Raw genomic sequence first — 71,931 nt, forward strand, 5'->3', positions numbered from 1 at the left:
AGTTAAGCAACAGAAAACTACAATAACCCTATCAAAAATTGGGGAGAAGAAATTAACTAACTCTTCAACAATGCAGACATAATGATAGCCAATAAGAATATAAAAAACATCATATCCATCACTTAGTATCAGGGAACCACAATCAAATAAACATACATATATTTATACACACATTTATACATATATAAACATGCATGTACATATGTGCATATATATGTGCATGTGTATATACATATACATATGACAATGGAAAAATCTCCTGTATACAAGATTGTGGCAAAAAGAAACAATTATTGAATAATATTGAGACTGTTGTCTAGTACAGCCTCTTCAGAATGTGAAATTTATAGTTCTCAGAAAAATGGAGCTCTCATGGACTCAGCTATCCCATGTCTGGTCACTTACCCACCGAAGCACACAAAAAAATTAATCTTAAAAGATATATGCATAAGTAAATTCTTTGTACAAAATGAACATGGAAACAATTAAATGTCTAGTATAGTCAAATGGATAAAAATAGATACTGTCACTGTCACTGTCATCCCGTTGCTCAGCGATTTGTTCAAGTGGGCACCAGAAATGTCTCTCAATGAGAGACTTATTGCTACTGTTTTTGGCATATCCAATACGCCACGGGTAGCTTGCCAGGCTCTGCCGCGTGGGCTCAATACTCTCAGTAGCTTGCCAGGCTCTCCAAGAGGGACGGATGAATCGAACTCGGGTCGGCCGCGTGAAAGGCGAACGCCCAACCACTGTGCTATCGCTCCAAAAATGGATACACAGTGGAATATTATGCAGAAACATGAAAAATTATTCATGAAGTTAGTTATGACGTTCATAGCAACTAGGATGGGATTGGAGGACTTCTTGCTGAGACAAATAAATTAGGCGCAGAAAAACAAATATAGGATAATCTCTCCTCTGTGGCAAACAGAGAAACAGCTCAAGATTAGGAATGATGTCAATGGTAATAAACTGCAGGCACTGGGTCACAGACCCGAGAGTGCCAGATGGGGGGAAACTCTTGTGGGGGAAAACCAGCTGGACTAAAAGTAACACAGATTGGAGAAGGAGGCTCTAGAGGCTAAGGTTGTGCTTAAGAAACCATGTCAGAGTCCATTCTCTTTAGCTTCTCAGGAAGCTAAACTGTGGGGGAAACCCGAGTTGGTTGTTGCCCTGGAAAGAAGTTAATCTGCTACTACCAAGAGGTCACATCTTCGACATTTCCGATTCTTTGCTGCAGCTATTCAAAGAACCTCCCAGAATCCCTCTGAGCCTTTCCCAGCAGCCCTTTCTGGGCCCCATTTTTGCATTATCCTTTTCAGAGTCCTTCCCTTGGAGTGTCCTATAAAAGGCTGGCCTTCCCGGACCTGACAGACTGTCACAGGTCCCAAAAGGAAGGGAAGTGGGAGCTGAGACAAGATGTCTGAGTCTCGGGTATCTGAGGGAGGGCGCAGAAGAATCTTTTTCCTAAGAAGACACAAAACACTCTCAGACCCAGCCATGTGCAGCCTAAGAGGCGGCAAGGGTGCAGCATCGAGAATACCAAGCCTGTTCTGTCACCAGACAGAGAGAGGGGTCAGTCAGGTCAACTCCTTCCTGGGAATCAGTCAAAGGAAAGAGGAGAGGGGAGCCTGTGCTTGCCTTCGGCCTGAGACACTTCCATCGCCACCCTGACAACCTCCTCCAGTCAGAGAAGATGCAGCATCCCTAGGCCATTCCCATTGTTGCTTGGGTGCTGCTCTCATGCCTAGTGCTCCAACCCCTGTGAAAAGTAAGTGTTCCCACACCCTGCCCCCCATCATGGAATACTCAGATCCAGGAGGGTAGTTTGGACTTTTTTTTATGACAAAAACAAGGTTCACTGTATCACTTTTTCACTGTCATCCTTTTGATGATGGAATTTCTCGAGCAGGTGCCAGTAACGTCTCTATTTGTCCAAGCCCTGAGATTTTAGCAGCCTCTCTTTACTCATTCTTCCCAGTGGTTCCACATTGGAGGCTCTTTCAGGGCAAGGGGAATGAGACCTATCATTATTGTCACTGTATTTGGCATATTGAATATGCCATGGGGAGCTTGCCAGGCTCTGCCATGCAGGCAGTATATTCTCAGTACCTTTCCAGGTTCTCTGAGAGGCAGACCTAGGCTATAAGAGGTTGTGTGGCCTTGAATGCAGCTGTGTGCTTCTGGGAGTGTTGTTTTATAATCTCTGGATCTTGACCTTTGATGGGATTACAGAGTGCAGGATGATGACGGAAGTGAGGGAGAGACTTTGACTTATCCGAAATGCTTCTCCATTAGGTCCATTTTCTTTTCACCCTTCCAATTCACTTCACTTGTTTTATGTCTCTAGATTATGAAAGTGGAAAGAATCATGACTATGCAATGACCTAATCCTATATCTGAAAGTTTGAGAATTAAATCAGGTTAGAAGATCAGAGGTTGAATCCGGTATTCAGCTCATGTGTAGATATTATAAATTCAATATGAGTATTATAAGTGTCTACCCTGAAAGTAGGGCTGGAAAGATAGCACAGCAGGCGGGGCCTTAGCTTCACACTTGGCTGCCCCAGGATAAATTCCTTCGTCTCTCTTGGAGAGCCAGGCAAGCTACCTAGAATATCCTGCCCACATGGCAGAGCCTGGCAAACTACCCGTGGCATATTCGATATGCCAAAAACAGTAACAACAAGTCTCACAATGGAGATGATACTGGTGTCCATTTGAGCAAACCGATGAACAATGGGATGACAATGCTACAGTTCTATAGTGCTACCCTGGATGTAAATATTCTCCACCAGTCTGCATATGTGAGCTATTTTTCAATCTCTCTCCTCCCTAGTTTCACTACAAGCCTTTTATATTTTCAAAGCCTAAATCACCAGAAAATAGCAATAAACATTTTCATTTAAAAATTTATGCCTGATGTGCACCTGGCCTCCTCACTGAGCATCCCAGCATTCTGTGCCCACACACTCTGCATGGCTCGACCTCTGTCCCCAGAGGCAACTCCAGAACTTGCGCTTCCTGCTTCCTCATTCAGTTGCACTGGCCCACCTCACTGAGTATCCTAGACTTCTGTACCTCGGCGCTCCGTGTGGCCCAAGAACCAAATCTCAAGCCAGCGTCAGGCAGGGACCTTCATCCAGGTGTGCCGGCCGGTCAATTGGACCATTAGAGGTGTGGAATCTGTGGAACTGGGCGTGGCCTCTGTTTCAGTGGGCGTGTTCTCCAGGGGAGGCATACACTTATGCTGCTGCAGTTATTTTCCCCTGTTTTAGTATACTTGACAGACACCTCAATCCCCATTACCTAACTTTGTGGAGATCTCCCCGGCTACCTCAAAGAGAAAAGGCAATAAGCCACTAGCCTTCTCTAATTGCACCAAAATATAAAAACCTCACAAAGAGGGAACAGCTATAGTGAACTGGAAGGTCCCACCTCCATACAAACGTGACAGCACGAAGAAACAGCGCAAATCCCCACAGCAAGGAGAGGACAAAGAAAAGAGTCTAGAAGCCTCAGCCGGGGTTTCCCACAAATATGATTCTCCGAAAAGAATTCAGGAAAGAAATTCTGAGAATGTTCATTGAATTTAAAGAATGGTGGAGCAGTCAGCAAAGAAATTGCAGGAAGAAATGAGAGCAGAAATAGGAAAACTACATTCAGAAATGTCACAAATAAAAGACTCAATTGACAAAATAAATAACACGGTGAAAGCCCTCAACAGTAGAATGGCTACAGCTGAAGAAAGAATTAGTGAGCTTGAAAATGAGCAGCAGAAGCCCACAGGCTAACAGCAAACAATTGGAAAAGACCTCAAAACAGTTCTAAGGTGAATCAGAGACCTAGGGGATGATTCGAAGAGGAACAACATAAGAATCATTGGAGTTCCAGAAGGACAGGGAGGCAACCCTAATGAGAAAGCCACAGTTAAAGAAATCATTGCTGAAAAATTCCCAGAGCTGAATAATGCAGACATCCAGATGCTAGGAGCCCAAAGGGTGCCAGCTAGAAGAGACCCTAATAAAAAGACTCCAAGACACATCATAGTCAGAATGATGGATGCCACAGATAGGGACACCATGCTACCAGCACCAAGGTCAAAATAAAGAAATCACATACAAAGGAGCACCCCTTAGGTTCACAGCCAACTTTTCAGAGGAAACCCTCCAAGCCAGAAGACAATGGTGGGATAGAGTGAAAAAAACCATGAAATGAATGCCTCACCACAAATACTCTATCCGGCTAAGCTCTCACTCACTCTCAAAGGAACCACATACAATTTCATGCATAAACAAGAGCTCAGGACCTTCATAGACTCAAAATAAAACGCAAAACAAGGACTAAAGGGGCTTCTGTAAGAAAAGAAAAACACCTACAAGCACAACAAACTCCTACAGGAAGATGGCAGAAAATTCCACGACAATAATCTCTCTCAATGTCAATGGTCTAAATGCACCCATCAAGAGACACAGAGTGGAAAAATAGATTCAGAATTTGAAAACAGCATTCTGCTGCCTAGAAGAAACATATCTGAATTGTCAGAGCAAACACAGACTCAAAGTCAAAGGATGGAAAACAATCCTACAAGCAAACTCCCTCAAAAAAGCCGCAGTGGCCATACTAGTACCGGACAGCATAGATTTCAAGTTGAAAAAGATTCGAAGGGACAGCGAAGGCCATTTCTTACTCTTGAAGGGATGCGTACAGCAGGAAGAACTCACTCTCCTAAACGTATAGGTACCTAATGAGGGTCCAAAGAAATACCTTAAACAACTGCTAACAGATTTTAGAGAGGATACTGCTAGCAACACAATAGTAGTTGGAGAATTCAATGCCTACTTATCACCTCTGGATAGATCAAAAAGATCAAAACTCAGCAAGGAAACACTGGCCTTGAAGGAAGAAATAGAAGAGAGAGGGCTAATAGACCTACACAGGGCTTTGCATCCCCATAAAAAAGAATACACATTCTTTTCCAGTGCACATGAAACATTCTCCAGAATAGATCATGCACTGGGCCACAAAGCATACCTCCATAGAGTCAGGAAGATAGAAATTGCATCCACTATCTTCTCAGACCATGAATCACTGAAGATAGAAGTTAATCATGCACAGACACAGAGGACCAAACTGTACACCTGGAAATTAAACAACTCAATGTTGAACAATGAGTGGATCAGGGAGGAAATCAAGGAAGAAATCAAAAGGTACCTGGAAACAAAAGAGAATGAAGGCACAAGCTACCAGAACCTGTGGGACACAGCTAAAGCTGTGTCAAGGGGAAAATTTATAGCTGTGTAAGCATATGTCAGGAAGGAAGAAAGGGACCACATAAATAACCTGACAACAGCTTGAGACCTTAGAAAAGGACCAACAAACGGAGCCTAAACCAGGCAGAAGGAAAGAAATAATAAAACAGAGCAGAAACCAATGACATGAAAACAAAAAAAAAAATAATCAGAAAGATCAATGAATCTAAGAGCTGGTTCTTTGAGAAAGTAAATCGTGGTCATCATCATCATCATCAGCAGCAGCAGCAGCAGCATCAGCAGCAGCAGCTTTATAATCACGTTGATCATCGAATTTATCGAGCAGTCTCAGTAAACTCTTCACTCATCCTATCCCTGAGATTTTAGAAGCCTCTCTATTCGGCCATCCAAAGGATGCTGCATTGGAGTCTCTTTCAGGGTAAGGGGAATGAGACCCAGTTTGTTAATGGCTTTGCGGCCGCGTGCTTCTTGGGAGCTTGCTTTTAAGTCTCTGGATGTTGGCCGTGATGGGATTACACACACCTGGGTTCCTCTGCCAGTACCTTTTTGCCTGAGGCTTGTCCAAACGTGTAGAGAAGGGCCTTTTTCTTGGCTGTGGCTAGGTTCCAGAGGTCTTTGGCCGCCGGGAGCTCTGCTTGGGTCGGGGAGGGAAGTTGGAGCCCATCCCCTTCGAGGGGCCCCGGGGAAGACAGCCAGGTGCACGGGCAAGAGACTTTCTTGAAAATAAATAGGATTGATAAACCACTAGCAAGACTCACAAAGAAAGAGTGTGAGAGAATTCTAATCAATCGAATCAGAAATGAAAGTGGAGACATCACAACAGATACCAAAGAAATTCAAAAGATCATCAGAGACTACTTGGAAAGTCTGTACACCACCAAACAAGAGAATCTAGAAGAAATGGAAGAATTCCTGGATTCTTATAGCCTCCCAAGGCTGAACCAAGATGATTTGGAATACCTGAATAGACCTATTACTATCAAGGAAATTGAAACTGTAATCAAAAGTCTCCCCAGAAACAAAAGTCCAGGTCCAAACCTTTTGAATTCTTCCAAGCATTTAAAGAAGACCTATTGCCAATTCTTGTCAAGCCTTTCCAGGAAACCGAGTAAACAGCAACACTCCCAAAAAGTTTCTATGAGGCACATATCACCCTAATACTGAAATCAAACTGAGATACCACCAAAAAAAAAAAAAGAAAACTACTGCCTGATATCTCTGATGAGCACCGGATACGAAGATGCTCAACAAAATATTAGCGAATAGAATCCAACAACTCATCAAAAAGATCATAAACCATGACCAAGTGGGATTGATCCCAGGGATACAAGGGTGGTTCAACATTGGGAAGTCAATCAACATAATCCACCATGTCCACAAAAGAAAAGATAAAAAATATATGATCATATCAACAGATGCAGAGAAAGCATTTGACGAGATCCGGCACCCGTTCATGATGAAAACTGTCACCAAATTGGGCATAGAAGGGAACTTCCTCAATGTAGTCAAAGCCATCTACCACAAGCCTATAGCAAGAATTATCCTCAATGGGGAGAAACTAAGGGCCTTCCCTCTAAGATCAGAGACAAGGCAAAGATGCCCACTCTCACCACTTTCGTTCAACAGCGATTAGACAAGAAAAAGACATTAAGTGCATCCAGATAGGAAAGAGAGAAACCAAGCTCTCACTATTCACAGATGATATGATATTATATTTAGAAAACCCCAAAGCCTCTACCAAGGAATTCCTGGAAACAATAGACTCATATAGTAAGTTGCAGGCTATAAAATCAATACCAAAAAGTCCATGGCTTTCCTATATGCAAATAATGAGAGAGAAGAAAGTGATATGAAAAAAAAAAACAACCCTGTTCAGAATCATGCCTCAGAAAATCAAGTACCTGGGAATCAACTTATCTAAAGAGGTGAAGGTCTGTACAGAGAAAATTATAAAAAGTTATTTCACGAAAAAGAAAGAGGACATGAGGAAATGGAAGCATATCCCCTGTTCATGGATTGTGAGAATTAATGGCAGTACTTCCCATAGCATTATACAGATTCAATGTGATCTCTATAAGGATACCCATGACGTTCTTCAAGGAAGTGGACCAAACCTCCTAAAATTCATATGGAACAACAAACCCCTGTGAATAGCTAAAGCAATTTTGGGGAAAAAGAAGATGGGAGGCATCACCTTTCCCAACCTCAAAGCGGTAATAATTAAAACTGCATGATACTGGAACAAAAGCAGAGCAGTAGACCAATGGAACAGGGTTGAATATCCTGACACACACCCTCAAATGTATGATCATCTAATCTTTGATAAGAGAGTAAGAAATTTTAAGTGGAGCAAGGAAAGCCACTTTAACAAATGGTGCTGGCAACACTGGACACCTACATGCAAAAAAAAATGGGCTCAGACTTATACCTAACACCATGCACAAAAGTCAGATCAAAATGGATTAAAGACCTCAACATTAGACCACAATGCATAAGGGACATTGAAGACAAGGTCGGCAAAACCCTCCATGACATTGAAGCTACAGGTATCTTCAAAGAGGACCTGTCACTGACCTGGCAAGTAGGAACAGATAAACAAATGAAACTACCTTAAACTGAGAACCTTCTGTATCTCAAAAAATACAGTGACCAGAATGCAAAGACAGTCTACAGAATGGGAAAGGATATTCACCAAATACCCATCGAATAAGGGGTTGATATCAAGGATTTACAAGTCACTGGTCAAACTCCAAGAAGAAGAAAACATGCAAACATATCAGAAAATGGGGCAATGAAATGAACAGAAACTTTCTCAATGAAGAAATCTGAATGGCTAAGAGACACATGAAAAAATGCTCCTCATCACTAATCAACAGGGAGATGCAGATCAAAACAACAAGAGATACCATCTCACAACACAGAGACTGGCCCACATCCAAAAGAAAAAAAGCGACCGTTGTTGGCATGGATGTGGGGAGAAAGAGACTCTCCTTCACTGCTGGTGGGAATCCCGACGGGTTCCGTCATTTTGGAAAATAATATGGATGCTTCTCAAAAAATTAGAAATTGAGCTCCCATTTCGCCCAGCAATACCACATCTGGGAATATCTCCCGAGATATACATGTTGGACCTCATCTTTGCTCTTTACGACTCTACTATTAGAACCTAGACATTTTTTTCTGAAAACTCCCAGGAAAGATCCAGCCTGAGACAAAGAGAAACTTCCTATAGGCAGCCCCCTGGTTACTGCTCAGAGAGAGGCACAGAAAGTTTGAGGCCCATATCTTTTATTTTAATTAATTTGCAGCAAAATCTTACAATGGAGACATTACTGCTGCTCACTCGAGCAAATTGATGAGCAACAGGATGACAGTGACAGTAATACAGTGATTTTTAATTTAGAAATCTCCAAATTATTCTCCTGGAGAATGGTTTCACCAACAGTACAAGAGAGCTCATTTTCCACAACATCCCTGCCAACACTACCTTTCATCTTTTTAATATATCCAATCTTACTAGCATCAGATTGTATCTCATTGTCATTTTTGTTTTCCAGGCTGCAAGAGATAGCTAAAACTTTTTCACATTACCTACCATTCACATACTCCCTTTGGGACATATTATTTTGTTTTCTCTCCTCAGTTTTTGTAATGTTTTAAAATATTTCTTTGAGTGTCAGTCTCATGTGATGTTATTCTATACTCTACAAATGAATGCAGTCCCTCTATGTCTGTCCCTCTCTTTCTGACTCATTTCACTTCACATGATACTCTCCATGTCTATCCATTTATAAGCAAAAGTCATGACCTCATTTCTCCTAACAGCTGCATAGTATTCCACTGTGTAGATGTACCAAAGTTTCTTTAACCAGTCATCCGTTTTAGGGCACTCGGGTTGTTTCCAGATTTTGGCTATTGTGAAAAGTGCTGCAATGAATATATAGGCACAGATGTCATTTCTACTGTGCTTCTATGCATCTTCAGCATTTATTTGGAGAGGTGGTATTGTGATGTCACAAGGAAGCTCAATTTCTAGTTTTTGAGGGACTGTCCATATTTCTTCCAGAAAGGCTGGAACATCGGCATTCCCACCAGCATTGAATGAGCTTTACTTTTTCCCCACATCCACAACAACACTGGTTGCATTTGTTCTTTTGAATGTTTGCAGACATAGTAGATACAAGGGCTAGGAGGATTTCCCCACAGCTGGAAGACTGCTTCATGAGAGAAGGGGAGAATGCAGATGGAATAGAGAAGGGATCACTAAGAAAATGATGGCTGGTGGAAACAGTTGGGGTGGGAGATGATGGCAAAAGTAGATAATGGAACAAACATGATGAAATCTCAGTGTCTGTGTTTCAAACTATAATGCTCCCCAGTCAAGAGAGAGTATGGGGAATATTGTCTGCCATAGAGGCAGGGGGAGGGTGGGAAACGGGGAGTATACCCGGGATATTGGTGGTGGGGAATGTGCACTGGGGGAGAGATGGGTGTTTGATCATTGTGAGATTGTAACCCAAACATGAAAGCTTGTAACTATCTCATGGTGATTCAATAGAATGTAATAAATAAATAAATAAATAAATAAATAAATAAATAAATGACAAATAAATAAATTAATTAATTAAAAAAATGCTAATTTACTGTTGAGCTTTATGAGATCTTTCTAAAGCTTTGACATAAGTATTTGATCAGATATATGTGTGCATACATTTCTTCAACTCTGTAGACTGCCTGGATATTTTTTAATTGAGTTAAAGTTTCTTCTTCCATAAAAAATTTACACTTGACTCTAGTCCCATTGTATAATTTTGGTTTTGTTTTCTTTTCTAGTTTGCTTATATTGATGTGCATTATTTGAAGACTATTCATGTTCTCTGAGGAGAATGCATACTTGCTTTTTAGAGGTGGAGAGCTCTCTGTATGTAGGTCTATTAATCTCAAGTCCTTTGGTGCCTCAGGTAGAGCTCTTATTTCTGTACACATAATCATTCTTCTTTATTGTCTAATCAGGAGAATGAGGTGTTAAGTTCTTCCGTTACTATAATGCCGTCATTCATGTCTAACTTTACTCTGTTCATATAACTTCATTCTAGTAAAACACAGTAGCACTGTCATACCAATGTCCATTGATTTTCTCCAGTAGGCACCAGTCATGTCTCTATTGAGAGACTTGTGATTACTGTTTTTGGTATATTGAATATGTCACGGTGATCTTGCCAGTCTCAAGCTGGGGAGGGAAGGTTGGCGGGGAAAGAGGGTGGTCTAGAGTGTCCAGGGCATAGATGGGAGTGTGAGCAGAGACAACATAGCCCACAGGGATTGCAGGGTGAGACTCAGCCTGCCAGGTTCAGAATCCAAGACTTAAGAAAAGCATCTTTGAAGGGGTATGCTGCTGGCCTACTTCAGTGGGGATTTACAATTGGGATTTTCCCAGGGATCTGGAAGAAGGTGCATGAAGAAAGAACTAGGTTACGCTCACACACAGTGATTCCTCAGTGAAGGTCAGAGAACACAACTCAAAAGACCAATATGGATAGAAGTATTTATTAAATATTATTTGACAAACGAGGCTTTGACTGGGAGAAGGTAGAGGGGGTGTGGTGTGCGCGGATGGGAGCGGGTGGAGATTTCCTTGCAGGCTCCACTTTAAGACTGGAAGAACATCCTCAAGGAGCTGATGGGGATCCAGCCTGTAGATTTCTGACCTGACTTAGCTCTCAAACTTGCAGACGTAGGGCAGTAGATTTCTGCAGTCAAAATTTTGCCAGTTTTCATAGCCTAACGAGACAAGGAGAGGAGAACTGAGTGGAGTGTTGAATTCTGCAAACCTGAGAGAGAGGCATCACAGGCAGGGTCAAAGACCCTCCCTCCATTTTGGGGTCATACCCCTGCTCCAAGGATATGAGGCTCAAGGAAAAGAGAGCTGAGAGAGGCTAGGAAAAGGTCAACGGTCATGAATTTGGAGTTTACCTCTTCCCAAAGGTCTGGCTTAGAAACTGGTTTGAGGGATATGGCAGGAGTGGAACAGATCTGCACATAGGATCTTGTCTCATTCTTACCTGTGTGTCTAAGAACGGCCCCACAGAACCCAGAATTAGTAGGACCACCTCTCTCCCAGGCCTCATAGTTCAGCACATCCTCATTGATCCACTCCCATCCACCTTCATTGGGTTTAGTCTGTGAAGACAGGACAGATGGACATGTGAGACTCAGTTGCCTCTGGGATGCTCGGGCAGCATCTTCACTGGAATCCCCGAGTGACACCCCTGAGCAGAGAATCTGTTTTGGCTTTTTGTGGGCTGATCTAGAGAGAAACTCTAAAACTTCTCTCTCAAGCCTTGATCCAGTGTGTAAGAGACACAGTCTGGCACACCATTCAGAGTGGCAAGGGTTGTTTAGAAGAACACGTGGGGCAAACCCGGCTATGCACCTCTAGGACTCCAAGGTCATGTAGATTCTTTAGTGGACCGTGTACCCACCCTTTAGCATCACCACTGACTGCAGCACATAACTGACCTCGGAGGTCTGCAGCACATATTGTTTGAAAAGGGGGAACGGTGTCAGCTACAGTTGAGGCCATGAAACACAAGGCAAACTGAGGATGGGCTCGGGGCTTCATTGTCCAGAAGAGCTTCTGACTGCATGAATTTCAGGGTTGCCTGGTCTAATTATGGGGCCCACTAAGGAGATCGGTTGTCTCAGGATGGCAAATGTAGCTGTCAGGTTGCCCGAGTACAGGAGATGTCACCGCACCTCTGTGGTGTCATGGAGTCCAATCCAGACATTGGAGGATGCTGTCCCACTGTTCTTGATGAGGGAGGCCACGAAGTAGCCTTCAGACTCAGTGAGCACAGACACAAGGTGTCCATTGCGCCATTTCTGGCATTCGAACTAGAAGAAGAAGGAAGAGATTGAGGAGAAGCCTTCATTCACACCGGGACTTAAGATGTGGAGGAAAATACACAGGAGCAGGTGTATTGAAAATTGTGCTCATCATTCGAACTCATATGTACCAATGAAGTAGAAGCTCCCCTGAACTTCACTGTCTAAGGCCCCGTTTCCCCCCCAGCCCCCAACCCCACCAATTTACATCCTAATTGCAAGTACAGCTACTCACATCGGCATCCATCCAGGATTTTGTTGTCTTAAAAAAGGCATAACAGTGGTTGCCATAGGCCTTGGAGCCCTTGGGGCACCTGGCTCGTGGAGACAGCTCTTCGCTCTGCAGGTCTTCCCCTGGCAGAGGGACATACAAAGGAGAGACTAGTAAAAAGGTAGAGAGGGAATTTTGTTGCAAAAGGGCCCGAGGGGAGATGCATGAGTTCAGGACTTGGAATAGTGAAACATGACAGTCCTCAGCGTGTCCAACACCTCACAATGCTTTCAAGTGTCAACAGACACATTTCTTGAGGAATCATCTCTTCCATATTTCACTTGTCTTTTATAGAATCCTAAACTGCGCTCCCAGATCTGAGCATCCCAGGAAACAGGGGCTGGATGTGGGAATGCTTACCTTTCACCTGGGCCTGGAGCACCAGGCAGGAGAGCACCAGCCAAGTAACAGTGGCCATGATAGGCAGCATCGTGTCTCACTGGAGGAGGCTGTCAGAGGCAGGGATGGAAGTTGGGTCAGGCGAAGGCTAGCACAGGAGCCACTGCTCCATCCCCCTGTTATATTTGCCCTATTCCAGATGATTGACAGGTCCCAGTATGGGGACAGAACAGATTTGATAATCTGAATATTCTACCCCAGAGGCCTCTCAGAGTTATCACTGCTCAGTCTGACAGCGCGTGTGTCCACTCTGTAGTGGGAATCTTTTCCCTGCTCCCTCTTGCATCTTGCATCAGCTCCCACTTACCTTTCTTGCAGGGATCTTTGATAGTCTGTCAGGTCATGAGGGACAGGCCTTTTAAAAGAAGTTCTGTGGGAGGGACAATGCCATGAATAATGCAAAGTTGCAACCTTGAGGGGCCTGCTGGGAAAGACTAGGCAGGGATTCCAGAGAGGTTCCTGAAATATGGCAGGGTCTTACTAGCAGTGGCTGGGAATTGCCACAGCTGTGCCTCTTTCAGATTCCAGATAAGTGTCTTCTCAGAACTACAAACGCCTATCCATTCATGTTTTCACCATGGCTGAATGGAATAGAGTTTTAGCACTATTTTCCTTGTGGTTTCTTTTGTTCTTCTCTCTTTTTCTATAATAGTTTCACAGTGTCCTGTGATATATGCTTAGAAAGTTTTGTTTTCAGACAAATTTCATTAGAAAAATTCATGTCAATCTGAGAAAAAAAAGGTTTACTTATAAGAAATTACCAGGAATTCCTTCACTCTATGTAATCTTAAGGAGATTGACATATGGAAGAATATATGAACACCAATAAAGAGAGATTTTAAGGATCTACAGTTCACTTTCTTCCAAACAACTTTCATGTCGCTTCTTTTACGATTTCATTTTAATATTCTTTTCTCCGGGCTATTTCTTCTGGTGATTATTTCCTTTCACAGTTTTGTCTTCCAACTGTGTCTGATCCGTTGGGATTGGGAACTGTGATATTCGGCGGAATTCAATGGACTTCCAGGGACAATATGGCGAAACCTGGCAGCAGGATTGCTCATCGAAAAGGGGTTCAAGAACGAGGCACCATTTAGTCCTGTCAGATCTAGGGGATACTTGAACTATCTTGCAGAGCCCCAGACATTCGAAGTAACACACAGTGGCCTTTCATAGGACAGTGTGTTAACAGGGGTGTCTGCGTGAAAAGCGCTGCCTTTTGTCAACATACTATCATACTGCCTTTCAGATTGCATGTGCAGTTGTGTGTATGTGCATGTGTGTGTGTGTGTTTGCTGTTTTGAGGGCTACACCAGTAGGTATGCATCTTATATAGTATTGTTTTGTGCACGTATTGACTGATAAAATACCATTTTACTTTTGAATACATATGGTTGTGTGATACAATTAAAAGATTATTTTCATCAAACATGACATAGTTAGAGCACCTACAACATAAACACTTTGCTGATGACACTGTACATTGTACTGTCAAGTTTACTCTCCCTGTCTTGACTTCTAGAAATTCTTCCTCTTCTACAAGCTACCACAGCAAAAAAGGGATGAGATCTGATATCACATATTGTAGGCTATGAGAAAAAGAATTGACATGTGGGGAAAATTACAGCTGGCAGTAGTCCAGAGAAGGCGTCAGTCCCATACCTGAAGGAGAAAACACCTGTGGCAATTCCCAGCCACTTTGAGGAAGACTCCTCCACATTTCAGACATTTCCTAGAACCCCTGCCTTGCCTTTCCCAGCATCTGCTCAAGGTCAGAACTTTGTGTCATTCATAGCAGCGCCTCTCCCTCATAGCATCTTTTAAAAGGCTGGTCATGCTTGATCTCACACACCATCAAACATCCCCGGCAAGTAGGTAAGTGGGAGTTGAGACAAGATGCCCACCAAGTCAGGGCTTATTCTCAGACTCCAGAGGAAGGGTGGAAAAGATTCCCGCTCCTGAGAGGACACACACGCTGTCAGACTCAGCAGTCGTATAGTGAGAGGGCTCCTGGGTAGAAAATCAAAATCTCAATACTGTTCTGTCACCATGCTGGGAGACAGTAGTTAGTGAGGTCAACTTATCCTAATATTTAAACAAAGGAAACAGGAGATGTACCAGTGGCTTCTGTGCTAGACTTCTGCCTGACCCAACTTCCATCCCTGCCTCTATAGCCTTCTCCAGTGAGACACGATGCTGCCTATCATGGCCACTGTTGCTTGGCTGGTGCTCTCCTGCCTGGTGCTCCAGGCCCAGGTGAAAGGTAAGCATTCCCACATCCAGCCCCTGTTTCCTGGGATGCTCAGATCTGGGAGCGCAGTTTAGGATTCTATAAAAGACAAGTGAAATATGGAAGAGATGATTCCTCAAGAAATGTGTTTGTTGACACTTGAAAGCATTGTGAGGTGTTGGACATGCTGAGGACTGTCATGTTTCACTATTCCAAGTCCTGAACTCATGCATCTCCCCTCGGGCCCTTTTGCAACAAAATTCCCTCTCTACCTTTTTACTAGTCTCTCCTCTGTATGTTCCTCTGCCAGGGGAAGACCTGCAGAGCGAAGAGCTGTCTCCACGAGCCAGGTGCCCCAAGGGCTCCAAGGCCTATGGCAACCACTGTTATGCCTTTTTTAAGACAACAAAATCCTGGATGGATGCCGATGTGAGTAGCTGTACTTGCAATTAGGATGTGTATTTGTGGGGTTGGGGGGTGGGGGTGGGAAACAGGGCCTTATACAGTGAAGTTCAGGGGATCCTCCCCGTCATTGGTACATATGAGTTAGAATGATGAGCACAATTTACAATACACCTGCTCCTGTGTATTTTCCTCCACATCTTAAGTCCCGGTGTGAATGAAGGCTTCTCCTCAATCTCTTCCTTCTTCTTCTAGTTCGAATGCCAGAAACGGCGCAATGGACACCTTGTGTCTGTGCTCACTGAGTCTGAAGGTTACTTCGTGGCCTCCCTCATCAAGAACAGTGGGACAGCATCCTCCAATGTCTGGATTGGACTCCATGACACCACAGAGGTGAGGTGACATCTCCTGTACTCGGGCAACCTGACAGCTACATTTGCCATCCCGAGACACCCGATCTCCTTAGTGGGCCCCATAATTAGACCAGGCAACCCTGAAATTCAGAGCAGTCAGAAGCTCTTCTGGACAATGACGCCCTGAGCCCATCTGCAGTTGTGCCTTGTGTTTCATGGCCTCAACTGTAGCTGCCATTGTTCCCCCTTTTCAAACAATGTGTGCTGCAGACCTCCGAGGTCAGTTATGTGCTGCAGTCAGTGGTGATGCTAAAGGGTGGGTACACTGTCCACTATAGAATCTACATGACTTTTGAGGTCCAGAGGTGCATAGCCGGGTTTGCCCCACGTGTTTTGCTAAACAACCCTTGCTGCTCTGAATGGTGTGCCCGACTGTGTCTACAGATTCTCTGCTGAGGGGTGTCACTCGGGGATTCCAGTGAAGATGCTGCCCGAGCATCCCAGGAGCAACTGAGACTCACGTGTCCATCTGTCCTGTCTTCACAGACTAAACCCAATGAAGGTGGATGGGAGTGGATCAATGAGGATGTGCTGAACTATGAGGCCTGGGAGAGAGGTGGTCCTACTAATTCCGGGTTCTGTGGGGCCGTTCTTAGACACACAGGTAAGAATGAGACAAGCTCCTATGAACAGATCTGTTCCACTCCTGCCATATCCCTCAAACCAGTTTCTCAGCCAGACCTTTGGGAAGAGGTAAACTCCAAATTCATGACCGTTGACCCTTTCCTAGCCTCTCGCAGCTCTCTTTTGTTGAGCCTCTTATCCATGGAGCAGGGGTATGGTCCAAATATGGAGGGAGGGACTTTGATCCTGCCTGTGATGCCTCTCTCTCAGGTTTGCAGTTTTCATCACTCACTCAGTTCTCCTCTCCTTGTCTCGTTAGGCTATGAAAACTGGCAAAATTTTGACTGCAGAAATCTACTGCCCTACGTCTGCAAGTTTGAGAGCTGAATCAGGTCAGAAATCTACAGGCTGGATCCCCATCAGCTCCTTGAGGATGTTCTTCCAGTCTTATGGTGGAGCCTGCAAGGAAATCTCTACCGGCTCTCATCCCCGCACACCACACCTTCTCTACCTTCTCCCAGTCAAAGCCTCATTTGTCAAATAATATTAATAAATACTTCTATCCATATTGGTCCTTGAGTTGTGTTCTCTGACCTTCACTGAGGAATAATTTTGTGTGAGCGTAACCTAGTTCTTCCTTCATGTACCTTCTTCCAGATCCCTGGGAAAATCCCAATTGTAAATCCCCACTGAGTTGGTCCTGCAGCATACCCTGGCAAGATGTTGGGCTAAAGTGTTTGACTCTGAAGCCTGACAGGATGTGTCTCACCCTGCAAGTTCTCTAGGTTGTGCTGTCTCTGCTCATACTGTCAGTTATTCCGAATTACTCTAAACCACCCTCCTTGCCATTCGCCCCCGGCCCAAAGTTCTACTCTTTGGCTCATCCTGATTTGCTCCTAGTCTCTTTGCTATAATCTTTCAGAACGAACTAATCTATAGGAATCAGAAACTTCTGCCTAAGCAGCCCAGAATCACACGATTAATGCATCCCCAAGGCTGTGCTAGGTGCGACTCTCACTGAGGCTTCAGCTCTGTCCATCTGAGGACTGGACTGGCTTTCAGTTCATTGACCTTCCTACAGAGTTTGGCTCCCTGGTCATTTCTTTCACCATCATGGCGCAAACTGGTTCGGCTGGGTTCCTACCCTTTTTGCACTCCCTTCTCACACCCATGGGTTTGTCAAATCTGTACGTCCTTTTTATGTAAGCATGATGTGCTGATGTTGTCCATACTGCCCTGTCACATACTTTTTAAAATCCATGGCCACATTAGAATTGTTCAGTGTGACCCATCATATGTAGTTTGATCCACCACTGGCACATGCTGCTTTGTGGTGTTAGCATCCCAAGTGCCGCTCAGCTTGTGGGTTCTGTGGGCAGCACTGAGAACTCAGGTTGTTATGTGAACCATCGGGCATCAAGGGAATTTTGAGAGGAAGGAGGAGAAAGGGATATGTAGTTTAATTCTGAAAAAGTTTCATGGGGTTCATCAGCAGATCGATCAAAACTGTGTCTTGTTGATGTTCTAAGTCATTGATAAAAATATGAAGATAATATTTTTTGTCTGTGACTTTAAACTTAAGTACACAATATCAGTCTAACCACAAAAAGTAAATACCAGACAAATTTCAATAATTGTAAGTGACCAAAACTCTGGCTAACACTTCAAGTTTCCAAGGGCACCTATATACAAGACAAAACTTATGGTCAGAGAGAATATACAGTGGTTCAGGCTTTTCCTGTGAAGAGCTCTGACATTAGTTTAATCCTTTGTGATGCATCTGGTTCCCCTAGGTATCACCAGCAATGATGCCTGAGTCCATGAATACAGAGGCAGCAGTCTTCCATGAGCACTGCTTGGTAGCCTCAACAAACACAAAATATAAGTAAAGGACATTACATGAAAGAAAGAAAACTGATCCAGTTTTGAGTTTTAATTTGTATGAATGCATCCATAAAATTAATTTTTTATAGCAAGTTCCATGTTAAAAGATATGAAAAAAGAAATTTTTGGGACAAGATATGTTTCAAGTTCTTTTTTTAAAATTGGATTCTTCTTCTTCTTCTTCTTCTTCTTCTTCTTCTTCTTCTTCTTCTTCTTCTTCTTCTTCTTCTTCTTCTTCTTCTTCTTCTTCTTCTTCTTCATCTTCTTCTTCTTCTTCTTCTTCTTCTTCTTCTTCTTCTTCTTCTTCTTCTTCTTCTTCTTCTTCTTCTTCTTCTTCTTCTTCTTCTCCTCCTCCTCCCCTCCTCCTCCTCCCCTCCTCCTCCTCCTCCTCTCCTCCTCCTCCTCTCCTCCTCCTCCTCCTTTTTCTTCTTCTTCTTTGCCTCCTCCTCCTCCTCATCCTTTGCCACCTCCTCCTCCTCCTCTTTGTAATTCTCCTTCTCCTCCTTCTCCTCCTCCTCCTCTTCTTCTCTCTCTCTCTCTCTGTTTCTCTCTCCCCTTTCATCACTCAGATCTTGTCTTGCATGATCATTATAAGTTATTATTATCATACTTGTCTATTCTGTATCTTATCTTCCCTGAGTCCCCAACATGCTTTGGGTTAGATCGAATAATTGATAAGCCATCTTGCTGCTGTTTTTCCTGGCTTTGGATATCAACACATTGAAAATTGTTTAAGTTCTCTTGTCTTATTGATCCCTTAACTTGTACGTTACGCTTGTGTAACCTCAAAAAGAGGGCAGAGCAGGGTAACTATCTCTCCCGCAACCCTCGTTTGTAGTCTCACGCCACTTCCCGCACCTTGGGGAGGCCAACTGACCATGGGCAGGTGAAGGAAGGAACGGGAGCCAGGCTGAATGGTCTCAGTTGCAGTTTATTTGAATCTCCTCTGCCTTCTCCTCTGATTCTCCTTCTGCTTCTCCCTCCCCCATGCTACTTCATTCTCCTTCTCCTCTGCTTCTGGATCTACTAGATCTGGATCCCCCAGCCCACTCTTACTGTCTAATTTAATTCCCAGCATGAGGCGTTGAGATTTACACTTAAGTGTGGTCACAATCCTTTCCCTCAGGGGATGCTGCTTCTAGAACAGATTCTCATACAGCAAGATGACCCACCTACGGGTGGAATCCCATGGGTGTGTTTCTCCTCTCCTTGTCCAACTAACATATAACCATTTATAATATTAATCATTTTGTATGGACATAGTGAGAGATACATGAAGCTTATAGAATTGCTGTCCTCTCAATCTCAGACTTCAGTGCTCAGGCCAGATTAGTCTTTCCTATCTCTAGCAGGTTCCTCGTCCCATCATTGCTTTTGGATCATGACAGCATTTGTCCACGATCAAGCTCTCAACTTATAGTTAAGAATCGTGGTGCTTTGTCCTGGCCCATATTGATGCCTGGGTAGCTCACAGCTTGCCATGTGTCCCTTCAGTCCCTCTCTAGGACCTTGTTTTTGGAGTGCTAGGAACTAAGAGCAACTGAAACTTAAGCCAAGGAAGCAGTGCCCAAGAGTGAATAATATTAAAAACCAATTAAATCCCAACTTATAAAGCATAATATAACTGTCTTCCTTTTTCCATACAAAAAGGACATTGCTTAACTAAACTATTCAAAAGACATAAGTAGAGGAGAAAAGCAATATTTCACTCATACATAAAAAATCGTAGATTTCTGAGGAGTCTGCCTTGCAAGTTAACAGAGTCTGATCAGTGGTAAAAGGTGATAGACCAGTTGGGGAAGAAAGTATGAAGAGGAGCTTACAGATAAACAAAGCAATGGGAGTGTCTCAAGAGCAGTGAGATAAACATAAGTTTCCTGAGGCATAGGGAACAGATCATACCAATGTTGTCCTAAAATGTTTAGAGATTATTACCAGATAAATCTAAACTCTGTGGCAAGAGAGAAAGGACAAACCAATGTTATCCTACAATGCTCATTGCTGTCATTACTTCCTTTAAATGAATGGTCTCTGCTCTGCCTGAAGGATCACCTTCACTGCTTTATTAAACCTACAACTTTCTTTTTTTCTTTTCTTTTTCTTTGGGGGGGTCACACCTGGCAATGCACAGGGGTTACTCCTGGCTTTGCACTCAGGAATTCCTCCTGGTGCTCAGGGGACCATATGGGATGCTGGGAATCGAGCCTGGGTCATCTGCGTGCAAGGCAAATGCTCTACCCACTGTGCTATTGCTCCAGCCCCTCTACCATATTCTTATATGAATTTACTGACCTTTCATTCTAATGCTTCTTTTATTATCAGAGTCAAATTATATGTCTTGTAAAAAGCAGACTGTTGGATTTTGCTTCCTGATCCTTCCATTCCTTCTGCCTTGGCATAGGCGTTCAGTTCAATAACATTAGGAGAAATTGCTGATATGAAGGAATGAACTTGTCTCCTGTGAAGAATATTAGTTTTGTTCCTTTTTGGCATTTGATTTTTATAGGTGGTCATTCAGTAATTATTGCAGAATTTTTTTAGGTATTAAAATCATTCTTAACCATAGTTTAAAATTTTTATAATCATCCCTTCAAACATAAAACAGAAGCTTACAAAGAAGAGGATTCTTGGTTGTAGGTTTTTTGTTTTGGCACTTTAACTATCATTAAATTTTGTTCTTAGCCAGGTGTTTCATTTTATAAATCTCATGTATTTACTTAATATCTATCACAGGGAGAAAAATCCTCAACATCTGTACATGTTTGAAAACCTCAGGAAAAACGTTAAGAACATATAATAGATTCGTTTTAAAAAACTCAAAATTGCAGATACTATCCTACTTTTCTGGTGTTTTTAACATTTACAATTCCATCGCAGATCAGTCCTGATCCGAGGAGGCTTGGAGGTCTCAGCCCCGGGTCCCACACACCTGGGTTCCTCTACTAATACCTTGAGAACGTGTGGAGATGGGCCTTGAGCATGGATGTGTCTAGGCTCCGGAGGTCTTCGCCTTTGCTAGGGGGCCAGAAGGGAAGCTGAAGCCCAACCCCTCCAAGGGACCCAGGGAAGACAGCCAGGCACCAGTGTAAGGGACTCTCTGCATGGCTCTCTTTTGGGAGCTTGGTATTAAGTCTCTGGATGTTGGCTCTTGGAGGGATTACAGAGTACCGAGGGCAAACCCTGGGTGTGACTGCCAGGCTACTGGAAAATTGGAAATCTGGGCGGAAAAGGCTCAGTCCTGATCTGAGCAGGCTTGCAGGTCTCAGACCCGAGTCCCACATACCTGGATTCCTCTGCCGGTACCTTAATGTGTGAGGCTTGTCAGAACATGTGGGGAGGAGTTTTCCATGGGTTATGATAATTTTAGTACGTTATGGATTTAGTTGAATGAAAAAATTTAAGGAAACAATCATTATAAATTTAATATGAAATTAGACTTTAAAAACTCCCTATCTTCTTGAAGTAGTTTTGTTGGGATATTTTTCAAAATGATGACTTATTTTCATATCAATAGAATTGAACACAGTGCAAGATAAAAACACGTTAAAAGTGCTGAAAATTACTGAGATTCCTACCAAAGATATTTTTTGTGAGGTTATCCAAAGCAACTAACAATAACACTATTTATTATTTCCAAAAGTTTGAGACTCAAGTAGCTTTCTTTCTTTGGGTACCCATAGATGGACGGACCCTCCATATTCGGTTTACTGCAGATATCAGGGAAAAAAGCAAATAAAGACTTGTTCATTGACATGCATACCCATTACAAAAATACAAAAATTTGTAATATTGTGCCTGGGAAGAAAAATTTCAAGATACAACTTTTGCTGGTTTTGGTAAAATTATAATCCAAGGCATATAGAGGATTGAGGATGAATTTAATCATTTAGGACCAGTCATATACTACAAAGAGGAGACAGGTGTTTATCATATGCACATCCTGAGTTCAAATTTGTTGCCCGATGGTCCGCCTAACAACCTGGGTTCTCAGTGCTGCCCACAGAGCCTACATGCACAGCAGCACTTGTGATGCTCACATCACAAAGCAGCATGTGCCAGTGGTTGATCAAACTACATATGAAGGATCTTAGGTACACTGAATAACTCTGATGTTGCCACAAATTTTTAAAGTGAATAATTACAAATGAGTTCAGAGGTATTGCCCTGTAAATATCAGGCTCTATGAAGACCGAACAGGCATGAGTGCTAACAACAGCAAAGTATGTGACAGTGCAGTATGAACAACATCAGCACATCAAGTTTACATAAACGGGACCTGAAGATTTCACAAACTCATGGGTGGGAGACGTGAGTGCAACAAGTGTTGGAGTCAAGCCCAGCCAGGTCTGAGCCAAGTTTGATAAATAAAAAAGAACAGGGAGCCAAACTCTGTAGGCAAGTCAATGAACTGAAAGCCAGTCCAGTCTTCAGATGGACATAGCTGATGCCTCAGTGAGAGTCCTGCATAGCACAGCCTTGGTGATTCATTAATTGTGTGTGTATATGGGCTGCTTAGGCAGAAATTTCTGCTGCCCACAGATTGGACATTTCTGGGAGATGGGAAGCAAGAAGACTTGGAGCAAATCTAGGTGAGACACAAAATGAAGCTGGGGAGGGAAGGGTGGTAGGGGGAGTGGGTGGTCTAGAGTATCCAGGGCATAGCCTACATTGTGACCAGATACAGGAGAGCTGAGGGGGCTTGCAAGCTGAGACTCAGCCTATTAGGTTTCGGGATCCAAGACATAAGCCAAGCATCAATGCAGGGGTATGCTGCTAGACCACCTCAGTGGGGATTTACCATTGGGATTTTCCTAGGAATCTAGAGCAAGCAGTCCAATCCAAACATCAGGTTCAAGAAGAACTAGAATTATATCAAGCACAATTATTCCTCAATGATGGTCTGAAAACAGAACTCTAAAGACTCATATGGATAGAATTATTTATTATTATTATTATTATTTGAAAAATGAGGCTTTAACTGGGAGAAGGTAGAGGGGTGTGGTGTTCAGGGATGAGAGTGGGTGGAGATTTCCTTGCAGGCTCCATCTTAAGACTGGAAGAACATCCTCAAGGAGCTGCATAGGGATCCGGCCTGTAGATTTCTGACCTGACTTAGCTCTCAAACTTGCAGACGTAGGGCAGTAGGTTTCTACAGTCAAAATTTTGCCAGTTTTCATAGCCTAAGAAGACAACAAAAAGATAAATGAGTAGAGTGTTGAAAGCTGTGACCCGAGAAACAGGCGTCACAGGTCGGATCAAAGTCCCTCCCTCCCTTTTTGGGCCATACACCTGCTCCAAGGAAGAGAGGCTCAAGGAAAAGAGAGCTGAGAGAGGCTAGGAAAGGACCAACATTCACGAATTTGGAAATTTACTCAATTCCCAAAAGTCAGGCTTAGGAAATGGTTTTGGGGATATTGAAGGAGTGGAACAGATCTGCACTTCGAAGTTTATGTCATTGTTACCTGTGTGTCTAAGAACGGCCCCACAGAACCCGGAATTAGTAGGGCCACCTCTCTCCCAGGCCTCATAGTTCAGCACGTCCTCATTGATCCACTCCCATCCACCTTCATTGGGTTTAGTCTGTGAAGAAAGGACAGATGGACACCTGAGTCTCAGATGCCCCTGGGATGTCTGCAGCATCTTCACTGCAAGGCCTGGGTGACACAAAGCAGCAGAAAATCTCTTTTGTCTCTTTGTGAGGTGATCTAGAGAGGAACTCTAAAAATTCTCTCTCAGGCCTTGATCTAGTGTGTAAGAGTCAAAGTCAGCAATAACAGTCAGAGTAGCAAAGATTGTTTAGCACAACACGTGGGGCAAACCAGGCTATGCACCTCTGGGCCTCAAAGGTCATGTAGATTCTATAGTGGACAGTGTACAAACCCTTCACTCATCAGTAACTCAGCACATTTAACCAACATCACTGACTGCAGCACATAACTGACCTCAGAGGTCTTTAGTACACATAGTTTGAAAAGGGGGATTGATATCAGCTAGATATGAGGCCACGCCACATAACGCACAAATTCTGATGGGCTCAGAGCGTCATTCTCCAGAAGAGCTTTTGACTGCTCTGAATTTCAGGGTTGCCTGGTCTAATTATGGGGCCGAATAAGGAGATCGGGTGTCTCGGGATGGCAAATGTAGCTGTCAAGTTGCCCGAGTACAGGAGATGTCACCTCACCTCTGTGGTGTCATGGAGTCCAATCCAGACATCGGAGGATGCTGTTCCACTGTTCTTGATGAGGGAGGCCACAAAGTAGCCTTCAGACTCAGTGAGCACAGACACAAGGTGTCCACTGCGCCGTTTTTGACATTCCAACTAGGGAAGAAACGAAGAGATTGAGGAGAAGCCTGCATTCACAATGGGACTTAAAAAGTGAAGATATGCAGGAGTAGGTGGACTGTGAATGGTGCTTATCCCCAGTAAAGTGGAAGATCCCTGATCTCCATTGTCTAAGGTCCCCCCACACAACACACACACAAACACACACACACACACAAACACACATCCCACTTGCAAATACAGCTACTCACATCAGCATCCATCCAGGACTTTGCTGTCTTAAAAAAGGCATAACAGTGGTTGCCATAGGCCTTGGAGCCCTTGGGGCACCTGGCTCGTGGAGACAGCTCTTCGCTCTGCAGGTCTTCCCCTGGCAGAGCGACATACAAAGAAGAGACATGTGAAAAAAAGAAAGAATGGGAATTTTGTTGGAAAAGGCCCCTAGGGGATATTCCTGGGGACAGGACTTGCAATAATGAACCATGACAGTACTCAGCGTGTCCAACAATTCAGAATGCTTCCAAGTATCACCAGAAGCATTTCATGAGGAATACTCTCTTCCACTATTTCACTTGGATTTTTATACAAAGAACAAACTGCACTCAGAATCTGACTATCCCAGGGCACAGGGGCTGGATGTGAGAATGCTTACCTCTCACTTGGGTCTGGAGCACCAGGCAGGAGAGCACCAGCCAAGCAACAGTGGTCAAGGGAGGCAGCATCGTGTCTCACTGGAGGAGGCTGTCAGAGGCAGGGATGGAAGTTGGGTCAAGCAGAAGGCTAGCAGAGGAGCCACTGCTCCAAGCCCCGTTTCCTTTGTTTAAATCTTAGGATAAGTTGACCTCACTAACTACTGTCTCCAAGTATAGTGACAGAACAGATTGAGATTCCAATTTCTACCCAGGAGATCTCTCAGTTTTACCACTGCTTAGTGTGATAGGACACACGTACTCTCAGGAGAGGGAATCTTTCCACCCTTCCTCTTGAGACATAGAATAAGCTCTGACTTGGCAGGCATCTTGTTTCAACTCCCACTTACCTTACTTGCCGGGGATGTTTGATGGTGTGTGAGATCAAGAACGACCAGCCTTTTAAAAGATGCTCTTAGGGAGGGGCGCTGCAAAGAGTGACACAAAGTTATGACCTTTTGTGACTGCTGGGAACGCCAAGGCAGGGGTACTAGGAAATTTCTGAAATGGGGTGGAGTCTTCCTCAAAGTGGCTGGGAATTGCCACAGGTGTCTTCTCCTTCAGCTATGGGATTAACGCCTTCTCTGGTCTACTGCCAGCTGTAATTTTTTCAACAAATCAGTTTTTTTTCTCATAGCCTACAATACATGAAGTCAAATCTCATCACTGTTTTTTCTTTGGTACCTTGTAGAAGAGAGAATGTCCGAAGATCTAACTTGACAGAACAGTGTAACGGTGTCATCGGAAAATTGTTTATGTTGTTGGTGCTCTAACTTTGTCATATTTCGTCATGTCATGGCCTGGAAGCCGGCCTCACATCTGGGGAAAAAGGAAACGCAGATAAAGAAGGGACTACCAAGTAAAATGTGGTTGGAAAGCCCGCTCGGGAAGTGAGAAGCGTGCTGAAAGTAAACTGTAGATAGAACACGATGGACACTAAATATCTCTATTGCAAACCATAACACCCAAATGGAGAGAGAGAACAAAAGGGAATACCTTTTTGTCTGTGTGGCAACACAGACAAGGTGGGGTGGGGGGTGGGATTCGGGCCTGGGAGTGATACTTGGTTCATTGGTGGTGGAGAATGAGCACTGGTGGAAGGATGGGTTCTTATACATTGAATGACCGAAACACTAGCGCGAATGTGTGTAAATTTCTAAGTGTTCCCTCATGGTGATTCACTAATTTTAAAAAAAAGTAAAATAGTATTTTATCAGTCAATTAAAAAAGAGTAACAAGTAGTCTCACAATGGAGACGTTACTGGGGCCTGCTCGAGCAAACAGATGAGCAAGGGGATAACAGTAATACAGTGACAATGATCAGTTAATATTTGCACAAGCAGAAAGCAATAGATATAAGTACACACCTACTGGTGTTGCCCTCAATACAACACACAACACAAATACACACACACACACGTGTGCATGCACTCTAAAAGACAGAATGTTAGTATGTTGACAAAAGGCAGCAATTTTCACACGGACACCCCTGTTAACACACTATCCCCTGAACACCCATTGTGTATTACTTTGAATGACTGGGTCTTTGCAAAATAGTTCCAGTAACCCCTAGCACCGACTGGCCTGAGTGGTGCCTCATTCTTGGACCTCCTCCTTGAAGTGCAGTCCTGTTGTCAAGTTTCAATACATTGTTCCTGGAACTCCATTGTATCCCTTGGAATGTCGCTCAGACACATTTTGTAGACAAAATTGTTAAATGAAATAATCACCAGGAGAAATAGCCCCAGAGAAAAGAAAATTAAAATCAAATGGTAAAGGAAGCGACACAAAGGTAGTTTCAAGGAGAGTCAACTGTACATCCTTAAAATATGGCTTTACTGGTATTGATATATTCTCCCATACATCAAGATTAGATGTAATTTTAGATCATCATATATACCCTTGCTTTCTTTTTCAAATTTTCTTTTTACTTCACTGTCATCATCATCATCACCACCACCATCATCATCATCATCATCATCATCATCATCATCATCATCATCCCGTTGATCATCGAATTTCTCTAGCGGTCTCAGTAAAGTCTCCTTTGTCCTATCCCTTATATTTTAGAAGCCTCTCTTTACATGTCCTTTCCAATGGTGCCACATTGGAGGCTCTTTCAGGGTCAGGGGAATGAGATCCATCATTGTTACTGGTTTTGGCATATGAACACGCCATGGTGAGTTTGTGAGACTCTCCCATGTGGGTGGAAAACTCTTGGTAGCTTCCACGTTCTCCCAGAGGGGGAACCAGACGAAAGGATGTTGCTCGGCTTAAATCTGCTGTGTGCTTCTGGGAGCTTGGTGTTATAATCTCTGGATGTTGGCCGTTTGTGGGATTACATGGTGCCGGGCGCAGTCTCTGGGTGTAATGGCATAGCTGCTGGCAAATGGGGAATAGGGCAGAAGTGACACATTTCTGATCTGAGCAGACTTGGAGGTTTCAGCCTCGGGTCTCACACACCTGGGTTCTTCTGTTGTTTCCTTCAGTCATGAGGCCTCTCTGAACTTGTGGAGAGGAAGGCTTGAGATTGGTTGTCTAAACTCTGGAAGTTTTAGCGACAGGAGCTATGCTCAGGGTGGGGAAGGAAACAAAGGCTCACTCCCTCTGAGGGACCCTGGGGAAGACCTCACTATAATTGAACTTAAAAACACCTATCAAATAACAGACTCCTGTTTCTTTGAAATGATTTCACTGAAAAATTGCCTACAAGGTGAAATGGAGAGATTAAAATTTATTATTAATTGAACTTGTGTTTGAGATGAGAAATGTATGATGATTTTTCTTCACTTTTCCATTGCCATTTTATATGAAATTAAAAATATGCTCATAAATTAAAATTATATCTGTATATATTTGTTACAATGATAAAATTCCTGGTAGACCGCTTATAAATAAAGGGTATTTTTCTCTGAGTGACAAGAATTTTTCTCAATGAAATTTTTCTGAAAACATATTTTCTAAACATATATAACAGGACACTGTGAAAATGTTCTACAAAAAGACAGAAGAACAACAACAAAAAAAACCTTCAAGGAAAATAGTGCTACAACTCTATTCCATTTAGCCATAGTGAAAACATGAATGGATAGGCGTTTGTAGTTCTGAGAAGACACTTATCTGGAATCTGAAAGAGGCACATCTGTGGCAATTCCCAGCCACTGCTAGTAAGACCCTGCCATATTTCAGGAACCTCTCTGGAATCCCTGCCTAGTCTTTCCCAGCAGGCCCCTCAAGGTTGCAACTTTGCATTATTCATGGCATTGTCCCTCCCACAGAACTTCTTTTAAAAGGCCTGTCCCTCATGACCTGACAGACTATCAAAGAACCCTGCAAGAAAGGTAAGTGGGAGCTGATGCAAGATGCAAGAGGGAGTAGGGAAAATATTCCCTCTCCAGAGAGGACACATGCGCTTTCAGACTGAGCAGTGATAACTCTGAGAGGCCTCCGGGGTAGAATATTCAGATTATCAAATATGTTCTGTCCCCATACTGGGACCTGTCAATCAACAGGAATTAGACAAAACAAAAGGGGGATGGAGCAGTGGCTCCTGTGCTAGCCTTCTGCCTTACCCAACGTCCATCCCTGCCCTTGACAGCCTCCTCCAGTGAGACACGATGCTGCCTATCATGGCCACTGTTGCTTGGCTGGTGCTCTCCTGCCTGGTGCTCCAGGCCCAGGTGAAAGGTAAGCATTCCCACATCCAGTCCCTGTGCGGAGGATACTCAGATACAGGAGCTCAGTTTGGGATTGTATAAAAGACAAGTGAAAGAGTGGAAGACATGATTCCTCACGAAATGTGTCTGGCGATACTTGAAAGCACTCTGAAGTGTTGGACACGCTGAGGACTGTCATGGCTCACTATTCTAAGTTCTATCCTTTTAAATATCTCTTCAGTGCCTTTTCCAACAAAATTCCCACTCTACCTTTTTACTCTCCTTTGTATGTTCCTCTGCCAGGGGAAGACCTGCAGAGCGAAGAGCTGTCTCCACGAGCCAGGTGCCCCAAGGGCTCCAAGGCCTATGGCAACCACTGTTATGCCTTTTTTAAGACAACAAAATCCTGGATGGATGCTGATGTGAGTAGCTGTACTTGCACCTGGGATGTGTGTTTTTGTCTCTGTGTGGGGCTGGCGGCGGGGCTGGAAGAGGCCTTAGAGAATGGAGTTCAGGGGAGCATCCACTTTATTGAGACATGCTAGGTACAATGATAAGCACCATTCACAGTCCACCCTCTCCTGGGATTCTTCCTCCACTTCTTAATTCCCTGTGGAAATGCAGGCTTCTCCTCAATCTCTTCCTTCTTCTAGTTCGAATGCCAGAAACGGCGCAATGGACACCTTGTGTCTGTGCTCACTGAGTCTGAGGGCTACTTTGTGGCCTCCCTCATCAAGAACAGTGGGACAGCATCCTCTGATGTCTGGATTGGACTCCACGACACCACAGAGGTGAGGTTACATCTTCTCTTGTTGGGAAACTTGACAGTTCCTTTTGCAATCCAGAGAAACCCAATCTCTTCAATCTGCCCAATAATTAGACCAGGCAACCTTGAAATTCAGAGCAGTTAGAGATCTTCTGAAAATGAATCCCTGATCCTATCTGACATTGTGCGTTATGTGGTGTGGCCTCATCTCTAGCTGATATCAATTCCCCTTTTCAAACATTGTGTACCAAAGACTTCCATGGTCACTTATGTGCTGCGGCAAGTGGTGTTGGCTAAGATGTGCTGAGATGTTGATGAAAGAAGTTTGGGTACACTGTCAGCTATAGAATATACATGACCTTAGAGGCCCAGAAGTGCATATCCTTGTTTGCCCCACGTGTTGTGCTGAACAATCCTTGCTACTCTGACAGATATTGCTGACTTTGATTCTTACAGACTAGTTCAAGGCTTGAGAGAGAATTTTGGAATTCCTCTCTAGATCACCTCACAAAGAGTCAAAACAGATTCTCTGCTAATGGATGTCAGTCAGGCATTCCAGTACAGATGCTGCCCGAGCATCCCAGGGGCAACTGATACTCACATGTCCATCGGTCCTGTCCTTCACAGACTAAACCCAATGAAGGTGGATGGGAGTGGATCAATGAGGATGTGCTGAACTATGAGGCATGGGAGAGAGGTGGTCCTACTAATTCCGGGTTCTGTGGGGCCGTTCTTAGACACACAGGTAAGAATGAGACAAGCTTCTATGTGCAGATCTGTTCCACTACTGTCATATCCCCAAAATCAGTTTCTAAGCCTGACCAAATTCATGATTGTTGGCCCTTTCCTAGCCTCTCTCAGCTCTCTTAATCTTGAGCCTCTTATCCTTGGAGCAGGGCTATGACCCAAAAGAGGAGGAGGGACTTTGACCCTGCCTGTGATGCCTCTCTCTTAGGTTTGCAGCTTTCAACACTCTACTCATTTCTCCTCTTCTTGTCTCTATAGGCTATGAAAACTGGCAAAATTTTGACTGCAGAAACCTACTGCCCTACGTCTGCAAGTTTGAGAGCTAAATCATGTCAGGCATCTACCGGCTGAATCCACTTGCAGCTCCTTGAGGATGTTCTTCCAGTCTTATGATGGAGCCTTCAAGTAAATCTCATCCGCTCTCATACCTGCATACCACATCCCCTCTATCTCTTCCCCTGTTAAACCCGTTTGTCAAAGAATAATAATAAATTCTTCTATTCATATTATGTCTTTTGAGTTGTGTTCTCAGAACATCACTGAGGAATAATTGTGCGTGAGGGAAATCTAGTTCTTCCTTCATGCACCTTCCTCCAGATCCCTAGGAAAATCCCAACTGTAAATCCCCACTGAGGTGGTCCAGCAGCATACCCCTGCATGATGCAGTGCTCAAGTCTTGGATTCTGAGTCTCTCCCTGTAAGCCCATTCAGCTGTACTGTCTCTGCTCACACTGTCAGCTATGCCCGGATTACTCTAGACTAGCTCCCTCCCAGCCACCAATCGCCCCATGCTTCACTTGAATTCTGTGGCTCACGTAGGTTTGCTACAAGTCTCTTTGCTTCCCACCTCCCAGAAAGAACCAATATACAGGCAGCAGAAACTTCTGCCTAAGCTGCCCATAGACACATACGATTAATGAATCACCAAGGTGTGACTCTCACTGAGGCTTCAGCTGTGTCCATCTGAGGATTGGACTGGCTTTCAGTTCATTGACTTGCTTCCATAGTTCGGCTCCCTGTTCATTTCTTTCCCCACCCATGGCACAGACTTTAGGGGGCCTTGTTTCTAACACCTGGTCCACTTCCTTCTCCCACATGCAGCTCTTTGAGAATTTTTCTTCCAGTCTTAAGTGGAGCATGCAAGTAAATCTCCACTGGCTCTCATCCCTGCACACCACGTTCCCTCTACTTCCTCCCCAGTTAAACCCTGGTTTGTCAAATAATAATAATATAATGTAATCATATGTATTGTTTACGAAGGAAATGCTTATATAACAAAGATGCTCCTATTTGTAGTATATTAAACATGATATTGCAAGTAGAATACGGGGGTTATTTGCTTCCAGCATGGGAAATGATCCCCTTACTCTGAACTCAAGGTTGAGATAATATCCTAAGCAAAAACAGTTTAGGTCTTAGGATATAAATGGGCATCCAATTTACATCCAGAAAAGAACAGAATAGGTTACAACCAAGCGAAAATTCACACAGGAAAGAATAGAATAAAATAATTTTTGGTGTTCTAGACATAGTGGGAAATGTGGGCCAAAGTAGAATAGTGAGTTCTAAGGACTCTATTCTTTAAGGGTGCCGGCTGATCGGCTGTCTGTGATATTCTAGTCTCTGCTCTTGATGCACACACTGAATATTGTTGTGCTGACAGTGTTCTTTATATTTGTGTTAACTTAACAATAACTCACATATTGAGAACTAGGTTGGGGTGGTGATAGAAGTGATATTCACTTTTATCACTTGTCGTCCCATTGATCTTCGATTTGCTCGAGCGGGCGCCAGTAAAGTCGCCATTTGTCCCTGTCGCTTGCTAGTGCAGCCCAATAATATCTGCTTGCTCCAGGAACAGGAAGAGCCTCAAACCGTTCATTCTGGAAATTGACAAAGAAATCTAACCATCTAATTTGTGGGTGGCTACTCGGTCTTCTGATGTCTTTGGAATCCACTTGGTAACAGCTCTAGCCCAGCGGTCCTCTCTGAATCACATTACATGACCGGCCCATCTGATTTTTGATGCCTTGGCAAATGAGACAGCATCCATGATTCTTAACCATCGATGGATGTCAGAACTCCGGATTCCTTCTCTCACTTGAGTGCAATGTGATACTCCTAGCATAGCTCTTTTCGATTCCTCCTTGGGATAGCCGAATAGCGTTCTCATCCTGTTTGCATGGGACACAGGTGTCCGAGGCGTATTTTAGTGCAGGAAGAATGGTGGAATCAAAAAGATGTGCCTGGAGTTGGAGGTTCTTCATTCTCTTAACCACTTCTTCGATGCTCTTAAAGGCATTCCACGCTGTTCTCTTCCTCCTGCGCAGTTCTGGCGCCAAGTTGTTCCTCATGTTGATTGCTTGACCCAGGTACACACAGCTGCTGCATTTGAGATGTTCGTTCCATTGAGAGCAAACAGAGCTTCAGGGACTAGTTTATTTTTCATGAGCATCGTCTTGGTGAGATTCAGCTGCAATCCAACATTTCCACACGTGTGGTCAAAGTTGGCCAGCGTTTGTGCCGCTTGGTTAATGTTTGGTGTTATGAGAACGATGCCATCAGCAAAGCGGAGGTGGTCTAATTGTGGACCATCTATCTTCACTCCCATTCCTTCCCATTGCAGTCATCGCATGATGTTCTCGAGGGCGGCACTGAAGAGTTTCGGTGAAATGGTATCACCCTGCCACACCCCTCTCTTTAAAGCAATGATCACTTCCTTGTAGAATGGTGAGATCCTGGTGGTGAATCCACAATACAGCTCGAGGAGGATTTTGATATACTGAGTTTGAACACCCTGTTTGGCTAGGGCTTCGATGACAGCTTCAGTCTCAACAGAATCAAAGGCCTTCTTTAAGTCAATGAACATTAGACAGAGCAGCATCTTAAATTCTTGCGAAAATTCAATGAGTTAGGTCACTGTGTGGATATGGTCTATCATGCTGAATCCCCTTCGGAACCCAGCTTGCTCTCATGGTTGTCCTTCGTCTAGTGTTCTGCCTATTCTATTCAGGGTGACACGAGTGAACAACTTGTAGAGACAGACAGCAGGCAGATTGGGTGATAGTTGCTGATGTTATGGATGTCTCCCTTCTTGCACAACAGAACAGTACTACTGTTTTTCCACTGAGACAGAACCTTGCATTCAGATAGGTCGCGTGTAAAGAGTCAAGTCAGTGTATTGATGAGTACTGGCGGCAGATTCTTCAGGTGTTTGGGTCTGACCTTGTCCGGACCAGGTGCTGTTCGAGTCTTTACCAACAAAATGGCGTGTTGGGTTTCAGAAGGGAGGATGTTAGGAACAACAAATCCATCCTGTGGAATTTGGTATGTGGGTAGGTGGACATGGCTGTCAAAGAGATCTGAGTAGATGTCGTGAACAATCCTCTCCATGGCCTTTCTGGAAGCTGTGATAGATCCATCAGTACCTTGAGGGCAGTTATCTTGGTCTTATAATTGGCAAAGGATAGGCAAGCATTGCGAATATTTTTCCAAGCTTCTGCCGCATTAGCCAAGACTGCTGCTCTTCTCTCTTTGAGGTCTTCCTTTATCGCATTTCTGCACAGCTTTGAAAGCTCGGACATTAGCTTGGGTTGCCTGAGGCTGGCGCCAAACCATGTCGACGAATGAGCTCGAGAGTTTCTGAACACAGGCGTCTGTTTGTGGGTTTCTCATTCTCGGCATTCTTCGCACAGACATGGAGGTGCTAAACCAGTCGATCGGATTCCTCATCGATGTTGTCAAGGACGGCATATTCCCAGATTGCTGCAATAGTGCCAAAGAGCTCCCAGTTAGTGTCATTCTGAGAGTTGCCTTCTTAGACTTAAATTTTGCAGACCTTTCTTCCCACTCTGTGAAGTAGAATTTTGCACAAAGGAGATAGTGGTCTGATCCTGTTTGAAATTTTGGGACAATAGCGACATCAGTCAGGCAAAACCTTTGATTGAATATGATGTGGTCAATTCCATTGTGGAACTGTCCACCGGCAGACTCCCAAGTCCAGCGTTTAGATTTGGCCTTCTGGAACTGTGAGTTGCCATGGATGGTCTTGGTCAACATGAGGAATTCAGACAGTCTCTCACCCTGATCATTCCACTCAATGTGGAGTTCTTCGGGCAACCTTCTTGGTCCTATCTTAGCATTAAAATCACCAACAATGATCTTGTAGAAGGTGTGGTCTTCTTTATAGAACTTCTCCAGATCCATGTAGAACCTCTCTATTTCTTCTTCATCCTAGTTGGATGTTGGTGCCTAGACAACAAAGACAGAAACTGCAGGCAGTGAGTCACATCTATTCAAGATGTGATATTACACTGGCTTAATGACCAGTCTGTGTGCTCACATGGGACTGTCCAGGCAACCCTAAACAGTGGACAGTCCATGATCATTTTTGTTGTTTAGTGTGTTTGTTTTCATTCTCGTTGGCCACTGGACAGAGGTTGAAGGTGCCAATATGATTGGCTTTAGACATTCAGATATTTTAATAACCCAATTTAGCATTTCATAGAAGAAACAAAAAACCAGAGCAGTCAACTCCTTTATGAGGAACACAGATATGATGATTTTATTTGATCATATATAATTTTTACTAAGTATGAGTGAGGAGATAATAAGCCTATCCAATTATTGGAGAGAGCCCAGAAATTTAATTTTGATACATGAAGTTGGAACAATGGAGGATCAACTCTGACAATCAACAAGGAAGACTCACTTTCACTCTCACTATCATCTCGTTGAATGTGGATTTGCTTGAGCAAATCTAGGTCATTGATAAAAATATGAAGATAATATTTTTTTGTCTGTGACTTCAAACCTAAGTACACAATATCAGTCTAACCACAAAAAGTAAATACCAGACAAATTTCAATAATTGTAAGTGACCAAAACTCTGGGCTGGAGCAATAGTACAACGGTTGGGCCTTTCACTCGGCCAATCTGTGTTCGATTCCTCCGCCCCTCTCAGAGAGTCTGGCAAGCTACTGAGAGTATGGGGCCCACATGGCAGAGCATGGCAAGCTACTCGTGCATATTGTATATGCCAAAAACAGTAACAATAAGTCTCTCAATGAGAGAGGTTACTGGTGCCTTTCCAAACAAATTGATGAGCAGGAGATGACAGTGACAGTGACAGGGACCAAAACTCTGGCTAACACTTCAAATTTCCAAGGGCACCTAAATACAAGACAAACCTAGTGGTCAGAGAGAATATACAGTGGCTCAGGCTTTTGTTGTGAAGAGCTCTGGTCCCCTAGGTATCACCAGCAAATATGCCTAAGTGCATGAATACAGAGCCAGCAGTCTTCCATGAGTACTGCTTGGTAGCCTCAACACACACAAAATATAATTTTAAAGGCCATTACATGGAAGAAAGAAAACTGAACCAGTTATGAGTTTTAATTAGTACAAATGCATCCATAAAATTAATTTGTTATAGCAAGTTCCATGTTAAAAGATATGAAAAATAGAAAATTTGGGGACAAGATATGTTTCAAGTCCCTCTGTTAAAATTGCAATTGTATTGAAAATGTAAATTTATGGTAAAGTCTTTAAAAATTAATTCTAAAAATAAAATTATAAGAATGTATAGATTATAGGTTATAAGGGCCAACATCCAGAGACCAAGCTCCCCGAAGAGAGCCATGCAGAGAGTCTCCTGCCTGAGCGCCTGGCTGTCTTCCTGGGGGTCACTTGAAATGGGTGGGCTAGAGTTTCCCTCCCTGCCGCAAGCAGAGCTCCCACGGCCCAAGACCTCCAGAGCCTAGCCACAGCCATGCTCAAGGCCCCTCTCCACACATTTGGATGAGCCTCATGCATGAAGGTGCCGGCAGAGGAACCCAGGTGTGTGGGATCCGGGGCTGACACCTCCAAGCCTGCTCGGATCGGGACTGGGCCGCTTCTGCCCAGATTTCCCCTTTTCCAGTAGCTAGGCAGTCACACCCAGGGACTGCCACTGGGGCCATGTAATCCAATCAATGGCCAGCATCCAGAGACTTAAAACCAAGCTCCCAGAAGACATTTAATAGCCTACTTCTTTCTCTGGGAGATCCTGGCAAGCTACCGAGAGTTTCCTGCCCACATGGTAGAGCCTCACAAACTCCCTGTGGCGTATTCATATGCCAAAACCAGTAACAATGCTGGGTCTCATTCCCCTGACCCTGAAAAGAGTCTCCAATGCAACATTGCTGGGAAGAACAAGTAAAGAGAGGCTTCTAAAATCTCAGGGCTAGGACGAATGGAGACGTTACTGAGACTGCTCGAGAAATTCGACAATCAATGGGATGATGATGATGATGATGATGACAGATTATAGGTACATTTCTTAAAATTTATATTTAATGGAGAAGCTAAATTTTCAATTTCCTATAACATTCTGTTAAATCTTACTCCAAAATATAGCACTTTCCTCCTTATAAGCATTCAATAAACAGCTTGAGAGTTGTCATCCTTTGAAGGATCACAAGATTACTCCTTGTCTACACAGGTGGTTAATGGAATGACTTTCTTATATACTGAAAGTTTCCCGGCATTCCTGGTCACATGGACTATGAACACTTTTGCAGGACTATGAACACAGGCTGGAACAGAGAAGTCAAGGTCTAAATAAAGGGGAAACGGTATAAATGATGCTTTATTTTTGAATATTACTAATGTGAAAAGGGTGAATATGTTCAATGGGCTTGATATTTTGATATTCATATTTCTCTGCCATCACATTTTCAAATTCATTTCTTAGGTTAAAATTAAGTCATGTGAAAACAAAGTGCTTGCCATATTAATCATATATTGCTTACTACTAAATCTGGTGATTATATCATACTGAGGTCTTTATTTTCAGAATAAATAATGTAAATGATCAGCGTTTACTGAGCTAATGTTTGGCCAGCTATCTATATGCTTTATTTGCCTGCCTATGCACAAGGAAAGATCACCAATCACATCCAAAAATTAACTCAAAGTAAATTTAGAGCTTTTAGCAGAGACTTATTTCCTATTATCATATGTCAGAGTTAGGGAATATCTCTTGTTCTTTTATTTTCTAAAAGATTTTGAATTGAAAATATCCGCGTGTGTTTTTTCAGAAAGTTAATATTACCTGAATTTTCCACTGCCAGAAGTAAAAATTATTTTAATGGTTCTAATAGAACTTTCACCAAATTAAAAAAAATTACTGCTGGAAGAATTAAGACTTTCCCTTAAAGAAAAGGAAGGAAGGAAGGAAGGAAGGAAGGAAGGAAGGAAGGAAGGAAGGAAGGAAGGAAGGAAGGAAGGAAGGAAGGAAGGGAGGAAGGGAGGGAGGGAGGGAGGGAGGGAGGGAGGGAGGGAGGAAGGAAGGAAGGAAGGAAGGAAGGAAGGAAGGAAGGAAGGAAGGAAGGAAGGAAGGAAGGAAGGAAGGAAGGGAGGAAGGAAGGAAGGAAGGGAGGGAGGGAGGAAGGAAGGGAGGGAGGGAGGGAGGAAGGAAGGGAGGGAGGAAGGAAGGGAGGAAGGGAGGAAGGGAGGAAGGGAGGGAGGAAGGAAGGAAGGAAAGAAGGAAGGAAGGAAGGAAGGAAGGACGGAAGGGAGGGAGGGAGGGAGGGAGGAAGGAAGGAAGGAAGGAAGGAAGGAAGGAAGGAAGGAAGGAAGGAAGGAAGGAAGGAAGGAAGGAAGGAAGGAAGGAAGGAAGGAAGGAAGAGAGAAGTGAGGGGGAACAGGGGAGGGAGGGAGGGATAGAGGGAGGGAGGAAGGAAAACTTATAACCAGCAAAATGAAATGTCTTACAAATGTTCATGAACTTCAACTATACTTCTGTTTCCAAGAAGAAAGGAAGAGCATACCATTATTACTCTTATGCAGTTTCCTGGTACTCTTTATTATGCTAATAAACATATCTCCTTTGACAAACTAGAAAATATATTAGAGCTTATAATGGAACCTCTTAAATGTGGGTTTCTATTTCTTTAGGGAATCAGACTTCCCATTACTGTTCCAGTTATATTTTCTTTGAGTAAAATTGTGAGTTTAAATTGGAAAAGATTTCCAAAGAGAAGTCAGATTTCTAATTGAGTTCTTTAATTTAAAGCACTTACCGATATTTGGGACTAGCTTTGTGTCAAAATTTATGATGTAAAATGCTATATCATATATATGATAAATATATCAACAATCTCACACAAAAATTAAAGTTGGTATTGTAGAATTAGATACAACATGAAATTGAGGCAAAGCTTCATTTTGATGTGCAGGACACTACAATGTTTAAAATCATAATATACATTTAATAAATTTTTTATTATAATAAATAAAAGTAATTACACTGCCACTGTTTTATCTGTTCTCTAGGCCACAGAGTTAGTCCATTTCTTAAGTTGCCTGCTTTGCACAAGGTCGAATTCATCCAACCCCTGGTCCCACACATGGTCATGGAATAGTCCTATGCATGACCTCCAAGAATAGAGCCAGGAGTCACCCTAAACATTCCCAGGTGGGATTTTCCCCACATTCCCAAACAAAAAGATGATACACAATTCTATAGAGAATACAGTAATTCAGAGCATGAAAAAAATTTATCACCCAAATGTTATAAGGATTTATTTGGAAATAACTGTTCCAGGTGTATCTGATGTAATATAAAATGGTATGCCATTAATATCCAATGCCAAGAAAACAGGCCAGGAGGACTGGTCAATGGTTGGTCAATGGTGTGGAAGATGAGGGTAGTTCAGATAGAGGAGGGTCCATTATGGCAATATTAGTTGGAAATAATCACTCTGGACACAATCTAAGAGTTGAAAGCAAGTAAAGAGATATACATTTTTACTTTTATATATTTATACATTTATACATTTCAGCATGTGTATCACAAACCATAATTCTAAAATGAGGACGAGACAAAGAGAGAGAGGACAGGTGACTGCCATAGAGGCAGGCTGGACTAGGGGTGTGGCTTGAAGAGGTGGGAGGGAAACTGGGACACTGGTGCTGGGAAATTACACTGGTAGAGAGATGGGGTTGGAACACTGTATGACTGAAACACAATCATGAACAATTTTGTAATGCTCTATCTCACGGTGATTCAATTAAAAAATATAAAATATATATAGCATAGTACAATGCAATAGAACATAAAAATGTAATATAAATATTGTTTTGATATAAATGTTAAAAATAAAATAATCTTGGGCCTGGAGCAATAGCACAATGGGTAGGGCGTTTGCCTTGCACGTGGCCTACCCGGGTTTGATTCCCAGCATCCCATCCCCGAGCACCAGGAGGAGTAATTCCTGAGTGCATGAGCCAGGAATAACCGCTGTGCATTGCCAGGTGTGGCCCCCAAAGCAAAATAATAATAATAATAATAATAATAATAATAAAGATAAAATAAAATAAACTGCTTTTATAGCAACCTAGGCATGAACATGAGCTTATCACTTAATGAATAAGTACAAAAATTATTTGCACCTTGAATTTAAGTTTACATCTTTATAAATGGGAGTTTTGACCCGACCTGGGCCGGTTAACCCCTCCTTAGGCAACCTGCTGGCCATCCGCTCTCCATATTGATGCCAAACTTAGTGCGGACACCGGATTGGCATAGTGCACTACAGCCCAGAACTCCTGAACTCAAGCAATCCTCCGGCCTCAGCCTCCTGAGTAGCTGGGACTACAGGTGCATGCTACCATGCCCAGCACAGCAGAGCCTGACAAACTCCCTGTGGCATATTCAATATGCCAAAAATAGTAACAACTCTCACAATGGAGACGTTACTGGTGCCCACTAGAGCAAATCGGTGAGCAACGAAATGACAGTGATACAGTGATACAGTGATCTTTATAAACAAAGATAACAAAATAGCTACATCATTTTCAAAGGAAATTTATTGCTATATTATATGGAATGTAGTTCACATAGTACTGAATAGATTTTCAATAATGTTACTGGCCAATATTCATCATTATTATTCTACATATTTGTTAAGTAAATGCATCAATGACAATGTACTGGAAAGATTAGTTTGCTCATTCTCAGGACTTTGTTGAATTGTGTGTATCATTTTACTCACATTAATAATTCTCTCTTAAATTGCCTTTTAATATCTTATATGTTAATGACCTTTTTAAGATTTTGCTGCTCAATAGTCAATAGAGTTTTCTTGATATAAATTGTTATAAATATAAAATCAACATTTTTGTGCATATATTTTCTAAATGTTTGCTGTAAAAATTGTATTTTATCAGTAAGTCTTCCTTGTTAAAGAGTGCAAAGGAGGTGGTCCAAAATCAGACAACTTTCCAAGAAGAGAACACTTTACTCAGTATTGTATTATTTACATTAGTTGAGATAAGATTTAACTGCAAAAATAGAATGTCAGTGAAATAAAGTTATTTATAATCTTATAATTAATACTATAAAGAACTCAAGTTTTTTCCCATTATTATCTATTATTTTTCTCAGATATGATTATTGTAGCCATACTTGGTGTCTATTTATAATAACAAGTATATAGATCTAGCTATATCTTTTATAATTTTTGTAAGCACAGAAAACTAAGGATAGCTTCCTATCTAGATATAATGAGGACAAGTCATGTAAAACTGAGAGAATAGTGAAAGTAACAAAATAAGAAAAAGAAGCAAAGATAGAAAAGATTGTGAGTCTCCTCTTGGGCACTGATCCTTCCTATAATTCTTACTATAAAGAAAGAAGAATCAAAAAGTCCATAAAACAGAAAGTCCATAAAAATAAAAGCCAAGTATGTATGAATGAACCCACCATAATTGAACGTGGCCTAATGAATTCAGATTAAATAAGTGTATTAGATTTGCTTTTCATTCCGCTGGAGAGACATTGAAAAAGGGATAAGTAAAAAGTTTCCTATCATGGCTAGAATATTATAGTAAAAAGTTTCCGATAATGGTTAGAATTTCCTTATTTTAAAAATGATAAATTCCTAGCCCCCCTCCACGCCCCCTGCCCGCCGCGGCTCGGGGCTTCTCCTGAAGCCCCTGCCTGGCACCTTTCCGCCGCCGCCGTCCGATCCTGACCAATCCCCACTCTGCTGCTTAGGGGCGTGTCCTCATCTCAGGGGGCGTGGCCTAAAAAGTGGGCGTGGCCTCTTTCCAGAGCAGCGGCCGCAGTTATTTTTTTTTTTTTTACCATTCCATGCCTTCTCCTTTGGCCACAATTGATAGAATTCATTCCTTCAAAGAACTCCCTGAGGCCCTCCCTTTCCCCCACTTCCCGCTGCCATCTGCGTCTCCCGAGTTTCTGAAGTCACTCCCTGCTCGCCCGGCGCACCCTGTCTCCCGAACCGGCTTGTAACTGCGCATGTCCCCCCCATCAACAGGAAGACACTGGGGGCGTGGCCTGTGTCTTATTGGGCGTGGTCTAAAGTGGGCGTGGCCTCCTCTCAGAGCGGCCAACGCTAACGCGGCCGCAGTTATTCTTTGCTACCTCAGCTCAATCCGTACTGTGTATTCCTTTGAAAACCCACTTTTGCGATCTCAAACATTTACGCAAAATAGCCATTAGCTTAGGCTGACAGTATAAAAGCTATCAGTGAATAAGGGAAGTCTAGCACAATCGGAGCCCCTTCTTCCCACAAAAAGGAAGAGGAATAAATAACTCTAAGGTTCCAACTCTGCACTTCCGTGACAATATGAAGAAACAGCGAAAATCCCCTCCACGAAGAGAGGGAGAAGAAAAGATACTAGAAACCTCAAAAGAGTCTCCCAACATCTACGACCTCTCAGATAAACAATTCAGAGAGGAAATATGGAGGAGAGTCGACCTACTCCAAGCAACTATGGAACAGACATCCAATAAATTAAGGGAGGAGATGAATCAAGCGCTGGAACGGTCTACCAAGAAAATACAGGAAGAAATGAGAGCAGAAATGAGAGCAGAAATTTCAAACCTTCGAACGGAAGTCTCACAAATAAAGCAATCGGTAGATGAAATAAAAATCTCACTAGATGCCCTCAACAGCAGAATGACTACAGCCGAAGACAGAATCAGCGAGCTTGAGGATGAGCTGCAGAAAGCTTACAGACAGCAACAAATAATGGCCAAAGACCTCAAAATGGCTATAGAGCAAATCAGAGCCCTGGGGGATGACTTCAAGAGGAACAACATAAGAATCATTGGAGTACCAGAACCACAGGGAAGTAACCCCAATGAAAAAAACATAGTCAAAGACATCATCACTAAGAAATTCCCAGAGCTGGAGAAGGCAGGCGTCCAGATACAAGAAGTCCGAAGAGTGCCAGCAAAAAGAGACCAAAATAAAAAGACTCCAAGGCATATCATAGTCAGAATGGCGGATGCTGTAGATAGAGACACAATTCTACAAGTAGCAAGGTCAAGGAGGGAAATCACATACAAAGGAGCACCCCTCAGATTTACGGCCGATCTGTCAGAAGAAACCCTCCGAGCCCGAAGACAATGGTGGGACATAGTGAAAAAACTCAACGAAATGAATGCCTCACCAAGAATACTTTATCCAGCTAAACTCTCACTCAAACTCGAAGGAACCATACACTATTTCTCGGATAAACAACAGCTCAGGAACTTCATAGACTCAAAACCAATCTTGAAAGAAGGTCTAAAGGGGCTACTGTAAGACAAGGAGGAGCCCCATAAGAACAACAAATCCCACAGAAAGATGACACAAAACCACATCACAATAATCTCTCTCAATGTCAATGGCCTAAATGCACCTATCAAAAGACACAGAGTGGCTAAATGGATCCGGAAATTAAACCCAACATTCTGTTGCCTGCAAGAAACACACCTGAACAAACAGAGTAAACATAGACTCAAAGTCAAAGGATGGAAAACAATCCTCCAAGCAAACAACCCCCTTAAAAAAGCTGGAGTGGCCATCCTGGTATCCGACAACATAGATTTCAGGATGAAAAAGATCAAAAGGGACAGCGAAGGTCATTTTCTGTTTATCAAGGGATATGTACAACAGGAAGAAATCACACTCTTAAACGTATATGCTCCTAACAAACGACCGGCTAAATATTTAAAACGACTCCTAACAGACTTCAAAGAGGACATCACTAACAGCACAATTGTAGTCGGAGACTTCAATATGGCCTTATCACCTCTAGATAGATCCACAAGAACAAAACTCAACAAGGAAACACTGACTCTGAATGAAGAAATTGAAGAGAGAGGCCTAATAGACCTATACAGGGCCTTACACCCCAAAAAGAAAGAATACACATTCTTTTCCAGTGCACATGGAACATTTTCAAAAATAGACCATGTACTGGGCCCCAGAACATACCTCAATAGAATCGGAAAAATAGAAATTGTATCAACCATCTTTTCAGACCACGATGCGCTGAAGATAGAAGCTAACCACCCACAAATACGGAAAATCAAATCAAACACCTGGAAATTAAACAATTCCATGTTGAACAATGAGTGGGTCAAGAAGGAAATCAAGGAAGAAATCAAAAGATACTTAGAAACAAATGAGAATGAAGACACGAGCTACCAAAACCTATGGGACGCAGCTAAAGCCGTGTTAAGGGGAAAATTTATAGCTCTCCAAGCATTCCTCAGAAAGGAAGAAAGGACCCACATAGATAGCTTGACTTCACGACTCAAGACCCTAGAAAACGACCAGAGAAAGGACCCCAAACCAGACCGAAGGAAAGAAATAATAAAAATTAGAGCAGAAATTAATGACATCGAAACCAAAAAAACAATCCGAAAGATCAATGAAACAAAGAGTTGGTTCTTTGAGAAAATAAATAAGATTGATAAACCGCTAGTAAGTCTCACAAAGAAAGAAAGAGAGAAAACTCTAATAAATCGAATCAGAAATGAAAAGGGGGACATCATAACAGAAACCAGTGAGATTCAAAAGATCATTAGAGACTACTTTGAAAGTCTTTACGCCACAAAAAAGGAGAACCTAAAAGAAATGGATGGATTCCTCGATTCCTATAATCTCCCAACACTGAAGAAAGAAGACCTGGAATACCTGAATAGACCCATCAATGTTAAGGAAATTGAAACGGTAATCAAAAACCTCCCCAAAAACAAAAGCCCAGGCCCAGATGGTTTCACTGGCGAATTCTTCCAAACATTTAAAGAAGACCTATTGCCTGTTTTCCTCAAACTTTTCCAGGAAATTGAAAAAACAGGAACTCTCCCAAACAGTTTCTATGAAGCACATATCTCCCTAATACCAAAAGCAAACAAAGACACCACTAAGAAAGAAAATTACAGACCAATTTCCCTGATGAACACCGATGCGAAGATCCTCAACAAAATACTAGCAAATAGGATCCAACAACTCATCAAAAAGATCATACATCACGACCAAGTGGGATTCATCCCAGGGATGCAAGGATGGTTTAACATTCGGAAATCAATCAACATAATCCAGACTATAAACAAAAGTAAAGATAAAAACCATATGATCATATCAATAGATGCAGAGAAAGCATTTGACAAGATCCAACATCCTTTCATGATGAAAACCCTCGCCAAAATGGGGTTTGGAGGAACTTTCCTCAAGATAGTCGAAGCCATCTATCACAAGCCTACGGCAAGCATTATCCTCAACGGGGAAAAACTAAGGGCCTTTCCTCTGAGATCAGGCACAAGACAAGGATGCCCACTCCCACCACTCCTCTTCAATATAGTACTGGAAGTACTTGCGATAGCTATTAGACAAGAAAAAGAGATCAAGGGCATCCAGATAGGAAGGGAAGAAATCAAACTCTCACTATTTGCAGACGACATGATACTATATGTAGAGAAGCCTAAAACCTCTACTAAGAAACTCTTAGAAACAATAGACTTATACAGTAAAGTTGCAGGCTACAAAATCAATACCCAAAAATCCATGGCCTTCATATATGCAAACAATGAGGCAGAGGAAAGGGACATGAAAAAAGCAATCCCATTCACAATCGTGCCCCAGAAAATCAGGTACCTCGGAATTAGCTTAACCAAGGAAGTAAAAGACCTTTACAAAGAAAACTACATAACGCTACTCCATGAAATCAAAGAGGACATGAGGAAATGGAAACATATACCCTGCTCGTGGATAGGGAGAATCAATGTTGTCAAAATGGCAATACTCCCTAAAGCATTATACAGATTCAATGCGATCCCTTTAAGTATACCCATGACATTCTTCAAAGAAATGGATCAAGCAATCCTAAAATTCATATGGAATAACAAACGTCCAAGGATAGCTAAAACAATTCTTGGGAAAAAGATGATGGGAGGCATCACCATCCCCAACCTCAAACTTTACTACAAAGCAGTAACAATTAAAACAGCATGGTACTGGAACAAAGGCAGAGCCGTAGACCAATGGATCAGGGTGGAATATCCCTACACACAACCCCAAATGTATGACCATCTAATCTTTGATAAGGGAGCAAGAGATGTGAAGTGGAGCAAGGAAAGCCTCTTTAACAAATGGTGCTGGCACAACTGGATAACCACATGCAAAAAAATGGGTTTAGACCTTGACCTGACACCATGCACAAAAGTCAGATCAAAATGGATTAAAGACCTCAACATTAGACCACAAACCATAAGGTACATTGAAGACAAGGTCGGCGAAACCCTCCACGATATTGAAGATAAAGGTATCTTCAAAGGTGACACGGAACTAAGCAATCTAGTAAAAACAGAGATCAACAAATGGGACTACATTAAACTAAAAAGCTTCTGCACCGCAAGAGATACAGTGATCAGAATCCAAAGACTATCCACAGAATGGGAAAGGATATTTACACAATACCCATCAGATAAGGGGTTGATATCAATGGTATATAAAGCACTGGTTGAACTCTACAAGAAGAAAACATCCAACCCCATCAAAAAATGGGGCGAAGAAATGAACAGAAACTTTACCAAGGAAGAAATACGAATGGCCAAAAGGCACATGAAAAAGTGCTCTGCATCACTAATCATCAGAGAGATGCAGATCAAAACAACTTTGAGATACCACCTCACACCACAGAGACTAGCACACATCCAAAAGAACAAAAGCAACCGCTGTTGGAGAGGATGTGGGGAGAAAGGGACCCTTCTTCACTGCTGGTGGGAATGCCGACTGGTTCAGCCCTTCTGGAAAACAATTTGGACGACTCTCAAAAAATTAGATATTGAATTCCCATTTGACCCAGCAATACCACTGCTGGGAATATATCCCAGAGAGGCAAAAAAGTACAATCGAAACAACATCTGCACATGTATGTTCATCGCAGCACTGTTTACAATAGCCAGAATCTGGAAAAAACCCGAATGCCCCAGAACAGATGACTGGTTGAGGAAACTTTGGTACATCTATACAATGGAATACTATGCAGCTGTTAGAAAAAAGGAGGTCAAGAATTTTGTAGTCAAGTGGATGGGCATGAAAAGTTTCATGCTGAGTGAAATGAGTCAGAAAGAGAGAGACAGACATAGAAAGATTGCACTCATCTATGGTATATAGAATAACAGAGTGGGAGACTAACACCCAAGAACTGTAGAAATAAGTACCAGGAGGTTAACTCCATGGCTTCGAGGCTGGCCTCACGTTCCAGGGAAAGGTCAACTCAGAGAAGCGATCACCAACTACATTGTAGTCGAAGGCCATGTGGGGGAAGGGAGTTGCGGGCTGAATGAGGGCTAGAGACTGAGCACAGCGGCCACTCAACACCTTTATTGCAAACCACAACAGCTAATTAGAGAGAGAAAACAGAAGGGAATGCCTTGCCACAGTGGCAGGGTGGGGTGGGGGGGAGATGGGATTGGGGAGGGTGGGAGGGACACTGGGTTTACGGTGGTGGAGAATGGGCACTGGTGAAGGGATGGGTTCCCAAACTTTGTATGAGGGAAGTATAAGCACAAAAGTGTATAAATCTGTAACTGTACCCTCACGGTGATTCTCTAATTAAAAATGAATAAATTTAAAAAAATAAATAAATAAATAAATAAAAATGATAAATTCCTAACCAGTTCTAAGGTATGGAGTCTACAATTATTCAGAGCTGAGATGTCTTGTGTTAGGGGAGATAAAACAAATTTAGAAAGTTCTTTCATGCTTAAAAACTATTTATTCCATAATAGTAGTTAACTCACCTAATGTCATCTCGGATCCAGATATTTTGGCACTTGAAATCTTCATAGAAATCTTTGAAATGGGCCATAATTTTAATGGAGATGTTTTAATAATTTTAATGGAGATGTTTAAAATATATCATTTTAATTCCATCTCAAACTATGCTTATTTAAGTTATTTAACAGATAATGGGCAAGTAAATGATCATCGCATACGTACATGTCTAAAATATAACCCGTGTTGTGTGGACGTCTTAAGAGACTGAGCTACAAATGTATGTCTTGTTATATGTAATATTTTTATTTAATTAAACTCAATCTGAAAGCTATCACTCAGATTATGGTAATATTTTCAGCAATTATTGGTCTACTATCAGTTGCATGCATTGATTTTCTAAGACAATGAAGACATGATATGATGTCCCTTCAACTCGTATTTTTTCCAGTTTGTAGAAATTGCCTTCTAGTCCATGAGAAAGGACTATCCCTTAACACTGACATCAAAGTATACATACCTATTAGTTTCATGGAAACACTTGAACACTGATATTGCCCTTCCTAATGAATTTTCATTCTTTAGTGTTCATTCTAGTTTGATACTACTAGCAAACTAGCTACACTTCCATCAGAAACATAATACAAGCAGTTAGTGTTTAATATACCTGTGACAGCATTCATCCTGCCAGCCAGTGACTGTTGATCTAGATCCAAAATTCATTTAGAATTTTGCTCTTAAGATAATATAAATAAAATATTATAAATATTTTCCCTGGATACCAGATTCAGAGAATCTTGTATTCATGGGAATGTTGATGCAGGGAATCATGGTGTGATCTCAGTAAATAACAATCTACACCAGTTGCAAAATATAAGATTGTGATTGGGTATAAATTGAATTGCAATTGATTGTGAAAATAGATTCAATTGATCCCAAGGAGAACATTGGAGCTGTAAAGTATCTTAAGAGACTTCATAGACTAAGGCAATTTACCAGACCTCAGTATTCAGTTATTTGTATATGGAAGATTTGAGAGCAGTGTGTTCTAAATTGAGTGACTTTTTTCACATGCGCACTATTCCTAAAGAGAGACTCAGATAGGAGACATCAGCAACTAACATTACAGGAAAATGAAGAAGAAAGGAGTCCTTCAGTTCTAGAATTAATATGGATGGTCTATAAAAATGTTCACTACAATGCTTTGATAATAGTAGCGAGAAAATAAAGATAAAGATACTTTTGATGGATTTCTGGTAGGATATTTAGAAGATGTTAGTTCTATCTTCCCAAACAAGAACATCCTAAATTTTTCTTCTCTTCCTGTTAATGTGGATGCATAGAACGAAATGCGACTTTGTCATAGACAAGAGGAAAATATTAGTAGTTTGAGGCAAACAGTTGCACAAACAATATTGGAGGCTCCAAATCAATGATTAAGTTGAAAGAAAAATGACTGAAGTGTTAATAGTATTTCTTCTCATTAGAAGGTTGGTGAGTTTGTCAAAGACATGTTATAAAACAGTGAATTTAATTACAGTTTGAGCTGATCAGTTATGAGCAATGCAGCATAATTCATTGAATGAATTTTATAGAATAAAGAGTGTACCTTCTGAATTTGAAAGATAAAATTCAAGTCAGGTTAAATTGTTTAATCATTTTTGCATAATTTATAGAAAGACAAAGAAAGAAACAAATTGAGGTGGGAAGGAAGAAGACGAGAGAGTGAAGTAATGGAGGAACATGGGTTAAGGGTATCTTGTCTACCAGTGATGTGGGAGAATTGTATAGCCATAAATCCAAAGCACGGATTCAACAACTGAAAACATGAAATATCAACTATAACCATGGAACTTTAAAACATAGCTCTCAAGGGGGTAAGTGGTAGGGCAGAGGTGAGGAAAGGGCAGGAGGAATAATGGGATCACTAGGGGCAGGAAGTAGATACTGGTGGTAGGATTGGTGTTGGGATATTGTAGCCTGAGACTCCACTATCAATCACTTTGTAAATCATGGTTCTTCAATTCCAAATACAAAACTTAAAATACATATAAGAAGAGAGCAGAGCACAGAACAGAAGGGAGGGCATTTGCCTTGCATGTGGCAGACCCGGGTTTGATCCCTAACACTCAATGTGGTTTCCTGAGTTCAGCCAGGGATAAATGTTTTGTGCAAAGCCAGGACTAAGCCCTGAGCACCGTTGGATGTGGTTTCCCCCAAAACCCAAACCAAATAACTTAGAACTGACATAAGGCCAGAGAGATAGTATAGGAATTAAAGTGAATAACAAGCTCGTTGTCTCTGGTTTTAATCTCTGGTTCTTGGCGGCAGACAGCATCCCCTGGGGTTCCTCTCCGGTCCATACAAAAGCCAGAAACTTCTTGCCCCTTCGTCCCAAAATTATATGGAAAGTATACTAACTTAATTCTGTTTGAGCAAAGATAGGTTTTCCTCCCTCCTTCCCTCCCTCCCTCCCTCCCTTCCTTCCTTCCTTCCTTCCTTCCTTCCTTCCTTCCATCCTTCCTTCCTTCCTTCCTTCCTTCCTTCCTTCCATCCTTCCTTCCTTCCTTCCTTCCTTCCTTCCTTCCTTCCTTCCTTCCTTCCTTCCATCCTTCCTCCCTCTCTCCCTCTCTCTCTCTCTTTCTTTCTTTCTTTCTTTCTTCTTTCTTTCTTTCTTTCTTTCTTTCTTTCTTTCTTTCTTTCTTTCTTTCTTTCTTTCTTTCTTTCTTTCTTTCTTCCTTTTTTGTTTCTTTCTTTCTCTCTTTCTTTCTTTCTCTCTTTCTCTTCCTTCCTTCCTTCCTTCCTTCCTTCCTTCCTTCCTTCCTTTCTTTCTTTCTTTCTTTCTTTCTTTTCTTCTTTCTTTCTTTCTTTCTTTCTTTCTTTCTTTCTTTCTTTCTTTCTTTCTTTCTTTCTCTCTTTCTTTCCTTCTTATCTTTGTACAGAATTAAAGATTTAAAATTTTAAGCCTAAGGTAATAATTATTTTTTTAAAATGAGAAAAAAAGAGACAGAAATTGTCTCAGACCAGAGGCAAATTGCCAAAATGAGCCATATAAGGAATAGGACTGAGCAGCTTGCTTCATTTAATCCCTCCCCTCCCCCGGGTTAGATATGGCAGGTGCAAGGTGTACTAAATTGTACACCTGAAACTCTGTAGAGATAAAGGGATTTTTTTTCTCATACTTTGTCTTTGTCACAAGATCTTTGTCAAATTAAATTTAAAAATTCATAAAAAAATTTCTTTGTGATTAGAGGGCAGCACTTTCAGAACTTTTCTTTTCCTTGGGAATCCAGTTGGAACTACTAAAACTAAAAGCTTGTTCTGTTGTGATGCTAGTGGGTCCGTGACTGTGGATGAGAAGACTTCCAGAAACAGGCTCCATTGGCCAGCAGTAGCCACTCTACTAACACCTTCAAATCTTCCCTTCCTTAGGGGTGTAAAGAAGCAACATTTCAATTCATATGTCCCTTTAGACCCAGAGAGATTTTGCTTTAAAGAGATAGTTAGAAGAGCATGTAATTTAAGGAGAAAGTAATGAAAGGAGAGATACAGCAGTCAGAAACTTGGAAAACACTAGAATTCTTTAATATAAAAAGACAAAAGTTCACCCACATAGACTAATTAACAGGGCAGAGGTAGATAGGTCATAAATCAATTACATTAAACAATCATAGACTACATTGTTGCAAATACCTAGTGTCTGACACCCCAGATGAGTAGGAAATGCTTCTAGAAACTGTTAAACTTGTAGTGAGGTGTGAGGCTACAAATATACAAGAATATAAATACACGTGGACAGGTAGTGTAGGATATCACCCCACACCAGAGCAAAGGCAGCTGTTATTCTAACAATACCACATTCTGGTAAATAAGACAGACATTTGTGTAAATACACTGACATAAATTAAAATAAATAAATATGCTTTGGGTGAATATATATATTTTTAATTCTTTTAAAAGTTTTTATTGAAAGACAATAAAGCTGTTCATGATTGTATGATTGTATTTCAGTCATACAGTGTTCCAACACCCATCCCTCCACTAGTTTACATTTCCCAGCACCAGTGTCCTCAGGTTCCCCCATCAGCCCCACCCCCTGTCTGCCTCTATTGCTGGTTCTCTCTCTCACTCTCTCTCTCTGTCTCTGTCTCTCTGTCTCTCTCTCCTGTTGAGCATTGTGGTTTGCAATATTGATACTGAAAGGTTATCAGGAGTATTCCTTTACCTACTTATCAGGAATATTCCTTTACCTACTTTTAACTCCTAATCTTGTCCAGCGTGATCATTCACAGATATTATTGTCATACTGATCCCTTCTCTATCTTACCTACCTTCAGCCCCCATACAATTGTGGTTAGTTTCCTTTAGATAAATATTAAAGTGGAATTGAGTTTATTTCTTTGCTTTTTGTTGGTCTCTTCTTGGGGATAAGGAAGAAATTAAACATATTCAGGCAAAAACAAATATTAAAAAAATATTCATGATCAAATGTTAAGACATGCTAAATTAAAGATGGTAAGGCTGAATTTTTTTTATATTCTTGTATCTTGATCACAGACATTATCAATGAGAATCAATTCTAATCTTGCATTTATCATAGTTGCTTTGTGAGGTTGGGAAAGTTTCTGATGTGGGAAAGATTACTATTGCAGTCCATTTACACTGTCATTGTCACTGTCATTGTCATCATCTCGTAGCTCATAGATTTGCTCAAGAGGGCACCTTTGTCTCCATTGTGAGACATGTTGTTACTGTTTTTGGCATATCAAATACACCACGATGAGCTTGCCAGGCTCTGCTGTGCGGGTGAGATACTCTTGGTAGCTTGCCAGGCTCTCCGAGAGGGGAGAAGGAATTGATCCCGGGTTGGCTGTGTGCAAGGCAAACACCCTACTCACTGAGCTATTGGTCTAGCCCACCTCATTTACAATAAGAAAAATATGCTGGAATTCACTGTTTACAATAGCCACAATCTGGAAAAAAACTGGAGTGCCCAAAAACAGATGATTGGTTAAAGAAACTTTGGTATATCTACACAATGGAATATTATGCAACTATTAGAAAAGATGAAGTCATGAAATTTGCATATAAGTGGATCAACATGGAAAGTATCATGTTGAGTGAAATAAGTCAGAAAGAAAGAGACAGACATAGAAAGATTGCACTCATATGTGGAATATAAAGTAGCAGGGAGATACGAGCTTTCAATGATGCAACTTCTGGCAGAAATTTCTCTGGACTTAGTTACTAGAATAGTAAAATACAGAAATCCAAACCTGCGAGGCCGCTATTGTGGCCACACAACCTCATATCTCTTCATTCTCAGCAATGGAAAGCAAATTATCAAATGCTTCCTTTTCAGCAGGTCTGACTTTGGGGGGGTGGGGGAACTCCAAACTATAACAGTGAGTTTTTTTGTTGAAATATTGAATGCAATCAAAGTAAAGAGAAATTAAAGTGAAATTTATCAGCTACACAGGCGGGGTGGGGGGCTGGAGGTGGGGGGTGGGGGGAGGTGTATTGTGATTTTTGGTTGTAAAATATGTGCACTGGTGAAGGGATGGGTGTTCGAGCATTATATAACTGAGACTTAAACCTGAAAGCTTTGTAACTTTCCACATGGTGATTCAATAAAAAAAAAAAAAAAGAAAATAGAAAAATATGCTGGAATTCTGGTGAGATGAAGGCATAGCTAGCTATAAAAATTAGCAGTCCAATGTTATAAAATTAAATAATATTTGATTTTTAATATTTCTAAATAGTTAAGAATAACAGTTCCTAATGGTGAAATTTTACAGCAGATGGTGTTATATTATGTTTGATTAAGATGTATAACCTATACATTTTTAAGAGACAGTGTAATAGAGAAAAAGTCCTGAATTCTTCATTTATGACAGACATTGGTTCCAATTTTTCTTTTTCTATTTACCAAATTGTTTAATTTTGCGAAAAATCACTTATTGCTTGTATCACTTGTCATCCTGTTGTTCATTGATTTCTTCAAGCAGGCACCAGTAACGTCTCCCCTTGTCCCTGTTGGATGCTAGTGTAGCTCAATGGCATCTGCTCGCTCTAGGAACATGACGAGCTTCAAACCATTTGTTCAGGGTTTTGGCGAAGAAATCTGACCATCTTGTAGGTGGGCAGCCACGCGTTCTTTTGATGTCCTGTGGAATCCATTCCATAATAGCTCTAGTCCAGCGGTCATCTCCAAATCGCATTGCGTATTCAACCCATCTGATTTTCCACACCTTGGTAAATGAGGCAGCTTCCTGGATTCTTGATCATCAATGGAGGTCTGAGGTCAGAACTCTGGATCCCTTCTCTCACTTGAGTGAAACATGATACTCCAAGCATAGCTCTTTCGATCCCTCTTTGGGATACCCAAATAGCGCTCTCATCCTGTTTGTGTAGGGCCCAGGTCTCTGAATCGTACGTTAGTGCAGGAAGAACAATGGATTCAAAAAGATGTGCCTGGAGCTGGAGATTCTTTGTCCTCCTAACTTCTTCGATGGTCTTGAAAGCGTTCCACGTCGCTCTTTTCCTCCTGCACTGTTCAGGTGCCAATTTGTTTGTCATTTTGAGTTCTCAACCCAGGTACACATAGCTGCTGCATTCAGAGATGTTCGTTCCATTGAGAGCAAATGGAACATCAGGAACTAGTCTGTTTCTCATTAACATTTTTCTTTGAGAGTTTCAGCAGCATTCATGACACTTGGCTAATGTTTGGCGTTATGAGAAAGATGTCATCAGCGAGGCGGAGGTGGTGTAGTTGCCAACCGTCTATCTTCAGTCTCATTCCTTCCCATTGCAGTTGTCGCATGATCTTCTTTAAGAGTTTCGGTGAAATAATGTTGCCCTGCCGAACCCCTCTCTTTATGTTGATGACCACTTCTTTGAGGAATGGTGAGATCCTGGTGTGAATCCATAATACAGCTCATGGAGGATCCTGATGTAATGCAAAATATATTTCAGATTTAATATTTTTAAATTTCTCTGATTTCTAATTGTGAAGAATCAATGTTAACAAAACAACATTTCAAGCAGAAAGCTTTTATTATTTATATTATAAATAATCACTCTTTCACTGTCATCCCCCTGCTAGTCAATTTACTTGAGGGGGCACCGGTAACGCCTCTATTCCTCCCAGCCACGAGATTTTAGCAGCCTCTCCTTACTCATCTTTCCCAACGATTGGAGGCTTTTTCAGGGTCAGGTGAATGAGAACTATCCTTACTGTTTTTGGCATATCGAATACACCATGGGTAGATTCCCAGGCTCTGCCAGTGCTGGTGGGATACTCTCAGTAGCTTGCCAGGCTCTCTGAGGTGTGTGTGTGTGTGTGTGTGTGTGTGTGTGTGTGTGTGTTACTCTCTATCATTTGTTGCCTACTGTCTGAACTCCATCAAATATGGTGTGGTAATTATGGGAGATGGGTAGAAGTATCTTATAAGTGTCTTATAAAGTGGGTAGGAAGTGTCTGGCAAGTGGCCTGGAGAGAGGCAGCGGCTGGGTAGTGGAGTTCGGCTGCCGGGACTGGGTCCCTTGGGGCAGGGAGGGTTTTCCCTTGCCCCCCTTTGGGGTGCCCTGAGTGAAAATAGCCTGGCACAGAGTCCCAATTTTTTTTATTGACTCACAATAATAAGATAAAATTTCATAATTTTTTGGCATCAGCAGATCTAACGCAGAAACATTCATTAAAAATATAGATGTACACTATGTTTATTGAAGCATTTGGTAAAATATCCATATGGAAACAACCCAAATGTCTAACAGTATATGAATGGATAAAGAAGCTGTGGCCTAGATACACAATGGAATACTATGCAGCTGTAAGAAAAGATGAAATCATGTGGCTTGCTGCAACTTGGATGGAACTGCAAGGTATGAGTTTAAGTACAATGAAGCTTGAGGGAGAACAAATACACAATGATCTTACCTATGATATTGAGACCAAACAAAGAGTAGACAGTATAAAAATAACATAAATTTATATTATTTATTTTTATTTTTAAAATTAATTTTTAAATTTATTCTTAAAATTAATACTTAACCATGATCAACATTGTCCCAGCTTTAAAATCTCATTTCCCTTACTATAATCCCTAAACAACATTAAAGTAAAAAATTATTAACATTATTTAACTATTTACAAAAGAGATTTTTGCTTATGTTGTAGAATATATTTTCTTCTGAAGTAGGCAGTCACTTAAGGTAGTATTTGTTGATATTATTAAAATGATTACTTAGTTACTTATGAAATGAAACATTATTTTATCAAGTAGAAATTTTTTAAAAAGTATTTCAATTACTTATCCCAGACAACTAAGCAAAATATGATCTGACTTACTGGATTTCAAGTGCATTTGTACCTTTTAGAAAATCAATATCTGAAACATATTTACTGTCACAAAAGACACTTTTGTTTACAATAATTATATTTCTCCCTATTGAAGCATTGCTTGCACTATAGTTGACTTTCACTATAGCATCGTGAAATTCAGGAAACATAAAAATATTAAATGAAAAATAATGACCAGTGGTTTGTATTTATATTAATTTGACTATAAAATTTTAACTCTGATTAAATGATACTTTACAATAATGACTTGTTTTCTATAATCTCCTAAGTAAATTAAGAATAACGGCTAGCATAAACTTATTCCTCAGGAGTTTGAAATAATACTTGCTGTTTCATTTTGACTTATGGTTTTATTTTAATGCCAAGGTCACAGAAAATAGTCATGTTAATAGAAAATAGGATTTGTACAGTATCAGTAATTACTTAATTTTTGTCTATAAAATATAAATCTTTTTCTTATTAATTATTATTAGATTAATCTATGAAATATGAAATAAAATTGAATTGTGAGAACTATAATTCTGAAAGTTAGGATGGTCAATAAATAAATACCTAGATATATTAGTGATTCATACACTTTTTTTATGCTACCCTCACTCATTTAAAATTTGCTGTTACACTAATGCAATGAAAAAATTCCATTAAGTTAAAGTTTTTCATTTGTTATTTACTTTCTAATTCTCTTTGAGTTTCTATGACTACTTGCTCATTATTTTTCATCTTCCTTAAACTATTTGAACACATCTAGTATATGAAGACTGCTTATGGTATAATGTTTCATGATTATGTAATGCACTTCTATAAATGATTAAAAATTGGGCATTGTAATGTAGCTTTTCTGAGTTCTCTCATTCTTTATTTCTTATAGTAAGCAACTAGATAAACTGGACTCAAACTTTCAAAAATATCTCTCCATGATTAAGAGAAAGATGTATCTGGTGAATCTCTCTCTCTTTCTCTCTCTTTCTTTCTGTCTTCCTCCCTCCCATTTCCCCTCCCACCAAAGCAGGAAGAAACAATATCTAAGTCTCTCTTTGTCTCTTTTTGGATTTTTTGTTGCCTCTGATTTAGCATGCAGTTACTGTTTTTATAATTTAGTTGAAAATTTCCCAAACCAATGAGGCTTCATATAAACCACTCTGATGAGGCTCTGTTTGAATTTTTTTTAAAAAAGGATCAAGAAATAACACAGCTCCTCAGACTTCCAGTTTCTGTGTGTCTTCCTGTCTTTCCTATCTAAATGCTATTTTGCAGTTAATTAGTGGTAGAGGAGAATATTTATTTTAATTTATTGCTCTAATATTTATAAGGATCTCTTCCAAAATCAAACCTGGATTAGTTTATGTTATCCATTTTTAATTGAGTTCACAATTCCAGGTAAATAAAGATGGAGATTTTATTGCCAAAGGTGTAATGAATGGGCAATTCCCTAGAAAATCACAAATGCCCCATTCTTCTATAATGTCATAACAGTTGTTCATGAATATACACTCCTAAATAATTTTTTTCCCTTTGAGCAATTTTTGTTCTCATAAAATAGTTTGCACATGTGTACTTTATAAATATATGAAATGTATTTTTATCATAAATATTTTAACAATATTAAAATTTATATATTTATATTTTAGCATGTAGTTCATATGACCTCTGGCATATTTATGGCATATTTCTCTTCTACACCTTTATAAAGTGGTCAAACTGTGTCAAACTTTTATCCTTATTAATATAGAGTGCACATTTGTCATGTTGTTTTAAAATTTTACCAGTCTCCAGTTAGAATGCTTATCCTAAGATATATATATTTGACTTAGTGTTAAGTACTCTTCCCTTCCCCTCTATTCATCACAGCCCAGTCCTGCTTTGGGTTACATAAACGTACTTTGTTTTCTCTAGTGTTAGAAGAAACGTTATGATTCACTAACATAAACTACATTTTCAGTCCCTGCAGGGTGAGTTCAAGTGATGAAGAGGAGTGGGATTAGGAAAATCAATGTATTTCTTTTGTGGAGAAGAGAGTTTAAGAGCTCTGAGTATGTAAGAGTCTCAAAATACGTAAGACTCTGAGCTCCACCCCTTTCTACCCCACCCCCACCCCACGCAGATAGATGTGGCCCTGCTGTCCCCCAAGACTGTCTTTATCTTTAAAACATATATTTCTGGGGCTGGAGCAATAGCACAGCAGGTAGGATGTTTGCCTTGCATGCTGCCGATGCGGATTCGATTCCTAGCATCCCATATGGTCCCCTGAGCACCGCCAGGAGTAATTCCTGAGCACAGAGCTAGGAGTAACCCTTGTGCATTGCCAGGTGTGACCCAAAAGCAATATATATATTTATTATATTTTCTGAATCAGCACAATTTTTAAGTTGACTTTGTTTCTTTTGAAGCGAGTAGAAATTCATGTATTTTTTTAAAAAATGCTCTTATTATCAAAAATTATTCCTAGAACTCAATATTATTAAAAAAAGTATGTTTTGTTTTGTAAACAAGTTTAGTCTTACTTATCCTTTTGGTTTCCTGACAGTGTGCCCTACCTAAATGTTATCAAGATTCCTACTTTCTGGCTGACATCCTTTGAAATCAGACCTCAAGGATCTCTTCATTTTTTTTTCTTTTCAGTTTTTATTTGTTTTAATCTTATTTTTATTTCTATTTTATTTTAGGCGCTGTGGTTTACAAAACTATGACTGGTCGATTTTCATGCACAAAATACTCCAGCACCAGAATAAGCTTGTCCCTCCCTGCCCACCCCCCCCCCCCCCGTGTCTCCCCGCACATGAAATGCTTCCCACTGAAGATGAGTTCTCAGTTTCTATCACTTTTGGACAGTTGTTATTCCCCTACTATGATTATTTATATTCCACGTGTAAAAACTGTCTTTATACATTATATGAAATAAGATGTTGATGTGCTATTTTGATTAAGGTATCAAGATTGGGCATATATGAAATTTCAAAGTAAGTCTTATGCATAATTTACAAAAGAAATAATTGCCAGTCAATTTGCCAACTTACTCCTCTCTTGCAATTAGTCCTGAGTTTCTCTGTCTGGCCCTCTCTTTCGCAAAGCTTCACTCAGCAAGCGCTTCTCTTCATCCGTCCATGTAGCAGCAAATCACATGATTTCATCTTTTCTTAAAGACAGTTCCATTGTGTCTAAGAAAAATAGTTTGTGTTGCTTGCTTTCTTTTTTTTCTTTTTGGGTCACACCTAGTGATTCTCAGGGGTTCCTCATGGCTCTGCCCTCAGGAATCACTCCTGGCGTGCTTGGCGGACCATATGGGGGCCACGTGCAAGGCAAACGCCCTATCCACTGTACTGTCGCTCTGGCCCCAAGTTTGTGTTTCTTAAAGACAATCTTATTGTGTGTATGTTCTGGTTCCATTGTATAGATGTACCAGAATTTTTCAACCCAGTCATCTATTCTTGGACACTTGGGTTGTTCCAGATTTTGGATTATTGTGAATAGTGTTGCAATAAGCATGGAAGTGCAAAGGTTTAAGTAACTCCCCCTCTCCCAGTAGTTTCCTTTCTCTTGACCTCCATTTATTCCATAGGACACTCTTGCATGTTCCCTGCTCTAACACGTTCTGTCCCTTTGCCTACCCCAATGTAGACATGACTGCCACAAACTGCTTTAGTTCCTCAGTTATGAGTCAGGGAACAATATTAGATTTCTAAATTTCTAAGTAACATAGGAAGCTAAGGAGTGTAGGAGTTGAGAAATTGACTAACAATCATGTCCTTTGTAAATTAAGCAGAGGGAGAACTTTAAAATATCATGTATGCCCCCATTTTATGTCTCAATCAAGTATCAGTTTTATCATCTTATTTAATATAATGTATAAATGCAGTGACTTTTCAATAATACTCCACAATGTGGTAAAACTCATACTGATAAACATTTTTGAATGAACATATATTATGCAAACTATGAAAAGAACACTGACTATGAGATTGGGAGCAAAACAATGAACAAAATTAAAAAGGCAAAAAATCAAGATTCAGAGAATTGGTCTTTTGGGTTCTGCTAAGAGGCAGCATAATACAATGCTCAAGAGTTAACTAGCAATATAACTCATTCTGTTTCTGCTCTCATATTTCCTAGTTATATCTAGTAGGTTTATAAGCCTCTTTTCTTATCAATAAAAATATTTAAATATCAAAATCTACTCCATAAGTAACATAACATGATGATAATAATCAAAATCATGAAAACTCAGCAATCTTTACTTTTAACTTTTTTCAATCTTTTCAATTTTTTATTTTTTTTCTTACAAACTATCATTTAAATATCGAGAGCTAGTTACGTGGTAAATATTTCTAGTACAGTACATAATGTCATCATCTATGTTCATTGCAACAAATAGCTATCAGAATTTTGGACAAGTTTCCTAGAAAACTTAGTAGAGACTTTGTTCAGGAACTTCTGAACATGAATATTGTTTTTCATCCATTTGATATTGTAATATGATGATAAATGAGTTTTACCAAGACAGTGCAGACCTGGGGCTGGAGCGATAGCACAGCGGGTAGGGCATTTGCCTTGTACGCGGGTGACCCAGGTTCGAATTCCAGCATCCCATATGGTTGCCTGAGCACCACCAGGAATAATTCCTGAGTGCAGAGTTAGGAGTAACCCTGTGCATCACCATGTGTGACCCAAAAAGCAAAAAAAAAAAAAAAAAAGACAGTGCAGACCTCAGATAAATAAATATTTGCCACCTCTTCATAAAAAATATGTAAACTCTGCATTTCAAACCCAAGTTGACTTCTTAAATTTGACAAAAGCTTAAATCTGTGTCACAAAGTAATTGACAGTCATCTTACCCTATTAAGAAATTTGTTAGAAAGAATAAAAAAAAAGAAATTTGGATATCAAAGAATGGTGAGCTAAGACGATGCTGTATAAGCCATGTTGATTTTGTAATATTCCCTATCTTTAAGGGATGATGTTGAGAATTTAAGGTCATCTTCTAGTCTCTGTGTATAGGCCCATATGTGTGTAGTCTATCACTAATACATAGTCCATCAGAAATAAACCACAATAATGGGTCCTATCTATTGAATCCACATCATTAAAATATGCAAAGGTGGGGCTGTGAAGATAGTGTACTAGGTAGGGCACTTGCTGTGTACACGGCTGACTCGGTTTCATCTCTGGCACCGTATATGTTCCCGGCCCCGCCAGGTCTCATCCCTGAGGGCAGAGCCAGAAGTAAGCCTAGAGCAATTCTGGATGTGGCCCCCAAACCAAAAAAATACATAATTAAATAAAAAATTCACTGTCACTGTATCACTGTCATCCCATTGCTTATCGATTTGTTCGAGCAGGCACCAGTAACACCTCCATTGTGAGACTTTGTTACTGTTTTGGGAATACTGAATACACCACAGGTAGCTTGCCAGGCTCTGCCGTGTGGGCGAGATACTCTCGGTAGCTTGTCAGGCTCTCCGAGAGGGGCAGAGGAATCAAACCCGGGTTGTCCGCGTGCAAGGCAAACGCCTTACCCACTGTGCTATTGTCCCAGTCCTAAAATAAATAAATTAAAAAGATAAAATACGAAAATGACCAGAGATACTGAAGATTTAAGGATAAGGCACTTATTTTGCACAGGGATGAGCGTGGCTCCATCTCTGGAATGGTAGATGGTTCCCTGGCCACCTCCAAGGGTGGTGTGGTAAGCACTGAGCACTGAGATAGAAGTAAACCCTGAGTACTGCCAAACAAACAATAAACAAGAAAAATGCACCATTTCAGGAGAGATAGGTTGGCAAATATTCACTCTTACTGTATCACTGTCATCCCTTTGCTCATCGATTTTTCTTGAGCGGGCACCAGTAACATCTCCATGTGAGACTTTTTACTGTTTTTGGCATATCAGATATGCCCCGGGGAGCTTGCCAGGCTCTTCCCTGCGGGCGAGATTCTCTTGCTGGACTCTCCGAGTGGGGCTGAGGAATCGAACCCAGGTTGGCCGAGTGCAAGGCAAATGCCCTACCTGCTGTGCTATTGCTCCAGCCCTGGCAAATATTAAATTATATTTCTTTATATGTAATAGAAGCTGATGTAAATTTTTCAAATTCCAAAAAGTGATAAAAAAGAAAATTAATTAAATATATGTGCTATTATGATACCTAAAGTCACTATTTCATATTTTTGATAGAAATTTTAGGGAAATTTTGCATTCATTGAAAGCTTTATATATTATACATTGTTTGCAGCATACATTTTAATGCACATGGTTATATCTGAATATTTGTTTATGGAAAATATTTATATATATATTAGCATGTGCTTCTGAATATAGCAAAGTCCAAAACTGCTGTTTCTCCTCTCCTCTTTTCCCCTTTCCCTTTTTACTTGGGTCTTTTAAAAGTGTTAACAAGATCATGTGCTTTTCTTAAAGTCTTCCTTGGAGCACTAAAGTTCATATAAAGTAGTGGTAGAAAAACAAAAATGATTTCAAATATATTTTAAAAAATATTTTAATCATGGATCATTCTTTGATTTGTCAGGTTGATATTAAAAAAACTGCCCTTTTCCATACCTAAAAATTGGGAAAAAATTCAAGTTTATGAGATGTTTATGATAATTACACAGGCCCCTACCATATAAAAATATATGGATCAATGCCTCAGAAAAGTCCAGTAACTGATATTTTTTTATTGTTGGCATTAATCTTGAAATACCCTTTGCTAAGAATTTATTTTTAGTTTTTTCTCTTCTGATTCATAAAATGACCTAATACATATTTTCCATAAGGGTAAAGATACTGATAGGAAGGGAAATCTCAGATAGCTTTTGGGTAAGTAAAGTCAAATTATTTTAAATACCTAGAGACTATTTGGTTTTCCCTTACTTTAAGATGGATGGTATGAGTGAATTGGAGTGAAATTACTCACACAAAATTGTCAACTTAGTTTTAGTGGATGAAAGACCATCTTCCATATTTTCTGTTCCATGAAAATCACTGTTTACACTAAAATACAACTAACTGTTGGTAGCATCTATAAATGTAAAAATGTACAGATATTAAGTATAACTTAAGTTACAAAATATTTCTCAATCAATGCTTCTGTTCTAAAGAATTTAAAACATGGCTTAACTAAATTTTCTAGTTATTCTATAATTTTAAGACTATGTGTCTATTTAACCACTTTGTGCAGGATAGGAAAATAAGACAATCTCACATGTGAGACAAACTCTTTTAACACATTATCTATCTACTATTTTCTCTGTAGTTTAGAAAGACTAATTAGTAGGGAGTGAGACGCTGATATTCTGTTCAGTACTAAGGAAATATAGAACTGTTTCTTTCTCTTTTCCTAGTTATAGTTATATAATTTAATTTATCACATTTTTACTCGTAACCTAATGTTGCACTTATCACAAAGTAGAGAGAATAATTTAAAATATTTCAAGTAAATAATAAAGCAAAACTTTACTCATACTAAATGTAACTAATTCAGGAGATTATTTTGGGGAGCAATGGGGTGTTGGGCCACTCCCCATGGTGTTCAGGGCTTTCTCCTGATTTTGTGCTCAGGGTTATTCCAGATTGTGCTCAGAGAACAACATGTGGTGCCAGACATCAAATCAGGAGACAGCCACATGCAAGGCAGAATTTATTCTAATGTGAAAAATACATAGACTTGAAATTTGGAAAACATTAGATGACCTCATTTGAAAGTGATTTACCTGTTGGAAGTTAGTAATATAAAATTACTAATATTTATGATTTTTCTTGATAATTCTAAATATCTCTAATTTAAAAAATATAACTGTCATTGTCACTGTCATTCCGTTGATCATCGATTTGCTTGAGCGGGTCCAGTAATGTCACCATTCATCCAAGCCCTGAGATTTTAGCGCCTTCTCTTTACTCGTCCTTCCCAATGGTGCCACATTAGAGGCTCTTCAGGGTCAGGGGAATGAGACCTATCATTGTTACTGTATTTGGCATATGAATACGCCAAAAAATATAACTATATTGCCTAATTTCCTTTGATCATGATAAAGTTATTGAATACATTTAACAACATACATTCAAGCAAGAAATTGTTTCCTACAAGAGATAAATGCAAAAAATTCATTTATCATAAATAATTGAAACCAGCATATTAATGTCTTTTTAGGAATACTTGGCATTCCCACTTATTTCTCTTTCCCTGTCATGATCATTTTTTTCTATGTCAATTTCAAAGACAACTGTCCAAAAATCATCAAAATAGTGTCATAATCTAGAGTTGTATAGACCAAAATCCAAAACATATCTGCTTAAAGAGTGAATGAATCTAAGTAAGCCCCTTAAGTGCTGATCTTCAGTTTTAGATATGTAAAAAGAAATTAGTAATATAATACATGGAGAGATGAAATATATTGATTTTACTGCTAAAATATATTGATTTTACTTTCTTCATACTAATGCTTTCCATTTTCAAGTTTTGTTGTGGAGGTCACACTATGTGGAACTCAGAGTCTCCTTGTAGCTTTATACTCACAGGCTCATACCATTCACAGAATGAACCCAGGGCTCCACCTGGAGCAAGAGAACTCATGATCCATACCTTTAAGCCATCTCCTTTTTTTCCTTTTTCCTTTTCCTTTTTTAGCTTAATAATATAAATTCATCTCTTAATGAAATATATTATCTTTTAAATATATTTATATTTGGGTGCCAGGAAGATAGTATACAGGTAGGGTACTTCTTTGCCTTGCATGCAGCAGACCTAAGTTTAATTTCTGGCACTCCATATAGTCTCCTGCGCCCTGCCCAAAGTGATTTCTGAGCACAGAGTCAAGAGTAAGCCATGAGTAGTACTGGTGTTAGGGGTGGCAGATCTCTGCCCGGGAGAGGCTCGGAGAAACAAAAGAACAAAACCAAGACAACTCTTTCGGCATACTCACGGGGTTTATTCAAGCCAATATAGCTATATTGGGACCTTCAACTGTGCCGGAATAGCGCAGCATAGCCGAAGGCCCCGAACTCAAAAAGCGAGCTGTTTTTATACTCTTTTGGGGGAGAAAAGGGAAAATCACACATATTGCAGCATCAAAGGGAATCACACCTATTGGATCACATAGGTCACTTAATTTGCTTATCTCAACATTTGTTGACTGTCAACTGTTTCCCTGCAAATGTTTGCATACAGTTCCTAGGGCAGTTTGTTGACCCATTTGGTGACAGTTTCCTGCCCAGTGGTAGGTCTCTCGAAAACATCTTTCAAAGCAGCCAAACAGTTACAAAGGCAAATTTAACCCTTAACCTGCCCTCCTCTTCACTGGGTATGGCCTAACTCCCTCTCTCTATATATGTATATATGTATATATGTCAGTTATATTCTGTTAACCTATATATAAATAAATACATTTACATGTGGGTTTGTTTCATACTAAGTCACATGGTATATGTTTAATTGTCACTAAATTAGCAAATAAGATATTAAATATCATTTGCATAATCATGTTCCAAAACTTTTTATAATTTCAGTTCTAAGTCAGTATATTCAATAATATATTAATTATATATTAATAAATCAATGATATATTACTATTACTAATAGTGAAAATAGATTAATATTCAATAATATATTAATTTCAAAAGGACATGCTTTGCATTTGTTTTTGATGGATTCTCAGTCTATGCTGGTGTTTGATTTGTGCCAACACTTTTTGAATGACTTTTTAAAGTTATAGATATATGAAATATAATGGGATAAATATGTTTAGAAAGGGATATAATTTTTTGAGAAAGGGGTAATTATTTACTGGAAAAATCAGAAAAAAATTATAATACTGCAAATTTCTACTTCAAGTCCAACCCACTACATTTTTATACCTTTAAACTTTGGCATGACCTAGAATTAGAGAAAATATACAAAAATTATACTTAGTATTCATACAATCTTTTCTAAATTATGTTTTATGTCATTTGCTTTGATCACTGCTGATAATCACTGTTGATAAAAAGGATTTGAAAGTGAGTTGGAAATGGTGTCTCTTCTTACATCTAAAGAAGTACTAAGAATAAGAGCATTTTCTATATAACCACATTTTTTATTATTAAAAGTGGTAAATAAGATGCGTGCTAAAAGTAGAGTAGAGACCAAACATGTTGGCCACTTACTACCTGCATTGAAAACCATAATATCCAAAAGAAGAGAGAGAGTCAGAGGAAATGTTCCTGCCACAGAGGCAGGTGGGAGTGTTGGGGTGGAGGTGGCAAGAGGGATACTGGGAATATCAGTGGTGGAGAATGGACACTGGTGGAAGGATGGGTACTCGATTATTTTATGACTGAAATGTAATCATGAAAGTTTGTAAGTCTGTAACTGCGCATCATGGTGATTTATTAAGAAACAAAAAAAAATTAAAGTGGTAAAATGTAATAAACTAAAGCATGCCAAGGGGTGCGTGAACTCGTGGGCTCTCCAGGAGGCTGTGTCTCCCTGCCCACGATCGGTGCACTGGAACCGCTGTGTATGGGCTGGATCGGGACAGCCGTTGGCCAAGGACAAGCGAAGGAAGAATGAGGACCAAGCTGGTAGCTGATTAGTTACCGTTTATTCAATCTTCCATCTTTCTCATCTCCCGCACTCCAAGCTCCATCCTCTCTCTAGATCAACTGCTGTGCCTCTCTCTCTCTCTCTCTCTCTCTCTCTCTCTCTCTCTCTCTCTCTCTCTCTCTCTCTCTCTCTCTCTCTCTCTCTCTCTCTCTCTCTCTCTCTCTCTCTCTCTCTCTCTCCTCTAGTGTCTCCTCCTTGTTTCTCCCACCTTGCCCTCTAGGCTACACCCAGCCAGGAAGCAAAATGAACATAAGAAAGCCCTTCCTGAGGGCAGGGCATTCCAAACCCCTTCCTGACTCTTAAAGTTTTTTTTCTTTCCTTAGTCCAAACACTTATTAACATCTTAATACTAGTTATTTTTGTATGGACATAGTAAGAGATACATTGAGGCTTGCAAGGCAGCTCTCCTGGCAACATCTTGCCACAGACTCAGACCACAGCACTCAGGCCAGATTAATCATTCCTCACCCTAGCAGGGTCCAAATCTAGTTATCACTGTTTGGATCATGACAACATTTGTCCATGATCAAGCTATTAACTTATAGTTAAGTATTAGGCACCTTGGCCAGGCCCATCTCGATGCCAGGGTAGCACACAACTCACCGCTTGCCCTGGGTCCGTCTCGTCCCTCATCGGGACCCTGCTTTTAGGGGTGCTAGGAAGTAAGGGCAGCTGAGGCTTAGGTCGAGAGAACAGATGCCCAGGAAGAAAATATCATGTAGAGTCAAATGACTCCCAGGTTACAAAAGCATAACATTTGCTAAGTCTTCCTGTGTCCATACAAAAAGGACATTGCTCTGAATAAACTATGCAAAGGACTCAAGGAGAAGACAAAAACAATGTTTACAAGTCAACAGAACACTAAGAAAGAAGCTACAAATAAACAAAGAGGAATAGGAGCACTGTAATGGGAGTAACCCAATAAACCTAAACTACCGGAGGCTATGTTATCCTACGTAAAAATATGAATATAATTATTATGTATTCTAAAGCTTATAATAAAATTTTATCAATGGTCTTCTAAACTATTGAATTTGTACTCTTAAACTCTATTCAGAATTATATATAATATTTAGTTGTCATGGTTCTTTACTTTTTGTGTATGTGAGTGTGTTGTTTGTGTGTGACCAAACTAGTCCCTTTCATATGTATGTACTCTATATGAACCATATTCCAATCCCCTTCTTTAGCTTTTTAATCTGGAAGAAAGTATTAGATGATCTTTTCAAATTTTTATCAATTTTAAGAAGTAAAAAGTAGTTGAAATTGCCAGTTCTGATTTTACTGATTTTCATCCTAAGATTAAATTAGCTTTAGATTTTGTATTAACTGTGGCCTGAATGTGTAAAATATGCATATGTAAGTATACAAACTATCCTCTTTATTTCATTTTGTCAAAGGTTTAAAATGTTTGTTTGTCCCATTATTATTAGTTTTTACTTTAATATTATTTTTATGTTCCTGTTTAACTACTTTTGATATTATTTTCATATTTTCTACTCTGAAGAATATGATTTTAAATTTCTTTACATTTTTGTTCAGTATGAACTAGTATATTATTATCCTATCTAATAAGTTATAGTTCACTACTACCATTACTTAATCTGATGCTCCTTTTGGTATGTCCCCATCATTACTTTAGTTCTTCCTTGATGCTGTGAGACATTCCAAAATAATCCTTTTGTTTACCTATATCATCAGGTCTGGAATTAGTCTTGTATCCAATATTCGAAATTGCTGAACAATTTATTTTTAAGTGAATCTTTAAATGAATAGAAGGAGCTATTTTGGTTTTGGTTTTGGTTCGGTTTTGTTTTTTGTTTTTGGGTCAAACCCAGCGATGCACAGGGATTATTCCTGGCTCTGCACTCAGGAATTACCTCTGGCGGTGCTCAGGGGACCATATGGGATGCTGGGAATCGAACCCGGGTCAGCCACATTCGGGAAATGCCCTATCCTCTGTGCTATTGCTTCAGCCCCAGTTTTGATTGGGTTTTGACCCACACCTGAAAGTCCTTACTCCTGGCTCTAAACTCCTATGCTTTCTCTGGAGACAAGAAGGGGTGACAGCTGTGTGCAAGGCAATTGCTCAGTCCCTTATTCTATTTCTTTGGTCCAAAGAAGGAGCATTTAAAACAAAAACATAAAAAAATCCCTATTACCTATATTAAGCATGAATACTTAAATAATTTTTATATCAGTTGTAGTTAACTGAAGTAGGTCTTTACAGCATAAAAATGAAACTCACGACAATAATTCAATTGTTATATCTGTTACTTTTGACAGATATATCTCTGTGCCTTTAACAATCTGTGAGGATATAACAAATCTTCTCTCATCAAACACATCCCTTTCTCTGTTTGGTTTTAGGATTCTTCCCAGAATCCTATCCTAATTTCTATATTATAGATGTAGTAACATGATGTTTCATCAAAGATGAATAAAGCTATGTTTTCTTTGCACCAGTCTCTAAGGGAAGATGTTTGTTACTTGCTTTGCATTTATGCTTTGGGTGAGAGAATCAAAAAATAAGAACCATGTATTAATATACCAATAAATCCTTTTGCTCCTGCTTTGTCTCCCATATCAATAGTTTCTTTTTTTCTTACTGTCTTGATAACAAAATGTCTAACATATTGTTGCATATTTGTGTGTGATTAGATATATCAGATTCAGCAAGCATGGCTCTATGGAAAATTGCTTTCCTGCTGCTCTGGGTTCCCTTTGTGAAAGAAGGCTGTGAGTAAATCAATTCACTCTAAATATCTATGAATTTGAAGTGCTCACCCTTTCAAGGCTGGGGTTTTACACACTGAAAGAAATAAATGTTTTACAGTAAGGAAAATAGCTCTAGATCTTTGGGGAAATGCTGTTTAGAGAAGGGGTGAGAATACTAGAAAATTGATCACAACCTGATTTTAGAAATCCTATGCATCTCAACATATAAAAAATTTTATTAATGTGGCCTGAATATCAGTAACTTATTTTTTGAAATGGAGAGTGTTCAATTCAGATCATTTAGAAAAGTAGCAGCACTTTTCTGAAGTATAAAATTCTAAGTAGGGGGACGGAGTGACAGTCCAACAGGTAGGGCTGATTCAGGCTCAAGCCTTCCTACTTCCTTACAGTCCCCCAAGCACCTTTAGGTTGTGAATCTTGAGTTCATAGTCAAGAATAACTCCTGAGAACCACCTGGTGTGGCCTCACACCAAAAGTCAATAAATAAAGCCAGAAGGTATGTTTTGTAGGTAAAGATTAAACCCATCTGTAATACAACCTGGATCTATAGCTCTGAATAGGAATTCTCATTTGGACATTTTTGTTTTTCAGATGGCAAAATAAGTTTTCTACATTGTTCTCTTGGGGAACAAGTAGAATTTTGTCAATGCATAAAACGTCTGATCATGCTGAAAAATGAAGAATTGGGAGTGAACATTCCTTTGCAATTTCCTTAGGGATTTCCTTAAGCTCAATTAATAGCAGAAACGTAGCTGTTTCTAGAAATATCATGATATGGACTCTACATTTCCTCAGTTAATATGCATCAAGATGTGGACATCGGTCTTCTGTGAATATAGCTCCCATTTATTGAATAATGAAGCGATTTTCTGTCAAATTGTATCATAGGATTCTATTAGCCACCTGGGATGTGATAAATAAGAGCTTAATTTTATTATTTTCTCAGGACCAAACAGTTGGGACTGGGTCTAATTTTAAAAGGCATATTAGTACCTGTATTTTCTGTAGAGTATTAAATGATGGGTAGTAAGAGGTCTGTGTGTTGAGCTACTTTTTTAAAGCCTTAGACTAGGAAAGAGAAAAGTAAGTTGCAAACAGCAATTGCGTTTTCTCCACCGCTGGACTGTCTAAAACCATTTGCAAGATCATCTCTTCACAGAAAAATAACATTCTCACTCATCCACAATATTTCAATTTAATTATTGCTTCTAGTGTATGTGTGTGATGTGTTTTTATTGAAAAATAAATGTTACTTTTGAAAGAATGTCTTTGAACCTGTTACCTGTTTAGACATGGGTTTACCCTTCATTTCAAAGAAGGCGGATCTCATGATCCCATTTCAATCCTACAGTCAACTATTCTGTTATAATAAATAATATCTGCAACATTTGGAAATTCCTATAAATATCAATTACACTCAAGGGTATTACTTGAGAATTCAACAATTATTTAGCAATTTCATTTAAGGCTAATTAAGGGAACTCAAATCCAATTATAGTCGCTGGATATCTTTTTGTGTATTTAATTGTACCATCAGGTTTTATATCCTAAACTTGTTGATTTCATTCTTCCTAGATGTTTTGTTAGCATCAAAATTGCGATGGATTTCATTATATTAACTTTTAATAAAGCTTATGCAAAAATTTTTATTGTAAGCATTTTTCTATATATTAAAAGCATCATCCTTTTAAGGGCTGGGGCAATAGCACAGCCGTAGGGCATTTGCCTTTCATGCGGCCAACCCATGTTCGATTCCTCTGCCCCTCTCAGAGAGCCTGGCAAGCTACCAAGAGTATCCTGCCCACACAGTAGAACCTGGCAAGTTCCCCGTGGTGTATTTTGTTATGCCAAAACAGTAACAACAAATCTCACAATGAGAGACGTTACTGGTGCCCGCTCAAACAAATTAATGAGAAATGGGATGACAGTGACAGTGATTCTTAAAAAAAAAATTAGTGTTTCCCATTATAATTGACATAAATATTGTAAAGCTTATTTGAAATAAAATTAACTTGAATTGCATAGCATCCAAATTTTCCATTTGTTTATATTATTATATGAAGTGGTTATAATAAAATATTTAAATCAGAAAATGCAAAAAATCAGATTTGAATAAACATTATATTTAATATAGTAAGATGATTTTCTCTAATTTGATACAGAACTAGGACAAAATTCAGTAGGGAAAATTTAAACATATGAGAACTGTCTAAAATACTTTTAAATTACCAAGGGGTTCATGTTTAATAATTTTCACTGATTTTTCATTAGCTAGAGGTGCTATAGAATTTCATCATATAGCTTTACACCTCTATATGTATATTAGATTCACTGCAACTCCATCCCAGATTCTACTGCCATCCTGTGCCTCCTAATACTTTCACCATTTCTCTCTGATTCACAGCATAGTTTCCGATGAAAGCTGAGGGTTCTGTTTGCTGTTGTTTTGCTTCACTTTGCAAGACTTTTTGCTTATTTAGAAAGTCATTTAAGGACTACAGATGTATAGGAACTGTCCAGTAGCTCCTTCCTTATTTCATTAGCATGATCAACTGATGTTCCATTTGTTTGTCCCAATAAGTATTTTGGGACAGCTATTATGAGCATTTGCATCCATTCCATATTTTGACTCTCGTGAATAAGCTAGCTATGAGTATTGGTGTAAAAATATCCTTTATGTTTTTATATTCTTTGGGTGAATGCTTTGGAATAGTATTTTTGGAATATATAAAATTTC

The 71,931-nt window shown here is 40.4% G+C and overlaps 4 protein-coding genes across 4 annotated transcripts; 2 read left to right on the plus strand and 2 right to left on the minus strand.

Annotated features, from left to right (window-relative positions):
• Nucleotides 1-10,989: 10,989 nt before the first annotated feature.
• LOC129399892 (lithostathine-like) lies at nucleotides 10,990-12,862 on the minus strand. The gene is made up of 5 exons (XM_055121300.1): nucleotides 12,793-12,862; nucleotides 12,397-12,515; nucleotides 12,033-12,170; nucleotides 11,339-11,456; nucleotides 10,990-11,057 (listed from the first exon to the last, which is right to left on the minus strand). The coding sequence occupies exons 1-5, from the start codon at nucleotides 12,860-12,862 to the stop codon at nucleotides 10,990-10,992; spliced, it is 513 nt and encodes a 170-aa protein (XP_054977275.1).
• Nucleotides 12,863-15,024: 2,162 nt separating this feature from the next.
• On the plus strand, nucleotides 15,025-16,827 carry LOC101554504 (lithostathine-like). Its single transcript, XM_055121301.1, has 5 exons — nucleotides 15,025-15,094; nucleotides 15,372-15,490; nucleotides 15,719-15,856; nucleotides 16,363-16,480; nucleotides 16,760-16,827. Exons 1-5 carry the CDS (start codon nucleotides 15,025-15,027, stop codon nucleotides 16,825-16,827), a joined length of 513 nt encoding a protein of 170 aa, XP_054977276.1.
• Nucleotides 16,828-23,436: 6,609 nt separating this feature from the next.
• On the minus strand, nucleotides 23,437-25,329 carry LOC101554248 (lithostathine-like). The gene is made up of 5 exons (XM_004615827.2): nucleotides 25,260-25,329; nucleotides 24,859-24,977; nucleotides 24,506-24,643; nucleotides 23,787-23,904; nucleotides 23,437-23,504 (listed from the first exon to the last, which is right to left on the minus strand). The coding sequence occupies exons 1-5, from the start codon at nucleotides 25,327-25,329 to the stop codon at nucleotides 23,437-23,439; spliced, it is 513 nt and encodes a 170-aa protein (XP_004615884.2).
• Nucleotides 25,330-28,913: 3,584 nt separating this feature from the next.
• LOC101553977 (lithostathine-like) lies at nucleotides 28,914-30,791 on the plus strand. The gene is made up of 5 exons (XM_055121302.1): nucleotides 28,914-28,983; nucleotides 29,256-29,374; nucleotides 29,606-29,743; nucleotides 30,346-30,463; nucleotides 30,724-30,791. The coding sequence occupies exons 1-5, from the start codon at nucleotides 28,914-28,916 to the stop codon at nucleotides 30,789-30,791; spliced, it is 513 nt and encodes a 170-aa protein (XP_054977277.1).
• Nucleotides 30,792-71,931: the final 41,140 nt, after the last annotated feature.

This window comes from Sorex araneus, chromosome X (genome assembly GCF_027595985.1).
Source record: "Sorex araneus isolate mSorAra2 chromosome X, mSorAra2.pri, whole genome shotgun sequence".
Classification (NCBI taxonomy): Eukaryota; Metazoa; Chordata; class Mammalia; order Eulipotyphla; family Soricidae; genus Sorex; species Sorex araneus.

Coding starts and splice junctions, on each gene's coding strand:
- LOC101553977 (XM_055121302.1), top strand. CDS start 28,914: ATGCTGCCTATCATGGCCACTGTTGCTTGGCTGGTGCTCTCCTGCCTG. Junction 29,375..29,605: donor AATCCTGGATGGATGCTGAT/GTGAGTAGCTGT, acceptor TCCTTCTTCTAG/TTCGAATGCCAGAAACGGCG. Junction 30,464..30,723: donor GGCCGTTCTTAGACACACAG/GTAAGAATGAGA, acceptor TTGTCTCTATAG/GCTATGAAAACTGGCAAAAT.
- LOC101554248 (XM_004615827.2), bottom strand. CDS start 25,329: ATGCTGCCTCCCTTGACCACTGTTGCTTGGCTGGTGCTCTCCTGCCTG. Junction 24,978..25,259: donor GCTCCAGACCCAAGTGAGAG/GTAAGCATTCTC, acceptor TCGCTCTGCCAG/GGGAAGACCTGCAGAGCGAA. Junction 23,905..24,505: donor GACTCCATGACACCACAGAG/GTGAGGTGACAT, acceptor CTTTCTTCACAG/ACTAAACCCAATGAAGGTGG.
- LOC129399892 (XM_055121300.1), bottom strand. CDS start 12,862: ATGCTGCCTATCATGGCCACTGTTACTTGGCTGGTGCTCTCCTGCCTG. Junction 12,171..12,396: donor AATCCTGGATGGATGCCGAT/GTGAGTAGCTGT, acceptor TTCTTCTTCTAG/TTCGAATGCCAGAAATGGCG. Junction 11,457..12,032: donor GACTCCATGACACCACAGAG/GTGCGGTGACAT, acceptor CTGTCTTCACAG/ACTAAACCCAATGAAGGTGG.
- LOC101554504 (XM_055121301.1), top strand. CDS start 15,025: ATGCTGCCTATCATGGCCACTGTTGCTTGGCTGGTGCTCTCCTGCCTG. Junction 15,095..15,371: donor GCTCCAGGCCCAGGTGAAAG/GTAAGCATTCCC, acceptor TTCCTCTGCCAG/GGGAAGACCTGCAGAGCGAA. Junction 16,481..16,759: donor GGCCGTTCTTAGACACACAG/GTAAGAATGAGA, acceptor TTGTCTCGTTAG/GCTATGAAAACTGGCAAAAT.